Source organism: Nansenia antarctica (genome assembly GCF_963989245.1).
Source record: "Nansenia antarctica genome assembly, chromosome: 8".
Classification (NCBI taxonomy): domain Eukaryota; kingdom Metazoa; phylum Chordata; class Actinopteri; order Argentiniformes; family Microstomatidae; genus Nansenia; species Nansenia antarctica.
In genome coordinates, this window is record NC_137678.1 from 28375619 (window position 1) to 28447707 (window position 72089).

The 72089-nt window shown below is 44.2% G+C and overlaps 2 protein-coding genes across 2 annotated transcripts; one reads left to right on the forward strand and one right to left on the reverse strand.

The window, feature by feature from the left end:
• Positions 1 to 18495: 18495 nt before the first annotated feature.
• LOC308164093 (serine/threonine-protein phosphatase with EF-hands 2-like) lies at positions 18496 to 21707 on the reverse strand (the record flags this gene model as incomplete). Its single annotated transcript, XM_080538246.1, has 7 exons — positions 18496 to 18562; positions 18651 to 18817; positions 19021 to 19067; positions 19209 to 19323; positions 20178 to 20353; positions 21142 to 21196; positions 21582 to 21707. 7 exons carry the CDS (start codon positions 21705 to 21707, stop codon positions 18496 to 18498), a joined length of 753 nt encoding a protein of 250 aa, XP_080394372.1.
• Positions 21708 to 29512: 7805 nt separating this feature from the next.
• On the forward strand, positions 29513 to 32536 carry LOC308164094 (bone morphogenetic protein 6-like; the record flags this gene model as incomplete). The annotated part of the gene is made up of 5 exons (XM_080538247.1): positions 29513 to 29637; positions 30715 to 30872; positions 31032 to 31118; positions 31241 to 31377; positions 32393 to 32536. The coding sequence occupies 5 exons, from the start codon at positions 29513 to 29515 to the stop codon at positions 32534 to 32536; spliced, it is 651 nt and encodes a 216-aa protein (XP_080394373.1).
• Between the last annotated feature and the right edge of the window lie 39553 nt (positions 32537 to 72089).

The following is a 72089-nucleotide window of genomic DNA, read 5'->3' on the forward strand; positions in this document are numbered from 1 at the left end:
AAGCAGTTGAAATGGTCGACAGTTTTAAATACCTCGGAATTACACTGGACAATAAACTTAGTTTCAACCAACACACCACCGATATTTTTAAAAGGAGCCAACAAAGATTATCCGTCATCCGCGAACTTAAAGGACTATGTTTCCCCCCCTCTTCTCCTACTACTGTACCAGAGCATTATCCAGCCCATCCTCATGTACTGTTCCTCCTGCTTCTTCAACATGCTCACAGTCATCAACTCACACGCATCACCAACACTGCTGCCAGGATAATTGGACTCCCCACACCAAACCTCACAGCACTAAACAACAGGGCCATCTCACGCATCGCAACCACATTAGAACAGGACATCACCCAGCCACTCAATCTGTACCTCGCCCCACTGCCATCCGGGCTTAGGTACAGAACGCTAAGGTGCAAAAGGGCTTGCTTTGGCAAAAGCCTGATCCCTGCAGCCATTGTTGCCATAAATAATAGACCGCTGAGTGTGTGTACTTGTGTATCTGTCGTGTAGTACTGTCTATTGTTGTCTGTGTTATACGGTATTGTATGTATATATGTATACTGTACAGTGGTGTGAAAATGAATTTCCTCTTGGGGACAATAAATCTAATCTATCAGGGAGGCCAAGCTCAGCTACAAACGGAAGATGGAGGAGCACTTCCAGAACAACTCCGACCCCCGACGCATGTGGCAAGGCATGCAGGCCATCAGAGACTACAAACCTAAAAACACTGCCTTCCCTACCAGCACTGCCTCTCTACCCGACGAGCTCATCCACCTCTACGCTCGCTTCGACCGGGAGAACAATGTCCCAGCCATCAAAGCTGTGCCCACCCCAGACGACCAGCCCCTCTCACACTCCATCAACGATGTGTACTGTGCGCTAAGGAAGGTGAATGCACGCAAGGCTGCTGGCCCCAAACGGCATCCCTGGCCATGTCCTCAGGGAGTGCGCGGGGCAGCTGACTGAGGTCGTCACTGGCATTTCTTGACCGGTCACTGGCCCAGGCAGTTGTGCCCACATGCCTCAAGTCAGCTAAACGACTACCGCCCGTTTCACTAACCCACACCATCATGAAGTGCTTCGAGAGGCTGGTCCTGCGTGACCTAAAAAACCACATACCCCCCCCACACTGGATCCCCACCAATTCGCCTACCGTAAGAACAGGTCGACGGAGGATGCCATCTCTTCGGCACTGCACTCCGTCCTAACATACCTGGATAAAAGCAACATGTATGTAAGGATGCTGTTCGTCGACTTCAGCTCAGCATTCAACACTATCATCCCGTCCAAGCCGGTCACCAAGCTCAAAGACCTTGGCATCAGCACCTCCCTCTGTAACTGGATCCTGGACTTCCTGACCAACAGACCCCAGTTTGTCAAGCTCAACAACCACACCTCCTCCGCCCTGTCCCTGAACACCGGCGTCCCCCAGGGTTGTGTGAGTCCTCTACTCCTTCTTCACCCACGACTGCTTACCTGTGCATGGCTCCAACATCATCAAGTTCGCAGACGACACCATTGTGGTAGGCCTGATAAACAACAATGACAAGTCGGCCTACAGGGATGACGTTCAGTACCTGGCGGGGTGGTGTGCCGCCAACAACCTAGCCCTCAACACTAAGGAGACTACAGAACTCATTGTGGATTCCAGGAAAACCAAACACTGTGAGCATACCCCCAACACAGCACTGAAACCGCACTACTAAAAATCACCAATGACATACTCCTCTCTGCTGACTCTGGCCACCTCACCATCCTCATCCACCTCGACCTCAGCGCTGCCTTTGACACCATCAACCATTCCATCCTCCTCACCCGTCTCCAACACATTGGCATAATCGGCACTGCCCTCTCCTGGTTCAAGTCCTATCTCTCAGACAGACATCAATACATCTCAATAAATAACTGTAAATCTTCCACTGCTCCAGTCACCCACGGTGTCCCCCAGGGTTCAGTGCTAGGCCCCCTCCTCTTCATCCTGTACATCCTTCCCCTTGGACAGGTCCTCCACCGCCACGGCCTCCACTTCCATTGCTATGCCAATGACACCCAACTCTACCTCTCCTCCAAAACCATCTCCCCTAACACCCACTCCACTCTCACTACCTGCCTCAGCGACATAAAATTGTGGATGCAACTGAATTTTCTGAAACTCAACTGCAATAAATCGGAAATCCTCATCATCGGCCCAAAGTCCCTCATCTGTTCCACCCAGACATTCTCACTCAACCTCGATGGCTTCACCGTGATCCCCTCCAACCACTTCCGCAACCTTTGACCCCACCCTCTCGTTCCTTCCCCATGCCAAACAGGTCACTAAATCTGCATTTTTCCACCCCAGGAACATTGCCCGCATCCAACCCTCCCCGTCCTTTTCCGCTGCTGAAACACTCATCCCCACCCTCATAACTTCCCGACTTGACTACTGCAACAGTATCCTCTACGGTTTGCCTAATAACATCCTTAACAAATTCCAATATGTCCAGAACTCTGCTGCCCATCTGCTCACCTCCACTCGCCGCCGTGACCACATCACCCCTGTCCTCCAAAACCTGCACTGGCTCCCGGTCAAATACAGGATCCAATTAAAAATCCTACTCACCACTTACAAAGCCATCAACAATCTGGCCCCCTCCTCCTTGCCAACCTCGTCCCCCTCCACACCCCCTCCCGTTGCCTCAGGTTTGACAACCAAACCACCAGGACCAAGCTCCGGACCTGGGGTGATAGGGCCTTTTCAGCCGCAGCCCCGTCCCTCTGGAACGCCCTCCCCAACCACATCAGACAGGCCAACACCCAGCCCTCAAAACCCACCTCTTCAAGCTGGCCTTCACCAGTTAACCCTCTCCCCCTCCCCTTCCCATGTGTCCCCAGCACTACCTTAATTAGGCCCCTATACTTTCTTTTATTTATTTTATGTTTCTTTTTATTATTACTACTCAATCTTTTCAGTTTTTAAAGCGTCTTTGAGTGTCTAGAAAAACGCTATATAAGTGAAATGTATTATTATTATTATTATTATCTACATTATTATTATTATTACCTCTCCTGGACCCTCAACACTTCCATTCTGGTCAAAAAGACGCAACAGTTTGTGAGGAGACGGAAAAAAGCCTAGCTGTCTCCCAGGATTTTGGTCAACTTCTACCGGTGCACCGGTGTATCATTGAAGACACCTCTCACCCCAGTCACAGACTGTTTGCCCTCCTCTCACAAGGGAGACGGTACAGGAGTCTAGGCTCCAGCACCAGCAGCTTCCCCACAGCTGTCAAGCTACTGAAATCTGGACCCCGGCGGTAGCTTGCGCCTCTAGCCCCCCTACTTCCACCCCCAAACAGGATGAACTTTGCATACCCTTCCCAGTTCCCCCCAACCCCAGCCGCCTTCACTCCCCTCAACAGGATAAACATTGCTGTTTCGTTGTCACTGTACACGTACTATGCCAATGACAATTAAATTGAATCTGAATCTGATGATGCCTTTCCACTACCTCATGACGATGATGATACCCTACCACTACCCCATGATGCCCTACCACTACTCCTTGATGATGACGATGCACTTCCACTACACCATGATGATGATGCTGCCCTTTCACTACCCTATGATGATGATACCCTACCACTACCCCATGATGATGATTCTCCCATGTCATCCTTATCCTTCTTAACCTTCACTGGCTCCTGGTACCAGCTCGCATCAAATTCAAGACCCTCGTGCTCGCCTACCGGGTGGCAAAGGGAACAACCCCTGCCTATCTGCAAGCAATGGTCACCCCTCAAACATCAGCCTATTCACGCTGTTCTTCCACCTCTACTGGCCGACTGGCTCCACCGTCTCGAAGCGGATGCGGCAGTTGCACTACCCGGTCACGTCTCTTCACTATACTGTCTCCCCGCTTGTGGAACGAGCTTCCCCCTGCTGTCAGGACTGCAGAGTCACTCCCTATCTTCCGCCGTGGACTGAAGATCCATCTCTTCAGGCAACACCTTAACTGTCCCTCCTCAAACCTCTCTAGCCTCCTGTACAGTTTCTCCACTGTAAAAAAACAAACAAAACTGAATTCTTCCTTCTTCTTGCATTATGACTGCCAATGGCCTCTGGCCTGAGCAGAGATTACATTTCTTGCGATGACTGGATAGATTATTCACTTAAAACAACTGTTAAACAACAAATTCACTTAATACATTTGTCTAAGTAAGTCACTTAAAGGCGTCTGCTAAGTTCCAATAGATGTACATTTCTCTTCCACTAACCCACAATGTCTTCACTGTCTTCTACTACATCCACAATGTCTCTTCCACAACCTCCACCATGGCTCTTCTCACAATGTCCCTCTTACATTTACGGCATTTAGAAGATGCCTTTATCCAAAACGACTTACAACAAATACATTTGTCTAAGTGGATCATCTATCCACCAGTCATATCAGGAAAAAGTAATCTATGCTAAGGCTTGGAGTCATTGGCAGTTGTTCTAGAAGAAGGAATAGTTTTTTTGTTTTGTTTTTTACACTGGAGAAACAGTACAGGGGGGTTATAGATGTCTCAGGAGGGACAGTTCAGGTGTAGCCTGAAGCGATGGATCTTCAGTCCAAGGTGGAAGATAGGGAGTGACTCTGCAGTCCTGACAGCAGTGGGAAGCTCGTTCCACCAGCGGGGAGCCAATATAGTGAAGAGACATGACCGGATAGTGCAACTGCTGCATCTTCTTAGAGACGGTGGAGCCAGTCGGCCAGCAGAGGTGGAAGAATGGAGTGAACGGGCTGATGTTTGAAGGGTGACCATTGCTTGCAGGCAGGCAGGGGCTGTTCCCTTTGCTGCCTGGTAGGCGAGCACCAGGGTCTTGAATCTGATGTGAGCTGCTATCGGGAGCCAGTAAAGGGTGTGAAGGACAAGCGGTAACATGAGAGAATTTGGGGAGGGTGAACACTAGACGGGCAACAGCATTCTGAATGAGCTGCAGAGGTCTGATGGTGGTGGCGGGGAGCCCGGCCAGGAGTGCGTTGTCGTAGCCAAGGCGGAAGATGAGCAGTGACTGGACCAAGAGTTGAGCTGCTTCTCTTCCACTGCCTCCACGATGTGTCTCTTCCACTACCTCCATCATGATGATGCCCTACCACTACCCAATGATGATGCACATTCACTACCCCACGATGATGATGCCCTACAACTACCCCATGATGATGATGATGCACTTCCACAATGCCATGATGATCATGCCCTACCACTACCATGATGATGATGATGATTTGGTGTATATCATATTTTTGTATTGTTTATATTGTTTCGTATTATTTTTGTTGATGAGGATGATTTCCAGTCATATATCTTTGTTCTGTTATTTTGTCCGTTCCTTTTTTTTTGTTAGTTTGTACTTAATTTATTTTGTTTACCCATTTCTTTCTTCTGTTTGTTTTTCTGTCCGCCTGTTTTTTCTGTTCGTTCGTACTTTACGTTATTTATTTCGTCCATTTCTTCTGTTTGGTCGGACTTCAGTTATTTAGTTTGTTCGTTCCTAATTCAGCTATTTAGTTCTTCTGTTAGTTCATAATTCAGTTCTTCGATTCGTCTGTCCACCCGTTTCTTTCGTTCAGTTATTTAGTTCTTTCATTGATCTGTTCATTTGCAATTAAGTTAGTCTGTTTGCCTGATTCTTCTGTTCGCTCATACTTGAGTTATTTAGTTCTTCCGTTCGTCAGTCTATTCGTTCGTACTTTAGTTATTTCTTTCTTACATTTCTTTTACATTTCTTGTGATGACTGATTATACAGATTATTCACTTACAACAAATATATTTGTCTAAGTAAGTTGCTTAAAGGCGTCTGCTAAGTGCCAAAAAATCTAAATGTAAATTTCTCTCTTCCACTAATCCACTAACCACCTAACCACCTATCACTGTCTGTCTTCCACTACCTCCACCATGTCTCTTCCACGACCTCCACTGTGTGTCTCTTCTCACAATGTCTCTCTTACATTAAAATGTTTGGCATTTCGCAGACGCCGTTATCCAAAGCGATTTAGAACAAATACATTTGTATCTGCCTTTAACTTGGAAATGCGAAATGCTAGAAAAAAATCACTTCTCAAAGATAATATCTACAAACAAGAATAACCCCAGGGTCTTGTTCTCGACAATTGATTGCCTTGTAAACCCTGCTCCTAGAACTCTAGACGGCGCAGCCTCTGTCACCAAATGCGAGGAATTTGCAGCCCACTTCAGGGATAAGATAACAAATATTAGAATGTGTATTACTCAGGAAAGACTAGGTTTGTGTAGCACTACAGATCCGCCACCACAGAACATGACTATGAGCATGTTCACCATGATTAGTACGGAAACATTAGGTAAAATTGTGTCACAGCTTGAACCGTCTACGTGTCCTCTTGACCCTATTCCTACCACCTTTTTTAAGGACATTTTTGAATCTGTGTCTGATGACATACTAGGCATTGTAAATCACTCCCTACTTAAAGGGATATTTCCAGCGGCGCTTGAAACTGCCCTGGTTAGACCCACCCTGAAGAAAAGTAACCTAGATCCTTCTGATCCAAAAAACTGTAGACCAATATCCAATCTCACTTTTCTAAGCAACATTTTAGAAAAGGCAGCGTATAGACAGCTTCATTAATTTTTAGTCTTAAATAATAGGTATGACCCACTTCAGTCAGGTTTCCGATCATACCACAGCACAGAAACCGCTTTGCTTAAGGTAACTAATGACCTTAGGATAAATGCAGACTCGAAAAAACTCTCGATTCTTGTACTCTTAGACTTAAGTGCAGCCTTTGATACGGTAGACCATTCCATACTTATTGAGAGACTTGAAAACTGGGTTGGCCTCTCAGGTCCGGTCTTAAACTGGTTCAGGACTTACCTGGCTGACCGAGACTACTTTGTAGCCCTTGGTGACCATAAGTCAAAAAATTATAGCACAACCTGTGGAGTTCCCCAGGGTTCCATTTTAGGACCGTTGCTTTTTAGCCTCATGCTACCCCTCAGTTCTGTTATCAAGAAGCATAGCGTTAACTACCACAGCTATGCTGACGACATTCAGCTTTATATCTCAGTAACTCATTTACATTTGACATTTTTGGCATTTAGCAGACGCCTTATTCCAAAGCGACTTACAATCAATACATTTGAATACTAAGCATGTGAATCAGCAGTCCACTATTCGTTGCAGGAAGAGTACTCTAGCTCGGGCCCGGGGCCGCCTTCTACTAAACCTTTTTTTTATTTTTTATATTACTGGAGAAACTGAGAAACAGTACAAGGGGGGCAATAGAAGTTCTTAGGGACACAGTAGAGGGGAAAGCGGGTGTCTTTAGGAGACGTAGTGGTGAGGGTCAGAAGATGTCTCAGGAGGAGCAGTTAAGATGTAACCTGAAGAGATGGGTCTTCAGTCTACGACGGAAGATGGGTAGTGACTCTACCGTTCTGACAGCCGTGGGGAGCTCATTCCACCAGCGGGGAGCCAGTGTTGTGAAGAGACGTGATCGGGCAGCCCGACTGCTGTGTAGAGGAGGTGGGGCCAGTCGGCCAGCCGAGGTGGAGGAACGGAGTGAGCGGGCAGGGGTTTCCTTCAGGTAGGCAGGGGCTGTCCCTTTAGCTGCCTGGTATGCAAGCACCAGGGTCTTGAATCTGATGCGAGCTGCTATCGGGAGCCAGTGCAGGGTGCGAAGGAGAGGGGTGACATGCGAGTATTTGGGGAGGTTGAATACCAGCCGGGCAGCAGCATTCTGGATGAGCTGCAGAGGTCTAATGGCTGAAGCGGGGAGCCCAGCCAGGAGTACATTGCAGTAATCCAGGCGGGAGATGACCAGAGCCTGGGTCAAGAGTTGCGCTGCCTCTCTGGTAAGGAATGGTCGTATCCTTCTGATGTTGTAGAGGAGGAATCTGCAGGAGCGAGCCGTTGCTGCAATGTTCTCCGCACAGGATAGTCGGTTATCCAGGATCACTCCAAGGTTCTTGGCTGTCAGGGAGGGGGTTACAGTAGAGTTCTCCACTGTGATGGAGAAGTCTTGGAGAGGGCAGGCTTTCCCGGGGATGAAGAGGAGCTCGGTCTTGTTAAGATTGAGCTTGAGATGGTGGTCAGCCATCCAAGTTGAAATGTCAGCGAGACATGCTGAGATACGGGTTGCCACGTGTACATCAGACGGGGGGAAGGACAGGAAGAGTTGAGTGTCGTCTGCGTAGCTGTGGTAGGAGAGCCCATGTGAAGAGATTACCGAACCAAAAGAGACTTGGTGTAGAGGGAGAAGAGTAGGGGCCCTAGGACGGAACCCTGGGGAACTCCAGTGGAGAGGGTTCGTGGAGAAGATAGCGATTCTCTCCAGGTCACCTGGTAGGAGCGGCCCGCCAGGTAGGAAGAAAACCAGGAGTGTGCGGTGCCAGAGATGCCCAGGTCTGAGAGGATGGAGAGAAGGATCTGGTGATTGACTGTGTCGAAGGCAGCAGACAGGTCAAGGAGAATGAGAACAGAGGAGAGGGAGGAAGCTTGGGCAGAGTGGAGGGCTTCCGTGACAGCAAGGAGCGCAGTCTCAGTGGAATGCCCAGCCTTGAAGCCGGATTGGTGGGGGTCTAAGTGATCCATCTTCCGGAGATAGTCAGTCAGTTGTTTAGATGCCGCGCGTTCAAGGGTTTTGGAAGGGAAGGAGAGAAGGGATACCGGTCTGTAATTGTGGACAGATGATGGGTCAAGGGTAGGTTTCTTGAGGAGAGGCTTGACTCTGGCTATTTTGAAGGCCGCTGGGACAGATCCAGTGGACCAGTTTCTCGAAGCACTTCATGATGATTGGTGTGAGTGCCACCGGGCGGTAGTCGTTTAGGCAGCTCACCGTGCTTTTCTTCGGGACTGGGATGATTGTTGAGGTTTTCAGGCAGGGTGGGATGGTGGCCTGGGACAGGGACTGGTTGAAGATGTTGGTGAAAACCCCGGCCAGCTGGTCGGCGCAGTCCCTCAGCACCCGTCCCAGGACGCCATCCGGCCCTGAGGCTTTTCTGGGGTCCACCGCCTTCAGCACGCGTCTCACTTCATGCTCTGTGAGGGTGAGGCTGCTGAGAGCTGGAGAGAGTGGTGTTTGTGTTGTGGTTTCCTCTGTTCGCCCCTCGTCGAACCGGGCGTAGAAGGAGTTCAGCTTTTCCGCCAGCAGGGGGTCGTCCTCCGTGGCTGTGAGCCTGTTGGCTCTGAAGTTTGTCATGTGCTGAACCCCCTGCCACACCCGCCTGGAGTCGTTGCTCAGGAAGCATTCCTCAATCTTCTCTCTGTGGTCTGCCTTGGCCTCCCGGATGCCACGGTTTAGGTTAGCCCTGGTGGTGCTGTACAGCAGTGTGTCCTTCGCTGAGTAGGCGTTGTCCCTCTCCTTGAGCAGTTTTCGGACCTTCTCAGTCAATCATGGCTTCGTGTTGGGGTAGACCCGGACACGTTTGTCCACGGTGGCTGAGTTGGTGCAGTTCACTATGTGGTTCAGAACCGACGACGTGAACTGTTCCAGGTCCTCATGCTCATATTCCATGAGGTGTCATTCAGGCAGATCTGCAGTGGAGCGGACCCTGCTGGCCAGGTTCTGACAGTCTTAGTGGTGATGGGAGCACTTTTCCTCATGGGAGTGTAGGCTGGGATCAGGAGGATGGACACGTGGTCAGACATGCCTAGATGAGCTAGCGGTCTAGCCTTGTGAGCAAGCTTGATGTTGGTGTATACCTTGTCCAGTGTTTTTTCTCCTCTTGTTGCACTTTATTTTTTATTTTGTTATTTTTTTAAATCAGATTTTATCCCCTTTTTTCACCCAATTTGGTAGCCCTAGGACGGAACCCTGGGGAACTCCAGTGGAGAGGGTTCGTGGAGAAGATAGCGATTCTCTCCAGGTCACCTGGTAGGAGCGGCCCGCCAGGTAGGAAGAAAACCAGGAGTGTGCGGTGCCAGAGATGCCCAGGTCTGAGAGGATGGAGAGAAGGATCTGGTGATTGACTGTGTCGAAGGCAGCAGACAGGTCAAGGAGAATGAGAACAGAGGAGAGGGAGGAAGCTTGGGCAGAGTGGAGGGCTTCCGTGACAGCAAGGAGCGCAGTCTCAGTGGAATGCCCAGCCTTGAAGCCGGATTGGTGGGGGTCTAAGTGATCCATCTTCCGGAGATAGTCAGTCAGTTGTTTTTTTTGATTGATTGATTGATTGAAAACTTTATTAGAAGATTTGCAGAAGTAGGTACATGAAAGTACATATTACATACAAGGTCAACTAACAGGATAAAAACCCAAGAAAGCCACTGGCTTATTTCAATTGGGGTCCTTGAATTGAACCCAACCTAGCATCCAATTATCCCCTGCCTATTGCGTAGGATCCGCCGCACGACCCCGTGGCCGGCAGTCCCAGAGGAGGGCGCCAGGCAGACTAGCTGACTGGCTCCTCGAGCCCAGTACCGTTACTCCAGCACCAGACGGGGGCGGTGTTGCGCGACGGATCCTTGTCCGGAACTACTCCTATACCGCCCTCGGGAGCGGCCGCCCAATATGTCGCTCCCCGTGTGTGCCCCAGCCATATCCGGATCTGGCGAGCTGGGATACGATCCCAGTCCCCGGTGGGCAACTTGCACTAGTGGCCAGTGCTTAGACCGCTACACCACCGCGGGGCTCTTGTTGCACATTTAACATGCTGATAGAACTTGGGTAGTACTACCTTCAGGTCAGCATGATTGAAATCCCCCGCGATGATGTGTACTGCTTGAGGATCCGCGCTCTGTCCACCACTGATGACGTCATATAGCCGCGCCAATGCTAAGCTAGCATCTGCGCTTGGTGCAATGTATACAGCTGTTATGTACACCGCGTTGAATTCCCTCGGGAGGTATGTGGGTCGGCATTTATCAGTTAAGTATTCCAGGTCTGGGGAGCAGTGGCTACTTACAGTTTTTGTGTTTAAGCACCAGCTGTCCTTCGTAGATATAACGAGGCCGCCTCCGCGCGTCTTCTCACTAAGCAATGTCCGGTCGGCTCGGTGTAAAGAGCAGCCTTCTAGCGCGACCGCAGAGTCGATAATGGAACCGTTGAGCCAGGTTTCTGTGAGAATAATCACACAGCTATCCCCCACGGTGTTGTTGGAAGCTACCTGCAGTCTCAGTTCGTCCATCTTGTTAGCTAGGGATCTTACGTTAGAGAGGAATATACTCGGCAAAGCTGGTTTATCCGGGCTTCTCCTTAGCCTAGCTAGCAGGCCTCCCCTGCGGCCTCGGCGTTGCTTACGATCTCGACGCCGACGTTTGCGTCTCAGGGACGGGACTGTGTACCATTGTTCTCTCGGTAAGCGAGCGATGTCGTGTGGAATGCTTTGTTGTTTCAAGAAGTCCGCTGTTACTGTCCTCTCGTTTTGCGCACCAACTTCTAGTAAGTCTAGTCTGCTGTAGGTACTATTTACACAACAGTTCCCTATAAGTACTAAAATAAAAATGTACATACAAATGTACTTAAAAACGCTAAAAAGCACCAGCGTCGGGAGCACTCCGAGCCTCGCGTGCGAACGCGCCGCCATCTTGGAACCACAGCTAACCACAACTTTAGCTGTACACATATGGTCCATGGATGTGGTTCAAAGCAAGACACACAAAGCAAAAAAGTGCGATCAACAAAAACATTGAGATGTCAATGACGGAATAAAAGTAAAGATTTTGAAAAGAAAGAAAAAGGGTGGGGGGGGTTGTGTATGTGTGTGTGAATGCAACACAGGCATATGAGTCGAGATGTGTGGAAGGGTTCACTGTATTAATATGTACATAACCGGGCTCCATCTTTTAATAAATAGATGTTTCTGGAGTCTCAGAGTGTACTGTATGTTATTTGTTCCATCTGGTAGATTTCCCATACTTTCTCTGTCCACATTATTGTATGTAGGGGGGTCTGGTTTTAACCACTTAATTGTAATGCATTTAATTGCTGCCGTTAGTAATATTTGTAAGAGATATATTCTTGCCCTTCCATCAATGCTGTTACGGTCTCCTCCCTCCACTGCTGTCTTGTTCTGATTGTGTTGCAGGATGGCAGTGGGGAGAGGAGGCCTGATTGGCTGATGTAGCACACCCAGGGGCGCCGCTAGAGATTCTGGGCCCCATGACAGAATATCATTTTGGGCCCCCCCACCTAAACCACCCATCAACCTAAACCCAGTTGAAGTTGATGAACTATTGATGCACTGCAAGAAATCCAATGATGGACGTCTTTTGTAAATGTCATTTAAAATTACAGTTAATACAGGAATCAACAATTCAGCAAAGAAATCTCAACATTCTTTAACTTATTAAATTAAGACTTGAACAACACAAGGACAAAAGTATAATTAAATGAAGATTGGAACCCAATTATAAAAGTATAAATCACACAAAAAGTAAAAAATATAATTGTAATGGGGTGGTATTGTGTCTAAATAAATGTAGATCTTGTAAAGATCAGTTGGCCATAATACTGTCAGGATTAGATCAATGAAGAATTACAGCAGAGAGATATTTACTGACTCAGCATTGCTTGTTTCACACAAAGACAAACGTGTCTTATACAAGAGGGAGCAACACAGACATGGTGCCAGCGAAATTGAATGTGAAATGGGAAGATTTTTATTTTTACACTGCGGCAGTACTGTGGAATAGTATACCTGGAGAGCTAAAAACTATATCTAGCCTAATGCACAACGATTCAAGATAGGAGTAAAGAGATCAAATCAAATCAAAGCTAAACGCTGGGCCTTCTTAGTAGCAACATCTTTAATAAGATCCTTGAAATCTAGTGATGAAGCCAACTTGCTGTGCTGCTGTCATTGTCCTTTGTTACTTCTTGCTCTTCTTCTTCTTCTGCCTCTTTACCTCTGCTCTCCTCTCTGGCTGCCTTGCTCGAAGAGGGCCCTGGCATGGAGTATCCATAGGTACATAATTCACAATATGTCCTATAATAGTATTAACATAATAATACATACATTACACCAGATTAGCTAACTTAGATGTTATCTAGCTAGCTAACAATATTATTAAGATGCCATTGGTCAATGTTATTGCAATTACTGGAAGAACTATTAACTAAATATGAATATTAGCTAAAGTTGTATTCAATGCATGCATGGTAATGCAGCATACATTAAAATATTCAAAATATGTTTGTTAACCCCAAACTCCTATTACTCACCTCCTTCTCCTTCAACTGGGAGGTGGGTTGAGGGAAGGAGTCCTGATCCTGAAACTGCATCTGTGCATGACGTGATTAGCATGTAACATTATACTAGTTAGCTAGCTAGCTATAGCAAGAGTGCATAGCTGCTGGATACAAATTCACTGAGCTCTAATAACCTATATTTGGACCAAAATTGCACTCATCTCATACATTTAACTGAAATTATACTGACAGTGCACTGTAAGTTAACTTTACTTGAAGTTAATGTTAATTAGCTATAGCGAGCTAACTAGATCATCCACGCAGTGATTAGATCACTAAACCACTGTTGTCTAGATAGATAGCCTACATACTAGCTGTCGCCCTTTTTTGTCACTCTCCTCGTTCTTTACTTTTACTTTTCTCTTTTGAGACCCTGACTTTGGCTTTGCCTTTCACGACATCGTCTTTCTCCTTGTCAGAATATTTGCGGTAACGTTCCTCTAGTCTAGTCTAGCAGCTCGCGCGCGGTGGACTGAACCATGCAATGAATAAATAGAGGGGTAAATAATAAGGCTTAATTTTGTTAAACATAGAGAAACAAAACTCCAGTTTTGTTTTAATACATAGAATTATAATTTGAATTCGGCTACATTAACGTCCTTATGATAATAATAATAATATTATTTATAAATATAATATATATATTTTTAAATATTCTCATGGGCCCCTGTCAGTGCTGGGCCCTTAGAATCGTCCTAACTTACCACCCCCTAGCGGCGCCCCTGAGCACACCTGTGCCTATTTAGGTTGTGCGTTGGGGATCAGTCTCTCTCTCTCTCTCTCTCCATACAGGATATCCTTTTTTGACTCTTCTGTTAGTGGCAACCTTTTGTTCCTTTGTTTCACCCTTACAACATTCCACATACAGATCACTCACCCACACCCTACACAACTGATACAACTGACTATCACATCCCATTTCTAAATTACTTATTTTGCTTTAGTTATTAATAAAATAATCATTTACCTTTACCCTCGACTTGTCGACCTATTTTGTCACTTTCTCTGAGCCGGGTTAGTGACGATGCCTTCTGGTATAACTCCCAGTAGTGCCATCTTTGGATCTTTGGTACATTTTTGGTGGAATACTGCTTCAAGGGCCTCAAACACCTCTTCCCAAAATGTTCTTAATTTGGGGCATGACCAGAATATGTGGGTGTGGTTGCCAATTTGCGTACTGCAATTTCTCCAACATTTATTTGAGTGTGTTGGGCCCATTTTAGCCACTATGTCTGGGGTTCTAAAGAATCTCATAACCACTTTCCATTTGAATTCCCTCCATGTATTTGAATTGGTCACTAAATGTGCTTCAGTGCATATTTCCTCCCATATGTCCTGTGATATGTCAGTGTTCATTTCAGTTTCCCATATCTCTTTCCTCTGTAGTGTATTATTCAAATCCATGGATAGAAACCTTTGGTAAAGGTCACCTATAATTTTCTTATTCTCGTTTCCTTTTTGCAGCTTTATCAAGATCTCTTCGATTTCAGTGGGCTCCAAGACTTTATTCCATTCTCTATGTTTTGTTAGGAAGCGTCTTAATTGTAGATATCTGAAAAAGTCTGTGTTAGGGAGCCTAAATTCCTCTCTTAACTGTTCAAATTTAAGGCTACCGTCTTTATGGAGTTGGTGTAAGTTAGTAAGTCCATGATCCGACCAATTTCTAAACCCTATATCTGTATTGGAGGGTTCGAAATTTTTCATAAGACCAATATTGGATAATGCTGAGATTGCTTTAGGTAAGCCAAATGAGAGTTTTATTTTCCTCCAAATCTTTAGTGTGACTCTGGTCCATTCACCTAGTTGAGTTTCCTTTAGAGGGACATCTATGAAAGGCAAGGTCTGTAAGGGCATCGAACATAAACTTTTTTCAATGTTGAGCCATCGTGTATATGAAGAGTCTTGGATCCATGCTGTTAGAGGCTTTAGCTGGGCCGCCCAGAAGTAGTATCTTAGGTTTGGGAGTTTCAACCCACCATATGGTTTAGATAGTTGTAGTGTTTTAAGTCTGATTCTTGGGCGCCTTCTTTGCCATATGAATTTTGAGATGAGTCTATCCCACTTATCAAATGTGGATTTGGGGATATCGATGGGTAGCATCTGGAACAGGTATAGAAGCCTAGGCAGCACATTCATGCGTACACTCTCAATACGACCCAATAGAGACAGGGGAAGTGTTGACCAGCAGTCTAGATCTTTACTGATATTTTGGATTATGCTTTTGTAATTTGCATCACTTAGGTTTTCTAACGATGAGGGGATTTGAATGCCAAGATATTTAATACCATCCTTGGGCCATTTAAACTCACTCTGGATTTTGATTGTTTGTGGAATTCTACCTCCTATGTCCATAGCCATTGTTTTATCAACATTTACTTTATAACCCGAGAAGTACCCATAGTTGGAAATAAGATCTTTTAGGCGTGGGATTGTTGTTGCAGGTTCAGTTAGATAAAGAAGCATGTCATCTGCATACAATGATAATTTATGTTGTTCCTCATTTATTGTCAGTCCCTTTATGTTGTCGTCGTCTCTAATGAGCTGTGCCAGTGGTTCAATACTGATATCAATGAATGAATGAATGAATGGTCTTTATTGTCATTGCTACAGTACAGGTACCAAACAACGAAATTTAGGAGGGGTGGCTCCCCTGGTGTTAGGAAAGAAAAAAAAACTTTAAAAAAACACAAGAAGGGAAGGAGCTGGTTTACATAAATAAAGGCTATGTACACTATCCACTATACTATACTGTACAGATAGACGACTAGGGTTGTCATATTGCACATAGTGTTATTGCACATTTATTTAAAGTGTCGCAGTTTGCAGGCTTGAAATGTACATATTTGTGCCTCAGCACTGCACCTGATTTTTTCAGTCCAGCAGCTGCCATCAATCCGTCCAGACTGTCCAGGGCCCAGAACCTAGGTCTTTGCTGTGTTCAGGGCCTGGATGGCCCTGGGGTAGAAGCTGTGCTTCAGTCTGTTTGTCCTTGCGAACATGGTCCTGTACCGCCTTTTCGAGGGCAGCCGGGTAAAGTGTTCGTACCCAGGGTGGGTTGGGTCCCTGGAGATCTTGGAGGCCTTCCTGAGACAGCGTGTGTTGTACAGCTCTTCCAGAGAGGGGAGGGGGGCGCCGGTGATCTTCTGGGCTGTTCTCACGACTCTCTGTAGCGCATTTCTCTCCGCGGTTGTGCAGACAGCAGGGGCGACAAAGAGCACCCCTGCCTGCAACCCCGTTCTAGAGTAAATCGGTCCGACAGAAATCCATTCACTTTTACAGCAGCTTGTGGATTTGAATATAGTGTTTGAATCCATTTTATAAAATTGGGGCCAAATTTGAGTCGTTTTAGAGTTTGAAATAGGTATTGCCAAGATACTCGATCGAATGCCTTTTGGGCATCGAGGGATATTATCATTGCTTCTAATAATTAATTAATAATAATTTTGCCATTTAGCAGACGCTTTTATCCAAAGCGACTTACAATTACGAATTACAGGGACATTCCCCCTGGAGTAACTGAGGGCTAAGTGCCTTACCCAAGGGCACACTAGTAGTGGTGTGGCTTCAGGCGGGATTTGAACTCACAACCTTCCGATCCCAAGTCCAACTCACTATCCACTAGACCACCACTACCCCTTCCGCTTCTTCCTCCTTAACTTTTGGGTGAGTCATAATATTTAGTAATCTTCTTATGTTGTCCCCGTAGTATCTTCCCTTTATAAACCCGGTCTGATCGGGGTGGATAACTTGTGTGATAATTGTATTGACGCGTCTTGCTAGGATGGCTGTTAATATACGTAGGTCGGTGCATAAAAGTGAGATGGGTCTGTATGATTGGCATTGGGTGGGGTCCTTGCCCTCTTTATGTATTACAACTATTGTTGCGTCCCTCCATGAGGGGGCCGTGGTTCCAGATTGCAATGTATGGTGGTATGCTTTTAGCAATAAGGGACATACTGTCTCTTTAAATGTTTTATAGAATTCATTACTAAACCCATCCGGTCCAGGACTTTTATTGTTTTTTAGTGTAGAGATCACTTGTATTTCCCATTCTTCAATTGGTTCATCTAGTTCTTTTGCCATAGGCTCAGATAGCTCTTTTAGTTTGATGTCTTTCAGAAATGCTGTCAATTCATCATCATCTGTGCAGGTGTCCCTATTTTTGTAAAGAGATTTATAAAATTCTGCAAAAGACCTTGAGATTTCATCAGGTTTTGTGAGTGTCGAGTTATGAGTTTTTAATTTCTGTACTATATTCGATGATTGTTGTTTTTTTAGTCTTAGTGCTAATAATCTACTAGCTCGGTTTCCATTTTCATAATATTTTTGGTTGGTAAACCTTAAATTGTCCTCAATCTTTTCATCATTGCCAAATTGCCACATCATTGCCAAATTCCACTCCACCCAAGAGGACATCTCCAACTCCACTCAGTCAATTGTTGTGCTAATTATTTAGGGATTTTAACATCGAGTCCTATTAAGAATCCCAGTGATTAGGCTATTTAGATCCCTGCGTGCTTGTTTGAGAGCATTAAGTAGATTGGAGGTTGGTGTTCTTTTATGCTGTTGTTCAAGCAGCCTTATTTTATCCTCTAATTCTCCTTGTTTTGCTTCTCTATTCTTTTTTTCCCGCGCTCGCGTATGAGATAATGCGACCTCTAATGTATGCCTTAGCACAGTCCCATAGGATGAGAGGTGATATTTCAGGTGAGTCTTTAGTTTCTAGGTAATACTTTAGTTCAGTTGTTACAAATGTGATAAATTCCTCATCATTTAGAAGTGATGTATTTAATCTCCATTGTTTGGTTTTTGGCCTGTGGCCTATGTTCCATGATAATGCAAGAGGTGCATGATCAGATAGAGTAATTGGTAAGATCTTTATGTCTTCTATCCTGTGTAGTTCTGCTTTGGGTGTAAAGAAATAATAAATTCTCGAATAAGATGAATGTCTGTGCGAGTAGAAAGTAAAATCTCTACCTTTAGGGAATCTGCTTCTCCAAACGTCCACTAGGCCTGATTCTATCGACAAAAGCATTCTACTCATTCTAGAAGTGGGAGTTTTGGAGGTAGGTTGTCTATCCATTAGCTGGGACATAACGCAGTTGAAGTCTCCTCCCAACAGTAGGATACCGGAGCTGTGTTGTATTGCTGTGTTAATGACTGTGCTAATGAAGCCGGGCTCATCCTTATTTGGAGCATATTATGTACTGAGAGAGCCTTATAGTGCCTCATAGTGTGTTTTAATGTTGGATTTTGGAATGAGGGATAGACAATGCATGCACGTAAACATTCAGTATAGGCTATATAGAGTTGCTCAAGATTAGACCTACCCTGTATTTACCCAGCACCTCTTTGGTGAAGCCATACCTGGAAAAAGAAAGCAGCGTTGGCAGATGTTTCTCATAAGTAGAACCTGTGTGTGTGTGTGTGTGTGTGTGTGTGTGTGTGACACTACCTCAGGTTAACAATGTGATCCTCATGGTTCCCTCTGTTGAGATGCACGTCATTAGGATACACCAGTAGGAAAGCAAATAGGATGAGGAGAATCTCAAGGGAGTCTTTGCCTCGATCCACAAAGTCTCCATTGAAGACGTATGGCCTCTCACATGATGGCAAGCCATTCTGGTGGGAATAATGAAGATATGTGTGAGGCCTTATCAAATACCATGAACTTGGTAATTACGTAACAATTAAGTTATTGCTTGGTAATTACGTAGTAATAGAGCATTTTTGTTATTACAGAATTATTATTGGAAAAAGGAACCCCAAATCCACTGGTGTGATTGCATGATGGACTCAACTCAAGTCATAACCACTTTACCCACCTTATAAAAAACCAACAACAGATCCTCAAGGTGCCCATGTAAGTCTCCTAAGGGTGCAAATAATTGATAATCGCGTCATTGATCTCATAATGGAAATAACCACAATTGAAGACAACAAGTGAAACAGAGAACAGAAGCTCTGAAACCAGTTTTGAAATACAGAGTCCCTTGAGGCCTGTAGTTCCTACCACAGATGGTGATCTCCTGGCTGTGGCAGGTGGAGATCTGACTGATGTTGGGGAGGATTCTGAGAATCCTCCAGGTCTCCCCAAGAAGCTGCAGGACGTATCGAGTATGGAGCTGCTACTAGGAAAAACAGCCCAGAGATTAAAGGAGGCTTGAGGCTAACATGAAGAAAGGAGTCTATTCTCATCTGACACTGCTCCACAATCAGGACATAGATTAATGTGTGTGTGGGTGTGTGTGGGTGTGTGTGGGTGTGTGTGTGTGTGTGTGTGTGTGTGTGTGTGTGTATGTGTGTGTGTGTGGCTGACTGATTTTGAAACCTTCTGGCCTAAGGCCTAGGTATTAGGTGGGGGAGATGACACAAAGGTCTTAGCCATGGTCACTAATCACACACATCTGTCACATGTACACTGTTCTCTTATAACTATAACTATATCATTGCCTTGCCTTGCCTAGGGAGCAGGGGAGGCTGGTGGAGGCAGAAATAGGAGGTTGGGCTCATTGTAATACATGAAATGGATTGAGAATTGATGAGGATTGGAATGTTCCTGACACCATTCCTCATTCCATTCCATGCATTACTAATTGTGACAGCAGCTGGTGAAACTGGGAACAAGTCGGCAGCCGATGAAATGTTTTCAGAAAAATAAATGTCAATGTTGTTGAAAATCAATGACACACTCGCTAGTCAACTAACACAGCTTGTTTTGTGAGCCTGCTAACAATGTAAAGTAGTGTCATAGTTAAGCTAGCTATAGCTAGGTAGTAGTGGGGATTACTCACCGAATCCATTGCATTGTATTGTTTTGGCTTGACTAGCGTGTGTGTCATTGATCTTTGACAATGTCGAAATGTATTTACATTTTTCAGAATAAAAGTCAGAACAATTTGATTGGTTGCCGACTTGTTCCTTGTTTCACCAGCTGCCGTCACAATTACCATCACCAGCCTCCACTGGTAGGGATACCTACTTGCTTGTGCTTGAAGGCCTCCATCAGCTCTGCGGCATTTGCGAAGGTCATGGGGAAGGAGAGGTGAGGGCCTTTGTAGGCTTGAGGCACCTCGATGCTCTTGTAGCAGAAGTACCTCTCCCATTCGACGTCGCGACAGATCCCATTCTCACGGAAGATATGGGAGATCAGGTTCCCTGGATTTGGCACAGGGGGGTCTAGTTAAGTGTATAGACTAGAGTATGTAGGCTAACTGCGGTTAAAGGGTCAGAAGGGTCCGCTCCACTGCAGGCCTAAGTTCTGGGCCCTGGACAGTCTGGACGGATTGTATGGCAGCTGCTGGACTGAAAAAATCAGGTGTAGTGCTGAGGCACAAACATGTACATTTCAAGCCTGCAAACTGTGACACTTTAAATAACGTGAAAAAATACTATTGTGCAATATGACAACCCTAGTCGACTATCTGTACAGTATAGTACAGTGGATTGTGTACATAGCCTTTATTTATGTAAACCAGCTCCTTACCTTCTTGTGATTTTTCTTTTTCTAAAAGTTTTTTTTTTGTCCCTTTCCTAACACCAGGGGAGCCACCCCTCCTAAATTTCGTTGTTTGGTACCTGTACTGTAGCAATGACAATAAAGTCCATTCATTCAAAGGGACACACCACCCATTTTTTATATCACATTCATTATCTCCAACACCATACCAGTGTCTATATATACAGTATGTGAAAAGGACTATGTTTCTGTAGTCCAAAAGATAAATGAAAAGGTCCTAAGGAAATTAGGATGTGTGGCTGTAGTTTTTGAAAATCATACAATCATTGAATTCATCATTAGGACCTTTTCTCTTCTGTTATTGACTACAGAGAAAACTGTGGACTCTGGTATGGTGCTGGAGATAATGAATGTGATATTAAAAAATGGGTGAAGTGTCCCTTTAAGTCGCCTACTACTGATGCAAGCTAGTGGGAGGAAAGCTTACTCTCGGTGCTGGTAGGAGTGAAGTGGTCCATAAGGTAGCTGAAGAAGTTGTAGAGCTACGAGGGAGAAAGGGGACAGTTGGTCATGACAAATCTGAGCTATATCTGAAGGCTCCAACAGTCAATGGACAGGTCAAGCAGATGGGGTTAACATGGTCATAGTTATAAAAACATTAAAAGGGAATTTCACTAAAGAATAATTGTTCTGTTCAGTCATCCATTTGTATGGTTTTAAAATATTATTATTTTGTGCACACAAGTCTTGATGGAGATTCTAGATATACTAATAGACAGCCAGTTTGGGGCACAAAACCAGTATCCTGGACGTAGATTATACCTACTCCTGGACTAAAAAAAAGCATCTTCAATAGAGATGTGTCAATGTGATTTAACCTAGGACTAAATCACAACACTGTGAGTGGTTGTTGACACGTGATCCCACCTTGATCTGGTCCTGCTCCCCGGCATACTCAATCGACTGGAAGATGTTCCAGGTACACCTGCGTCTCACCTCCAGCCGGGCCACGTACCGACGGTACCAGCGCTGGATCAGCAGAGCTGCCTTCATAGCTGGGTGAGGAGGGAGAGGGGGGCAGCAGGACAAGGGATGCGAGAACACAAGGCAACAGTGACATGTTTGTTTGTCTTCAGCCTGTCTTCAAAATAGGCTTTGTTCATGTGAAAGTAACCGTTGTTAATTCTCCATTTCGTTCAGTTTGGTAGCTTTTAACTGCAAGCACGAATTGAATCAAGTCAAGCCAAAACACACTGGCCTGTCTATCTATTTGTCTGCACATTGTATTGACACAGTCATTATTTAGTTTACGGTAGTTTAGTTTAGGGTTCAGCTCATGCAGCAGCTACTGTTCCTTTGGTCCACACCAGGGGAGGCTTGTGGAGGTAGAAATCGGAGGATGGATTCATTGTAAAGCATGGAACGGAATGAGGAATGGTATCAAACACGCATCAGCTTGCCCTCTGATATCTACCTCTTCCAGCCTCCACTGGATAACATAAATGATAATGCTCTCCTGTGGTGAAATTCCATTTCTTATCCAACTGACATGAACTGAATTGGACCACAGCCCTGCTCAGGGCATGCAGGGCCACTACAATAATAACATTATGAGATCTTCTCATGGCTCACCTGTCAGACTACTGTCTGAGTAGTAGTGTTTACAGCTATTTATATCTTGTCTGACGGCCAAAACAATTATAAGTGCTGGAGAATTCAATTAATAGATTATAGATTAAAATTCTTCAATCTCCGATCATCTCTAGAGTGATCCACTCACCAGTGGCAGCATGGACGGAGAGGTTCGCTGGAGAGAAGAGACGAACAACAGGCCCCACCCCAGGAAGGAAGGATGAGCAATAGGTAATTACACACTAGCATCACCAGAGGGATTACAAAGACAGTCTTATCGAAAACATTTTTCATCTAATTGATATCATGACATCATCTTTGAAATATGATAGACTTTTAGTCTTATTAAAAGATTGATCATGGAAGATCTACCTTTTCCACATTTCTTCAGCTGCAATTGATCAGATTTTGCAATGCCACATCCCATGACCCTTTGCTCCTTTCACTGCCAGATACAACCATCACATAGAGACGATTGGGGTGAGAATGAAAGTTGATCCTGAATAAACTACATGTTTTACAAACATTGGAGATACAGTACACAAAAACCCTCTGACAAATTCAATCAGTTTTCTTTCTATTGCATATGCACAGACTAGGTTTCATTTGTAGTGAGATAACAGTGGCAACTAATAATTATGCATCCTCTTTAGTAAAGATTCCACAATGGATTTGGGAAAGATATGCATGTGATGAAACTCGAGACATTGGCAGGCCAGATTGAGATTAATTTCTCGGATGTCAACAATGTGAATGCCTCTCATATCAATAAGAGCCAGATGGCCAGTAATCTGAGATTAATTGGGTCCTGCCTACCCCCTGCACTCTGATTGGCCACTATCTTCTGTTTGAGGAGTGACCAGAGCGGTTTCACGTCTTTTCAGGTAAAAGAACCCCCCCAAAACATTGTAAGTGAATAGTGTTTAATGACTGGTGCACTTTACAATTGGTTGTTTTCTTATTACACGTTAATTAATTAGTAATAATGTTGGTATTAGGACATATTGTATTGTAATACAGTAATTGAATAGTAATGAGTAACTATGAGTAATAATGAGCAACCTTCTTAATTATACATATTCTTGAAGTGGCGTATGCTTCAGTAAATACGTTAACAGTGCTAACAATAATCTAATCATGTAGAAATTAGTGTTGTTCCGATACCATTTTTTGATCCCGATACCGATACCGATACCTGACCGTGCAGTACTTGCCGATACCGAGTACCGATCCGATACCGGTTTTTGAAAAGGAAAAAAAAAAAAAAAAAAAAAAAAAAAAAAAATTTGGAGCCGCATACTCACCTCGATGTAAAATTATTGCTAACACTTAGTCTGGCACTGCTCAAAACCTTTGTAAAACAGGAAAAAATACCAACAGAGAGTGAATACTATAGAACTTTTTTTTATTGTCTACCTGGTATGGTGACAAGAAAATCAACCCCTTATAAAACCTGAAATGTGGCTCTCACAGATGCCAATCAGTGCAATATCCATTTAAGATATAAAACAGTCGTAGTAGTAGTGCAACAGCAAGTGAACATTTACAAACAAAATAACTTTAGTACTTAAAAAAAAAAAAAAAAAAAAAAAAAAAAATCGGATTTTTTTTTTGTTAGTACTCGCCGATACCGATACCAGCATTTTTGTGCGTATCGGTGGCCATGCCGATACTAGTATCGGTATCGGAACAACACTAGTAGAAATCTTCTCTTCCCTAATAAACAACATCCCCTCCTCACTTTGACACACTGCACCAGAATGGCCAAGAGTAACCTTACCTGGCCGCGTTGCCTCTAGCCACTTCCTCAGTATTTCAGCATCTCATTAGAGAGCCTGCTGCGTTCTTTTCCACAGTCCTGGCATCTTGACCAGTGTGTCCAGAGAGGAGACAGTGAACGTCAAAGGATTCCACAATCATGCTTGTTTAAAACAGGGGACGTCTTGTTGATTTGCTGTGGAACATGCAGGGCTTATGTCACGCTGCCTGTGTGTAGTTTAGCTCTCTCCACTGCTGCTGGCTTGTGAGCACTGAGCAGCATTGCCAAGTGTCTTGACTGAGCCTTGTGACCACTTAATCAAAACAAACAAGACACAAGTGGATTAGGATTAAGCCTCACTATGGCTGGCCTCTGCCCTGAATAGATGGATCAAGGCTCTCGTAAAGGGCAACAACTGGATGGAGAACGAGGGTTTGTGCTGGAGACAGGTCTGCCCCAATTGTAGGAGGATATTCAGTTCATTCTCCATTTCAATCTTTTCAATAAAATTCACATTTAGGGTTAATTCAGTTCAGGTCTATTCTACTGAAGCCAGTCGCTTTGTAATTAATTTATGAATCAATACAGGGTTAGGGTGCTAGCTCTACCAAAGAAACAATTAACTCTAATGGGATTAGTTGTTCTCTGATTGTTTTGTGTCAAGCCTTTTTTGAGACCAAGAAGACTTAAAAATACTTTTGAGCCAGACAGCTGACCAGAGTCTCTCTACGGTCCTCAAGTGTTTCTCTTTTCAGAGGCTTGTTGTCTCAGGGGAATAGTGTTGACTTTTTCCATCATCTCTTTATAGAGAAAGGGTAAATATAGGTGGTTTAATTAGTACTTGGCTAGAACCACAGTTTGGAGATATCAAATTCCTGTCATTTCTGGAGATGCTCTTTTCATATTCCCAGGCATTCCACTACTGGGAAAGTTATAATTATATTCTGCCAAAACCAAATCCAAGGTTATGTCAGGCTAGACCTGCTAAAAGTTGTAAAAGGCTGGTTTTGCTGCCTGTGAGAACAGATAGTCTCTGTATTGATGTATTTCTGCCACACAAACCCATTACATTTCTACTTGCCTTTAGAAATCGGTTTGCTGTGGATCATGTGCAAAAGCAGACTAAGATTCTGTTCTATCCTTGCCAATACAGCCCACTATGTGAACATCTTTCTTTCACAGAATCTGAAGTCTGTTGAATCTCTATCCCTGTGTTTCATCTCATTTAAGAATGTAATCGGTGTAGTCAGCTTTGAGAGCACCTGCAACACCCTCGACAAAACCTGATCTGCAAATGAAAAGGCCTTTGTGAGACACTGACATCCTGCCCACCAGCCGTCTGTGATGTGACTCCCTATGCCACTGAGAGAAGGGAGACAGTGGGAGACTACTAGACACACTCAAGGACTTTTCTTCTTTGTTAGTTTGTCAAGAAAACATTCCCCCACACCATTACACCACCTGAATGAACGCGACGGTGTACAGGTGGTGTTCCTAATAATATGTTCAGTGAGTATATACTATAAAGAGAAATATAAGACACAGTGGAAAAGGAAAAACTTCCTGGGAGGAAGAATCCTTGAGAGGAACCAGATTCCAGGGAGACACATCCTCCTCTGGCTGTTCAAGTGCTGAACAGTAAACTCATGTGGAATGCGGTGTGGTGCAATAGGTCAGGTGGTCCATAGTGAAGGGCAGATTTATATAATATTGTTGTAGATTTGGATTCGTCATCCGAGGGTCAAAGATTCTCAGAGTGTTAAATATCTCATATTATACAGTATTTCATGACTACATAAGCTACATTTTGTAATTGAAACCACATAGAATGTATTTATAGTTCAGTTCATCCTGAATCTGCCAGAGGAGGCTGGTGGAGGTAGAAATCAGAGGACGGCCTCATTGTAATGCATGGGATGGAATGAGGAATGGTATCAAACAGGAGTCCGTCCTCCAATTTCTACCTCCACCAGCCTCCCCTGAGTGCATCTGACCTCGGGGTGTGGTGCAGCAGTATCATCTGGGCATGAGATGTTGAGACCTGAGGTCATTTTCACCTCGAACGTTCCATAAACATTGAGCAATGTTTGTTTTGGTTTGTTAAGACTTGTTAAAACTTTGTTAAGACAAACTCACTGATTGAAGACCACACCCTTTAGGTGTTATGCAAGTTTATCTATTGCTTATGTCATTACTGACGTAACTCAGGTCTCATACATACATGTTGCTATGGCTGTCAGGTAAATGTTATGACAAAGTTGCTGTGCCAGTTACTACAGTAGCCTGTATATCCTTTCTTATTTTCTAGTACCTTTTCTAGTTCTGTACCTGAGTTAAGATGGTAAACTCACTGCTAGCTTTTCGATAGTGTAGCTAGTTAACATTGGGCATTGTGTCAAATGTATTGGCAAGTCAAAGGCTGCAACTTTGAGACTGAGCAACTTGAATTACAGGGCTACTATTTGCATCAACTTGACATATGAAACATCATCTGTGGTGCATCTGGCGTCATCAAGTGGTGCATCTGACACCTCCTGTTATTTCCAAGTTGGGAGTGTACCAGGCTCATGATTTGATTTAATAGTGTTCATTTGATTGTGTGCAGTTCACCTGGTGCCTAAGTTTATGTCATGCAGATCAATGTCATGCAGGTAAATGTCATGCAGGTCAATGTCATGCAGTTGTATCATGCAGGTCTATGTCATGCTGTAGTATCATGCAGGTCTATGTCATGCAGGTCTATGTCATGCAGGTCTATGTCATGCAGGTCAATGTCATGCAGTTGTATCATGCAGGTCTATGTCATGGAGTTGTATCATGCAGGTCTATGTCATGCAGGTCTATGTCATGCAGGTCTATGTCATGCAGGTCTATGTCATGCAGGTCTATGTCATGGAGTTGTATCATGCAGGTCTATGTCATGCAGGTCTATGTCATGCAGGTCTATGTCATGCAGGTCTATGTCATGCAGGTCTATGTCATGCAGGTCTATGTCATGCAGGTCTATGTCATGCAGGTCTATGTCATGCAGGTCTATGTCATGCAGGTCTATGTCATGCAGGTCTATGTCATGCAGGTCTATGTCATGCAGGTCTATGTCATGCAGGTCTATGTCATGCAGGTCTATGTCATGCAGGTCAATGTCATGCAGTTGTATCATGCAGGTCTATGTCATGCTGTAGTATCATGCAGGTCTATGTCATGGAGTTGTATCATGCAGGTCTATGTCATGCAGGTCTATGTCATGGAGTTGTATCATGCAGGTCTATGTCATGCTGTAGTATCATGCAGGTCTATGTCATGCAGGTCTATGTCATGCTGTAGTATCATGCAGGTCTATGTCATGCAGGTCTATGTCATGCAGGTCTATGTCATGGAGTTGTATCATGCAGGTCTATGTCATGCTGTAGTATCATGCAGGTCTATGTCATGGAGTTGTATCATGCAGGTCTATGTCATGCAGGTCTATGTCATGCAGGTCTATGTCATGCAGGTCTATGTCATGGAGTTGTATCATGCAGGTCTATGTCATGCAGGTCTATGTCATGCAGGTCTATGTCATGCAGGTCTATGTCATGCAGGTCAATGTCATGCAGTTGTATCATGCAGGTCCATCTTGCAGGACAACCTGCAGGTAACCTCTGCCCTTTGTTTACATGCAGCATCGACCAGATGGGCTGGGTAAGGACAACATTATCTCCAACAGGTGGTGCCTCAGCTTGTATCAAACATTCCTGCTTCTGTGTTGACGTTATGGTTCATGGTTTGCAGCTTACTGTATTTATTCAACGGGCCGGTTTCACAGACAAGATTTGAGCCTAATCCTAGATTAAAAAGCATCTTCAATGGAGATTTGACATGGAAAGTGTGATTTAGTCCAGGACTAGGCTTAAGCCTTGTCTGTGAAACTGGTCTAACATGTATTTGAAGTGCTGCTTGGAGGGAGTTCGTCTCAGGTCAGTTGAGTGAATGTTTACTCTGTGTGACCTCATTTAAACCTTAAATCTACTCTTTGCAAAGAGGGGTTTAAGGATTTAGAGTTGCCATTCCTTTCATGTCTGGAAGTCTTGTTGGCTACTGTACTATAATACGTGGATGCTTTCTGAATACACACAAATACCGTCATTGTGCCATCTGGAATCTCTGTCCTTGAATGGCAGGTGCAAAGCACAAATATTGTACGTTTGGATATCAGTGGAGATTGGAGCCTTTCATGTTCAGCCAAAGGTATGGGGAGGTTAAGGAAGCAGACAACTTCCCCTCACCAAGGGCCGTCTGGTCATCGTCTCCCAGTATTCCTGGCTCATGGCTAACACCCGCTGGCTCATGGCTAACACCTGGCTCATGGCTAACACCCGCTCCCCCCAACCCTCCCAAACAAGCACCCCCTGAAAAAGCCCCAAAAGCTCAAAGCTCCATGGCTTCTTTGTGTCTCTCTGTCTTACAGGGTCTGTTTTCTGGTGTGTTGAGACAATCTGATCTGGTGTTGACTTGAGGATCATTGACTTTCACTGGATAGTAGCTAGATAATGGTTGATTTATATTTTAAATACATTTTGAGATTATATATACATATAGAATACTATTGTTAACATTGAAACTCATGTGGCACATGATGCTTGGCTAACCCTTTACTTGAACCCTTCCAGATAAGATCAGTGGATGTAGTGGATGGTAAATACATGTAACACAGTTTATGCACATTTAGAGGACTCCCACCGAATATTACACATTTTAATTTCAATATGTTTTTTTGTTAATTATATTTACATTTTTTACACATTTTCAGTAATTTTATTTACGCAATACATTTTGTTCAGTACTCACAATAGACCCCCCCCCCCCCCACCCACCCCCCCACTCTTCCACCAATCAACACACACACACACACACACACACACACACACACACACACACACACACAGACAAACGGACAGACACACACGCAGACACATATCATAAAAAATGTGTCTACTTATTTTGGTTCATATCAAACACCTGCAAATGGATACTCTCATTATTGTATCATTTCTCTCTGAAACTAACACATAGCTCTAGCACTCATGACCAGCACCCAAAAAATATTTTTTTCTCTCTCTCTCTCTCTCTCTCTCTCTCTCTCTCTCTCTCTCTCTCTCTCTCTCTCGCACGCTCTCTTGTCCTTTCTCTCTTTCACACCCCCTCTCACGTGTGGAACATGAAAACAATGTCAAGTATTCCAAGGACAAGTCTGTTGTATGAAGAGATAAAACCTAGGTTCCCAGGACACCAGAAACAATAGCCACACTCTTCCTGGCCAGTGTTCCTCAATTGGATACCCTGGCCTCTACTAGAGCATCCATATCAGTCGTACCACTCCAGTCTCCTCCTCCGCCAACCGACCCAACAGAACCAAATTCTGTCTCCATCACAGAACACTGATTAGATCTGACAGCTAGTGTCTAGTCCGCCTGCCTGCGATTTCAACATGTCTTTTGCGTTGTATGTGATGGTTGTGCTCCTTGGCTGTTCTCTCGGGAGGACTTTTGTCATCCATCCTTCAGAGAAGGAACCTGCTCCAGCATCTGGATCTCACGCCAGCAGAACCAACAGGTTAGTATCCCAACCATTTAAGATCGCACTCACACTTGACCAACAAGTCTCTGGATCTACAGTATATAGTATATAATAAGCCAAAGACGGTTGTGGTTGAAGCAAATATCTGTTAGTCTCTAAACTGATTGAACAGAACAGAACAGAACAGAACAATGCAATTCATTCATTTACAATGCTATCGTTTGCCTTTGTAAAGCTTATCTCTGAGGTTCAGGGGGTTGTAAAGGGTTTAAAAGTAGCCATATTGTTTGACAAGGTCAATGTGGGTGGATGCTTGCTGAGCAGGGATTTTTGACTCGCTTTCTTGGCTGCCTCTTGATCTATGTTAAAAGTTCTTGACCTGTAGTTATGAGTCAGCTGTGAATCACCATGCCAAGGGTAGTAAACATGCTGTTCTTCCCAGGCATGAATAACACAATCAATCTCTCCTGATGACATCGTTATCTTGATTTGACTTTGGTTGAAGAGGTTAGAGATGATGGGATAAGGGCATGCATGGCCAGCTGATGGGATAAGGGCATGCATGGCCAGCTTGTTTAGCCTTTCTTTGTGGTTTTGTAATCAGTCACAAGTGATCATTGATCATATCTGCACAATATTACTCTCTGTACTTTGGGACATACCAGTCTTTTCCAGGAAAAGAGAATGATAGCAAATGCTTTAGTCCCACTACAGTCCTTTCTTTCTTCAGATATGCTGCCCATACTACATGTCCCACATTGTTATTGAACGTACTTACTAGATGTATTGATTTGATTTACAGTATTAGTTATATTGTCACTATTTGAACTCAAGTCTATTCTCCCAAGCACTGTTTAACTCCCTTTTAAGCCTTGCTTTGGAGAGGTAATCTGCAATAATTTTCCACCACCAAAATGGTGTTGTTGATTTGCTGTGAAAATGCCAGACCAAACAAAATTGAGGTTTGAGAACAGACTGTCTATGTCTATGATTTTCCCAATCTGTCTATGACCCACCCCCCCCCGCCCCCCGGCATGTGCAGCTTATTGGGAAAAAGCACTTTCATAAGCTGTGTTCGTCCCTGTTCAGCTGTTTGTGTCATGTCTGCAGCAGGTGCCAAAGGGAGTCATTACAGAGCATCCGGAAGGCTCTTCTGGCAGCTCTCAACGTCCAGAAGGAGCCCCAGCTGACTGCTGATGGGCTGACCGGCATCAGAGAGCAGTGGAAGACTACCTTCACAGCCATTTCCCACGCCGCCCAGACCCAAGCAGGTAGGCCAGCATATTATAGAGAAAGAAGGCTTTTCTAGAATTCGTTCTAGAGCTCAAAGTATGTTGTAACTTTTCAATGTATTTCTAGTGTTCTGATGCGATGCATGTATCCTATTGATATTTTTTTTACTTATAATTGTGGTTCATTTACCCCCTTAGTGCCTGTAACCCACCTTGAGGGCCCTGGAGCTGACAACAGTACAGGCCAGAAGTGCTGTCAGCTGGCCTCTCAAATCTTCCTGAAAGGTGTGTGTGTGTGTGTGTGTGTGTGTGTGTGTGTGTGTGTGTGTGTGTGTGTGTGTGTGTGTGTGTGTGTGATTGTGTGTCATTGCTACTCATGGTATTTAACACTGGGCTGTCTCCAACAGATCTCGGTTGGGAGAACTGGGTCATTTACCCTGAGAGTTTCACCTATGTCCAGTGTGCACCCTGCAACCCACACCTAGACCTGAGCACCTTGCGCTGCCAATCACACACTCCCAATGTGCAGCATACTGCTTCAGAGGTAAAATATTTGTAAACAAAGTTGAAATCTGTGGAAATGATACAGTTACATGAGCTAAGCAGTACTTGGTTATGTGAACCACTAAATTGTTGGTATTTGGCTTGTCCAATCAAATACATCATTTATGACTTGGTCAGCTTTCCCTGGCCTGTCATACATTTTAGTCTTATCAGTGTTAGACATAACTGTTATGAACACTTTCCCAGTTCTTCATATTTGCTTTCTAAGAAAACACTAGAGAAACAGAGTGCTCCAATACAAGAGAGAGAGAGAGAGAGAGAGATCCCAGGTTATTGCAGGTGGAGATATCAATGCTTTGTCTATGCAGGTGCGGAAATAGGTTGTTCTATGTGAGTTTGGAACACAGGCAGTGCAAGGTCGATCACGATGAGGAACACCTGTTTAACTCCCTTTTAAGCCTTGCTTTGGAGAGGTAGTGCAAGGTCGATCACGATGAGGAACACCAGTAGCAACTTGTACTTTAGACTAATCATACTTATCTAAATATTTGCTACATTTGCTATAAGGGCTACTTCACCCAAATCACAAATGTATTATTTGCTTCCTTACCCTGAAAACAGTCTATGGACAAGAACAGACAACAAGCCATGCAACCACTGACACCAACCACTAATTTAAGGTTAGGGTTAGGGTTATAACTAACTTCTTTTTGCATTTTTGAACCAAAAAGCAATAAGTCAGTTTCCCCAATTTAACTTTTGTTTAGTATTACATTTCATGCCCACTTCAAACTAGTTATTCAGCTACAGTATACAATCCTTCTGAGTAGATTTGGAATTTAAAAAAACCTGGGGAGACTGACTTCTATTGGTTTTTGCTTTGAATATGCTAACGCTTGTGACGGTAGCTAGATAAACAGAACCAAACTTTCATGGTTATGTTCAGGCAATGACACACTCAGGCAATGACACTGAGTCTCTCTCTCTCTCTCTCTCTCTCTCTCTCTCTCTCTCTCTCTCTCTCTCTCTCTCTCTCTCTCTCTCTCTTGGTCCAGATGCAGTGCTGCCAGCCCACCTCCCAGGAGTCAGTGCCCTTCTTGTACATGGATGAATTCAGCACCCTGGTCATCTCCTCCGTGCAGCTGACCCGTACGTGTGGCTGTGGACCAGGCAACCACCCCCTGCCCACAGAGGACTGAGCATTAACCCCCCCGCCCATGCTCCCCCCCATGCTCCCTCCCCCTCCACCCTTGATCCATCCCAGAGAGCCCCCTACCTCAACGATCCAAATCTTCCGCCCATGAAAGACCTCATGTAAGCATGTAGATAGCCTGGCTTGCAGAATTGTGATGATTCATAGCATATTCCAAAATAGATTGTGGCTCTCTATTGCAGTTACTTATGACAATTCGAGAAGAACTATACACTATCCTCTGGGAGTAGAAATTGTTTTTATAACTGAATTTGCCAAATTCATAGCATCCCTCACCCATATGTGAGATCTGTTGGAAAATAGGGAGAGCTGACTGTCATGGTTGAATAAATGTTGTCTGTCTCGCTTTAATGAAATCTCATATGTGCCTTGAGATATTCTGAGGTCAAGATTTCACAACCCCTTGACATGAGACTGGCAAGGGATTAAACACAAGCTACGGAGTGTTCTCCACAAAAATGTGAACTCTGTGTGAGCTTCCAATGCCAAAAACTCTCTGAGGGTTGGGCCTTACACTGTGGGCTATGTAGTAAAGGTAGAGCACTCGTTTATTGAAGGGCAGCTTCACACAATTTTATTGTTTATAACTAATCCTAACCCCTTGCCTACAGCATAAACTACCAAATTCCAACAACATTGACTGACAAGTTGATTCCATGGCAATAAAACAATTATTAATTCTCCAGATTTACTAGGTTTCTACTCAGTGTCATATTATTTTGTGAGTTATGATGAACAGATCGTGTAGTCATGTACCCAGACAGGCAGTTACAGGAGCGAAGCTAGCAGTGAGTCAGCAGTACTTGGTTATGTGAACCACTAAATTGTTGGTATTTGGCTTGTCAAATTGAATACATAATTTATGACTTGGCCAGCTTTCCCTGGCCTGTGAGACATTTTAGTCTGCACCAGATTGGGTTTGATCAGTTTTATACATAACTGATATGAACACTTTCCCAGTTGTCATTCAGTCCAGTTTTCATATTTGCTTTCTAAGAAAACACTAGAGAAACAGAGTGCTCCAATACAAGAGAGAGAGAGAGAGAGAGAGAGAGAGATCCCAGGTTATTGCAGGTGGAGATATCAGTGCTTTGTCTATGCAGGTGTGGAAATAGGTTGTTGGAGCACAGCCGGTGCAAGGTCGATCACGATGAGGAACACCAGTAGCAACTTGTGCTTTAGACTAATCATACTTATCTAAGTATTCGCTATGGAATTAAAGGGCTGCTTCACCCAAATCACAAATGTATTATTTGTTTCCTTACCCTAAAAACAGTCTATGGACAAGAACAGACAGCAATCCATGCAACCACTGACACCAACCACTAATTTAAGGTTATGGTTAGGGTTAGAAGCAACATTTCTTGCATTTTGGAACCAAAAAGCAATAATTCAATGTCCCTGATTTAACTTTTGTTTAGTATTACATTTCATGGCCACATTATCTCAAACTTTAATCCCGTTATTCAGCTACAGTATACAATCCTGAATAGATTTGAAATCACAATTTCTATTGGTTTATGGCTCTCAGTTACTTATGATATGATAAATATTTTTTAGAACTGAATTTGGCCTGTTGGAAAATAGGGAGAGCTGACTGTCATGGTTGAATAAATGTTGTTTGTCTCGCTTTAATGAAATCTCATATGTGCTTTGTGCTATTACTGAGGGCAATATTTCACGACCCCTTGACATGAGACTGGCAAGGGATTAAACACAAGCTACGGAGTGTTCTCCACAAAAATGTGAACTCTGTGTGAGCTTCCAATGCCAAAAACTCTCTGAGGGTTGGGCCTTACACTGTGGGCTATGTAGTAAAGGTAGAGCACTCGTTTATTGAAGGGCAGCTTCACACAATTATATTGTTCATAGAACCAGTGGGGAGATAGTTCCTAACTCTCTAGATTTCATAGGTTTCTACACAGTCCACCATGGCTATCAATATCGTATTATTTTGTGTGTTTTTTATGTTTTGTCTCTGTACGTGCACTTTTCCACAATGGACGATTGGCACTGCCCTCATTGGCTTAGTTCCATATTTCATGTTTCGACTGAAAGGGGAGGCAGCTTTAGGCACAGGGGCAAACAATAGTGCCCCAGTCTTCAAGCTTTGCTTAAGACATTGTGTTCTATCGAGTGTAATTGTACTCAGACAAAAAAAAAACATTTGAATCTGGTTTATTTGCTACATCATAGATAAAACACTGTATGATTATATTTCTGAACCCTTGCAACAGGATAGTTCTATTGTCATCCCATAACCACTCCCCATTTGTTCTTTTTGATTTATATTGTGTCTATCAGTTCTCAAACACCCAAAACAAGATCATTGTGGTGAGAACAACTTCTTTTCTGGTTTGGCATTCATGTTATGTATTTTTGGAAACATATCTACCCTTTTTATATTTTATATTTTGCCTGACATATAAGGTATTTTATTCTTGTACATTTTTACCTCACAGTTCACATTTTCCATTTTATTTTCAACATAATATTTATCACAGTGATATTTAAAGCCTTATTTTAATTCACCGCTTCATTAACAGTTCAGATATTGTCATTGATCACATACTGTAGTTTGATGATTTGTATTGATTTGTATTCGTTAATTGACGTATATTCACTGAATACAGGCTACTAAAATGAGTTGTTGTCAACATTACACATGTATATCTTCAATTACAATATTGTGTCTTGTAATTTGTATTGCAGCCTTTGTATACTGTATAATAAAAGGTAGTAACACTAGATAATGCTCAATGGTCTTTTTTATGGAAGTGACTTTCCATAGCTTTGTCAGCTGTCAAGTTAATCTATTCACGCCTACATCATCCTCAATCTATCTGACCTTTCTGGCAGCCCCAGTAGCAGCCAAGAGAAGAGAAAAAAAAATCAGGGAATAGTTGGCTCACCATCACAGCTTGTTGCGCACTTCTGAAAAGAGGTTCAAGGTTTCCGTAGCACAGAATGCTAATGTTCTAAACATTTTAACCTGTCTTTGTCTGAGAGCTGGAGACTTCAATTGTACATTGGATTTTGGAGTCATGTTTATGAGGTAGAAAGACCTGAATAGAAACGACGACTCAATACAGCAGCAGCAAGAGCAGCAGCTACACTTAATCTGGTCCCTTGTCTTGACTCTCGGCTGGGACGGGTCAGAATGGGGACTTCCACTGTTTGGCTCTCCTGTAGCATTTGGTCTGTCCTGCTTATTGCCTTTGTGACCCTCGGTGGGGCCATTGTGTGTAGGGAGAGGGACAATCCACTGTTGGAAGAGATCTCCAGAGATACGGACCCTCCGTCAGAGTGTGTGCTGGGCTGCACTGCACTGACTTACAGGAGAATGCAGGAGACCAGGGATACACAGACACTTCGCTTCAGGGACTCCAAAGCAGGTGAGAACACCATAAAACATCATTCTGAGGAGTCTTGGACATCAATTATTTTAGCAAACTGCCCTCTCACACTAAAACATATATACTGTATAGATGGAAAATACAGTAGACTACCCCTTGTGCTAATTGTATGCTAAATCAACAACCTGCTCTGCTAATTGAAGTGGTCATCAATAAAAGAATAACCCTAGAAATATTGTTTTTACACAGAAGTATTCACAATTTACAGTTTTTTTGGGGGGGGCATTTAGAGTCCCATAGAACTAACCTGTATAGAGAATGAGAATGAGAATGTTTGTGTATTACTCCACAGACGACCGTAGAGGATACTGCTGGTCTATGCAGATGAAGTGTAACTCTGGAGAACGTTTGCAGAATGCATACATTATGCTGCCATTGGATGTGTCAGAAGAGGTGGGGATGTCCCTTGGACTGAAATCAACATTCCCCATCCACGATGACCTATTGCCTCACCTCGGTCCGACACCACTTGCCAACAACTGTGGCCTCCGGTTTGATGTCACAGACCACTTTACCTCTGAGAACAGATGGCAGAGATTCTGTGTTCAGATTGTCCCCCAGCAGAGCAACCTGAGAGATGGCCACGTAAGATGTCCGCCCTTCCTGGTGACCATCTGGCAACGTCAGAACCACCCACAGACGAGGCAGGGCGGAGGGTGATTGGATGTTAAAATGCTGGTTGGCAAAATGCTTATTTTGTCATAGTGTACTTGAGACTATATGAAGGGTTGGTTAAACAATAAGAAAGGTTTGTGGAATAAAATTCTGCATTAAGTAATCCTTTACCTACCTAAGTACATTTGGACTTGATAGCCCTGCTTATTTCATAACCACCTATCTAGTCAGCACAACAGTGTACAATAACACTCACAGAAAGGTTCTAACATATATTTAGGGATGATTCAATTTGTGAAAAGAAAATGAGAACAAAACAATGTATAATGTAGCCTACTGTATGTTGAAAAAAGGACTGTTGACTAAATGGGAGTATTGTAAACATGAACTGAGAAATGCACTGTCTGATGGAAAGCATAGCTTTGACTCAGAGATAAAGAGATGAAGATAAGAATGAATACGGGATTATTGCCCCCAGCACCTGAGACTATGGTATGTAAGCTAATAAGGACTTGCTTTATATTATTGATTGATAGATGACATTTTTGTTGTTAATACGTTGTGCGGGTATAGGTTTTGGATAGTTATTTGATTTGAAGATGTTTGAAATATCTACAAAATAGAGTTCAGTTATCTTTGTATATTGCTGCTTTATCTACCCATATGTACTTATTATATTTACTTATTTGTATATACAGTATTTAGCTTATTTGATTTAAGATAATCAAGTGCAAAAATAAGTATGTGAACACTAAAAAACAGTTGATTTTGGTTTTATATCAACTTTTATTCTGTTTTTGGTTATTTTCATTTGAAAACATGATAGTTTTATGACATTAACTAGCAATTAAATGTTGTTTATTGAGAACTATAAACTTCTGTATATTAGCATTTGTTCAAATTAAATGTAATCTGAAACTAACAGCATAATCATTTATAATATTCTGATAATAATTCTATACTAATACCTTATCAAGTATACCATTTCAACATTTGCCATTATGTTCAAATACATTTGCTATATGTTCAACATCATATAGTGGTTTGCTTTATCCATTGTAAAGTGTGAGCTTTCTTACAATGTCTGATTATTTTAAGCCTGTTGACAACATTAAAACAACATCACATGATTGTGTGTCTGTATGTCTCTTCAACCAGAACAAGATGACAAGATGATGAGATGATTCATTTCATTACACCACAGCTATCATTACAAGTGAAGAAAAAGAGAACTAATTTAGTGCTGGGAAAAAAATAAACAAAGATCTTGAGGAAAAAATGCACAGAATTGGAAATGGTGGACAGTTTCTAGCAGCAGTGGGTGTTACTGACAACCCTACTGATGTGTGTGTGGAGACAAACTGTAATGACTCTATCTCCCTCTGCTGTCAGTTTCACACACCAGTCTTAGAAGGGACAGGGAAGTGGTTGCATTCTTCAAACTGTAGAGGACGCACTCAACTCATAATGGTCGCCAGCAACGACCAAACCAACTTTGCAGCCACTCACTCATTCTCTGTTATCTCCTTGAACTCCTGCTCTTCTATATTATACCAGTTGAATGGGAAAATGTGGCCACATGTTTTTCTATCAAGGGTAAACACATGGTGGCCTGGGGTGGTCCAGTTGTCTAGCATCGAATCTGGCCTATGGCCTGCTGACATGCCCGCTGTCTTCACTATGTCTGTCCAATAAAAAGAAAGACAAATGTTCATGAGGGATACATGTATCCCATCTATAGATCCATTCACTAAAATGAATCTTCCCTCAATGTCCTTGTGGACCGTTGTTGGTGTAAAGTTAACCTGCCTATGTATCAATATAGCCGCTCCTCTCTTTCTACCTGACTGATGTGATGAGTAGAACACGCTGTCTGCCCAGGATTTCTTTAGTTTCTCATGTTCCATATCCGACAGGTGGGTCTCCTGTAGGAATGCTATCTGACAGTTGGCTCTTTTTAGCTGATTAAGGATTTTCTTTCATTTCATAGGATTGTGAAGGCCTTTCACGTTGTAGCGTATAACCTTAAGTGATCCCATGGTTCAGAGTAAGAATTAGGGAGGATCTTAATTTTACCTGTAGGTATGGTGATGGCAAGGATAGGCACATGTATAGGAGAAGATTGTGAACTGCATGTAGTATAGTGTCTATGTGTGTGACTGTGTGAGTGTGGGTGTATATGAGATATTTATTAGGATTCTTAATAGGACTGGTTGTTAAAATCCCTAAATATTCAGCACAACAATTGAGTGGAGTTGGAGATGTCCTCTTGGGTGGAGTGGAATTTGGCAATGATCACCTGGTGCCACCAGTACGACACATCTTCAGTTGTGGTCCCCGACCTCATTGGGTGTTTCGGCCAGTTATCACAAGACACCCTCTGCCGAGGTTGGCCCACCACAGGCTGATCAGGCCTGGGTGTGTGTCGCACGGTGGCACCACGTGGTCATTTGGGAGCCCATGTTGGGTCCCTACGTTTCAGCCACAGCCAGTGACTGCTCCGTTCTGCTGCAGTGGACAGTTCTCTGATTGCCTTCCGTTGGGCCTGTCCTCTGATCCCTACTGCCCTCAGGAGCCTTGTGGTGGAGCTGGCTACAAAGCCTCTGCAGCCCACCTCCACTGGCCACACCTTCACGTTCCAGCCCCGCCCCTCTGCTTCGACTGCTAAGTTGGCATACCGCAGCCTCTTCCGTTCGAATGCCTCATCGATGGCCTCCTCCCATGGGACCGTCAGTTCTACGATGAAGACACGCCGGCAGGACTTGGACCAGAGGACTAGGTCTGGGCGCAGGTTGGTCGCTGCAATTTCGGGTGGGAAGGTGAGCCTCTGACTGAGGTCTACCCGCATTTCCCAATCCCGGGCTGCGTTCAGTGGGCCTGAGTCTGGAGGTGATAATAATAATAATAATAATACATTTTATTTATATGGCGCCTTTCATGGCACTCAAGGTCGCCGTACAACAACAAATCTAAAAACAGCCACAAAATTCAAAACACAAAATACATAGAAACATACAGTATAAAACATAGCCAGCAGCAGAGCAGCACGGGAAAAGCAAATCAACAGGGATACGCCTGCGTAAACAGGTGGGTTTTGAGGTGGGTTTTAAATGAGATGATAGAGTCAATGTTCCTGATGTCGGGGGGGAGGGAGTTCCAGAGGCGAGGGGCGGAGCGGCTGAAGGCTCTAAGCCCCATGGTGGCTTGGTCCGCTGTTTCTCCCCTTCCCGGATGAAGGTTGTTTTCCGTGGAAAGGTAGTCTGGGCATTTAGAGGCATGGCGTTGGTGGTTACCCTCTTGTGCTCAAGTTCGGCAGCCAAGCACTTTAGCACTTGGTTGTGGCGCCAGGTGTATCTTCCTTGAGTTAGACTGGTCTTGCAACCCACCAAGATGTGTTTGAGGGTTGCTGGGGCTGCACACTGGAGACAGGCTGGGTCCTCTCCATACCAGAGATGTAGGTTGGTAGGAGAGGGCAGGACATCATATGTGGCTCTGATGATGAAACTTAGCCTATTAGACTCCATGCTCCACAGCTCGTTCCACGTGATTTTCCTCCTCTCCACGCTCTCCCACTTCATCCAGCGGCCTTGCTGGGCTTGGGAGACTGCCTTGGCGCACCTGGCTGCTTCCTCCTGGTGGCGCACCTCCTCACCCACCATCTTCCGCCGTTCGGTTGGAGTAGCCTTTTGCCATGTGGGTGTTGTTGTTTCCAAGCCAAGGCCCCCTCTGCCATGTTGGACATGCCCCACTATATCCCGGTGTCTGAGGGCGGTCTTTGCCACCGCAACTGCTGCAGATGGCTTCCATTTCCTCCCCGTTGCTAGGATTGGAGCAGCACCTCTGACGAATGGATCCCGGGATTCTGTGAGAGTCATTTCCAGCCTTGATTTGGCACATTTGTACTCCTCCACCAGGCTTGAGATTGGTAGGGAGAGGGCTCCGTTGCCATACAGGCCTATGCTGCTAAGGCCTCTCGGCAGTCCAAGCCACTTCCTCACTTGTGCATTCACCAGTCTCTCCAGCCGGTTGGCATGGGATAGTGTGACCTCGTAGATGGAAATTGGCCACATGAGACGGGGCAGCAGTCCAAACTGAAAGCACCACAGTTTCAGCTTCCCAGGGAGAGCAGTGTTGTTGATCTGCTTGAGGCCACTGATTGTATCCTGCTTGAGTTGTTCCACCTGCTTCGAGTCTTTGAGTTCTGCGCTATACCAGCGACCAAGGCTTTTGATGGGCTTCTCCAGAACTGTTGGTATTGGCTCGTTGTTGACGTGGAACCTCTCATTGGCGAGCTTGCCTTTGACAATGGAGATACTGCGGGACTTACTGGGTTTAATCTCCATTCGTGCCCATTTGATGTTTCCCTGGAGTTTATCCAGCAGGCGTTTGGTGCATGCGTTTGTTGTTGTTATTGTCGTCATGTCATCCATGTACGCCCTGATTGGTGGAAGACGCAGCCCGCTCTTCAACTGTTCCCCTCCAACAACCCATCGGGATGCTCGAATAATGAGCTCCATTGCCATGGTAAACGCCAGTGGAGAGATGGTGCAGCCCGCCATTATGCCTATCTCGAGGTGCTGCCAAGCAGTTGTACTGGCTTGTGCTGTAACACAGAACTGGAGGTCCTGGAAGTAGGCTTTGACCAGCCTTGTGATGCCCTCTGGGACTTGGAAGAAGTTGAACGCTGTCCACAAAATCTCATGAGGCACTGACCCGAAGGCATTGGCAAGATCTAAGAAAACCACATGCAGGTCTTTCTTCTCCTTCTTGGCCGTTTGTATCTGGTGCCAGATGACATTTGTGTGTTCCAGGCATCCTGAGAATCCACTTATCCCTGCCTTCTGCACTGAGGTGTCAACAAAGTTGTTCTTCTGCAAGAATACTGAGAGCCTCTGGGCCACAACACTGAAGAAAATCTTTCCTTCCACATTCAGTAGACTGATCTGGCGGAACTGGTCGATGGTTGAGGAATTCTTCTCTTTGGGAATCAGGATCCCTCCTGCCCTTCGCCATGCCTTTGGTATGATTCCCTTTTCCCATGCCACTTTCATTAGCTTCCAGAGGTACTTCAAGACGCCTGGACTGTTCTTATATAGCCTGTATGGAATGCCGTTGGGCCCAGGGGCTGAGGCTGTTCTTGCCCGTTTTACTGTGCTCTCAACTTCGCTCCATGTAGGGGGCCTTGTTTCCATCTGGTGCTCAGGTGGTTGGATTGATGGCATGTCATCCGGAATGCTGGCTGGCACATGCCTCTGGTTGTCAGAGTAGGTCTTCCTCAGGTGCTCCTCTAGTTCCCTTATGGGTACTTTGAGGGTCCCCGTTTTCTCCTTGACAAAGAGGTCTTTGACGAACTTGTAGGGATCTCTGTAGAAGGCAGTCCTCGTTCGCTCTTTCTTCTTGTGTTGCTTTCTCAAGCATTCTGCTCTTCGCAGTGTTGCAAGACGCTGCTTGATGTCGGCCTGTAGTGCCTCAAGTCCTTTCCTTTCCACTTCTGTGGCCTTCTTCCACTGTTTTCTCAGGCACCTTCTTTCTTTCACAAGTCTTTCAATCTCTTGTTGTCTCCTGGACTTGAGATGGGCTGATGGTTCCTTCTGTGTCCCATGGTTCTTACTTTTCACCCCAAATCTCTCTGCTCCATAGCTGTAAATGATCTCTCCAATCTTGTCCAGTTTTCTTTCCACGCCCCCTTTCAGACCTTCTAGAAGATGGACAAGGTCTGTGTCGGTGTTTTCCCACTCCTTTTTCTGGCAGGCTTTAGGCCACAAGATTTGAGGCTTTCGTCCATTCATCTTCCTCTCTACTGCTGTCTGTGGCTGGATAGGCTCTGGACTCATGTCCGTTGATGGATCTGTGCTTGGTTGAGCTTCGTCTGGGGTTCTGATACCCTGTGGACTGTGGTGAATATCCTGCCACTGGGCTTCACTCGACTGATTTGCCCTACCTCTGAGGAAGTAGTGGTCAATGCGTGGTCAATTAAAAACATATTAAATCTTATAAGTCCATCACAGCATTTAAAAAACGATTACATCACAACGTAAAAACTAGGATTCGAAATGCTGCAAGCTGCCGACTTTGAGATCATTAGACGCCGGCTCTACCCGCTGAGCCACAGCCGCCCCAAATGAAATGTAACAACTATACCATGTCATCTGTCAAATATCTCATTTTTATTCAAATGAGAAACAAACCTGGAAAACACACACACAACGGTGCAAAAAACATGCAAATCTGTTCACTTCAAGCACTGCAAAACTACTCACTACAAAATCGACATATAAAAGTGCAACACAACACAACAACACCATGTGGGGGAGTTGGGGAGTATACATAAGGGAAAAAAACAAAATAATGTAAAAGAAAACAAAATACATAAACATACACGTTGCTCTTATTCTTCCGGTATGATCCCTGTGGAACAGTGGGATCTGAACAAAGAAATAAAAATGAAAAATCCGGACACTCAACCGACATGAGTGTCTGGACAGACTTTTGGGACATGGTCCCAGGCTGCGAGTCTGAACAGGCAGCTGTGCGAACAACCTTTAAGAGTGTTCGCCTTTGCTTGGTTATAGTACCAAACAGAATAGCAAGGAGTAGTTTGTTAACATTTCAGGCTCCCGTCGAACCTTGAGGTAAAACAAAAGGAGGGTGAAAACCCCCTAACCTTAATTTTGACATTGTCGAATACATTTTACATTGTATATATAAATATATATAAAGAAATAAGAGTAATAATAATTATGTCTAGAAACAGAAATAAATAAAAGGATCGGAGAGAAGCATTAACGCAGTAGAAATTAAGAAACAAATAAAAACAGTCTCCTGGTCAGGTAATTTTCACTTCCCTGCCCCTTATGAATAAACAGATAGATTATTTCCCCCTTGGGGTAAGTTTTAAATTGAACTAACATATATGTCCAGTCTCTTTCAACACTTGCATATAAACTGCTGTGAAGAACTACAATAACAACAAAGGGGTGGCATTGAATATATTTAAACAGATATCGTCCCGTCAGAGTTGGTCTTGTAATGACACTGAGCCCCACTGGCCCGTGGCTGGGGGCGACCTACCCTTAGCCTGTTGCAGGGATGACGTTCTTCTTAACGTAGTCCATCGCTTTGTCTGCATCTGTGAATTCCTTTTCTTCTCCGTTGTGTGTGATGCGGAGTCGGGCTGGGAACAGTATGCCATACCGGATGCCCTGACGGTTGCGCAGCAGCTTCCTTCTTCTTCGGCGTATGGGTAGTTGTTTTTCCTCTCCACTCCACCAGGCAGCTTCCTGACCTCCGTGAACGCAGCCCTGACCCTGGCGACGCTGACAGCATAATCCGGAAAGATGGCAATGGTCTGCCCGTTGACCCGGAGAGGAGCTCGAGTGCGCGCGCAGCTCAGCACCTCAACGCAGTCCTGGTAGTAATGGAGTTTAGCAATGATGGCGCGTGGTTTCCCCTCCGGTCTCCTCGGAGCCAGGGTTCTGTGTGAACGGTCCACAAGCACATCTCTATCCAGTTGTAGCGCTTCCCTCAGTAGTTTCGAGACCGATGCAGTAGAGCATGATCCATTCGTCTCGGCCACCCCTAGTATTCTGATGTTGCATCTCCTCATTCTTCCCTCCATGTCGTCGCATTTCTCTCTGGCCCGGTTACCTCTGCTTTCAAGCCCGTCACCGTAGTCCGCAGGGCCACCACTTCGTCCGACCACGTTGATAGGCCGCCCTCCACCCCAGTGATTGTAGCCTTTATTTGGTCAATCTGAGACTGAACTGCCGCAGTATTGTTAATTATTTCCGATTTTACTGCTTGAAGTTCACTTTTAATATAGTTGAAATCTTCGGCTAGTGCATTTTTAATCTTTGTCTTTATCACCTCGACAATGTCGGATTTCAGCGAGAGGAGAATCTCTGTTTTCAATGCTACAGCGTCCATCACTGGGCTGTCTGTCCGGGGCGGGGCTGTCTGAGCCGGGGTAGCTGTGGGACTCGATGTCGCGGTGGCGTTTGGCCTAGTAGTGGACGGATTGTACTTATATTTGCGCAGATTTGCAGCCATTGACCCCTAAATACACAGACTTTTGATTTTAGGAATATGTTAGGGACAGGTTTCCCAGTATTTTGTAATGTAAAACGCTTATTAACTTAAATAAAACAGAAGTCCGACGGGAGCTCAAGCGAAACACGTCCTACTCCATTGCCAGCCCACGTGATCCCAGATTTTATTAATTTTGACTGCCAAAATGCACTACACCAACAATTATTTAAATAATCATATTATTTACCGTTCCAAGAATCATGTTTCATGCGTTTTGAGTACAAGTTCCTTTCGGAGTATTAACAACATTGGTAGTCTCTGTAAAATGAATCTCACACTCTGTTTGAAGGTGAACCACTTTCCACTCCCCCCACACTGCCACTTAGGTGACTGGCCTGCTGCTGAGGACACGCCCATTCTCTGGACACCTGACGTTGCTCGAACAATTCTGTCCAATCAGAGAGGGGCATCGTCAAATCAAGATGTTTTGGGAATCAATAATCATAAATCAACAGTCATTAAAGATGACTATGCACGCAAATCAAAACACCGCCGGTAGATGTTTGCTATTAGGGACAGAAGTCTTACGGATTGTGCCTTTACCTAACTGTAACTCACCCTGGTCCACTTTGGGGAGACTGGTACTTCGGACGACGAACAACTTTTCTCTTCCGCTTGGCACTCACCTGACGCCTTTCGGACAAATAAACACACGGAAATAACGAAATAACAGCCAATAAGCACACAGACTGCATCGCATTTGTTCAGCACAGATACAAACACACCACTCCAACCACATTCACAAACTTGAAATATCTAAATGCACCCTAACTTGTGTGAAAAGGTGCATTCTGGGATGGTTGTGTATGGGTTCTGTAGCCTAACTGACAGACCTCTGAAGCGGATCTCATAGACGTCGGTGCCGATGTTGAATGTGAAGGAACTCTTTGGGTTACTCTGGTACTTTTTCTCGATGTCAGAACTCTTGGCCGGGCCTGGGTTTCCCTTTGAATCCTGTGTCAGAAAACACATCCAATCAGTCGCTAAACGTTCTTTACGAACCACAGGAATTCAACCAAACCTCCCTTAAGAAGCGGCCATTAAGAATCACGACTTGAAGAATTCATGTACAGCAGAAACACCGCAGCAGACCGTTCAAGTGAAGAATTGCTCGTTGTCTAGATACAGGTGAAGCCTATCGATATATGGCTACACTCTGGGTTGGTGCCTGGTAGTCTAACCTTTCCTCCAAACTTCTCCCAGCCACGACTGCTGCTGTAGTACCACATCCACTTTGTCTGCTGGCCGTCCAAACGCCTCACGCTCAGATTCTTTTTACCTCTGATCCTCATGGCCTTGAAATCAATACACACTTCCCTAGAGAGAGAGAGAGAGAGAGAGAGAGAGAGAGAGAGAGAGAGAGAGAGAGAGAGAGAGAGAGAGAGAGAGAGAGAGAGAGAGAGAGAGAGAGAGAGAGAAAAAAAAGACAGATGAGAGAGAGAGACAGAGAGAATAAATTAAGAGAAGATGTGAGAGACTGTGCTGATCAATTAACCACTGTTTCAATCAGTCTGTTGCCGTCGTCCTTCGGGTGTACGTCCTTGCCTTACCCATAGGGGGTGTTGTAAATGTTGATCCCTTTGGTGTTGGGCTGGGAGTACTGGGCCTCCAGAATGTGATTGTTTGCTACGTTACACCAGCCTTTCCCATCATCCAGCTGCCATTGGTAGAGCCTGCCATCATCAAGCTGCATATCTGACAGAGGGATATAAAAATACATATTGGGACATTGTTCAGGCAACACACACAGACAAGCCAGTGTATACACAAGTCAGCATACCGTGATGTTAGAATTATAAGGTTCCATCTCCATTTTTGTAAAAAAAAATGTTTTTTACATAATCTGATCCATTAGGTGTTTATTAATGCCTGTGTGGTGTTATTTTTTTTAAATTTTGACATTTTTGAGTTAGTAATTAATAAAATACTATGATTCCATCTCACAAAACATAATGGAATGTAAAAACTTTGACGCTCAATATCTCTGAACTACCCTAAACGGAGATGGAACCTTATAATTCTAAGCTCACGACTTGTAGGTACATTAGGGAAGTCATTGTTTTCACTACCAGTAAGTCAATGTTTCCAAAAGTGAACATTACGTCAATCAATAGACTCAATCACTTCATTCCTTCGTTAATTTCACACACACTCCTTAGTGATTTCACTTACTTCACCCACAACTAAATGCATGTCATTGACACTGTAACCCCACATAGACAGCCCTTAGAACAGCTACGCGAGACTGCTCTTTGTGGACTTCAGCTCTGCCTTCAACACCATCCTTCCAGACAGGCTAGTGACCAAACTACTAGACCTGGGACTATCACACTCTATATGTGCATGGATCAAGGACTTCCTGTCTGACCGCCCCCAGAGGGTGGGCTCCCACACCTCCACAGCCCTCAGACTCAGCACTGGGTCCCCCCAGGGCTGCGTGCTAAGCCCCATCCTCTACAACCTCTACACCTACGACTTCACCCCCGTCCACCCCAGCAACTCCATCGTAAAGTTTGCAGACGACACCACCGTGGTGGGCTGCATCTCGGGGGGGGACGAGGCGGCGTACAGGGATGAGGTAGAGCAGCTGAGCAAGCTGTGCAAGGTTAACAACCTGCTGCTGAACCAGTCAAAGACCCAGGAAATCATCGTGGACTTCAGGAGGAAAAAATCTGAGGTCCAGCCCCTGCTCGTCGATGGAGGGAGCGCGGAGAGAGTCTCAACCCTCCGATTCCTGGGGGTGCACATACAGGATGACCTGTCCTGGAAGATCAACACAGCAGCCATCATCAAGAAGGCACAACAGCGGCTCTACTTCCTGAGAGTCCTCAGGAAAGACCACATCGGACAGGAGATGCTGGTGACCTTCTACCGCTGCGCAGTGGAGAGCATCCTCACCTACTGCATCTGCATCTGGTTCTCCAGCTGCACAGCCGCAGAGAGGAATGCGCTACAGAGAGTCGTGAGATCGGCCCAGAAGATCACCGGCGCCCCCCTCCCCTCTCTGGAAGAGCTGTACAACACACGCTGCCTCAGGAAGGCCTCCAAGATCTCCAGAGACCCATCCCACCCTGGGTACGAACACTTTGCTCGGCTGCCCTCGAACAGGCGGTTCAGGACCATGTTCGCAAGGACAAACAGACTGAAGCTCAGCTTCTACCCCAGGGCCATTCAGGCCCTGAACACAGCAAAGACCTAGGTTCTAGGCCCTGGACAATCTAGACAAATTGATGGCAGCTACTAGATTGAAATCAAGTGTAATACTGAAACACAACTGCGTACATTTCAAACCTGCAAACTGCGACACTTTAAATGAATGTGCAATATGACAACCCTAGGTACATAAGGTTCAGAGAATAGGAAATGTTAGAATAGGTATAGCATAGCATAGAGTACAGCACAGTGTTTTATTTGTATAGTATAGTGGATAGTGTACATAGCCTTTATTTATGTAAACCAGCTCTTTTCCCTTCTTGTTTTTAGTTTTTTAGTTTTTCTAGCACCAGGGGAGCCCCCCCTCCCAAATTTCGTTGTTTGGTACCTGTACTATATCAATGACAAATAAAGACCATTCATTCATTCAGAATGTCTACCTCTATTTTATTTACTATTGTTCAGCACTTGGATGCATTCAATGTATGACTTGTGCTATATAAATAAAGTGTGATTGATTGATTGATTGATTGATTGATTGATACCCTTTATCACACACTAATCGTGAGCTTAGAATGATAAGGTTCTATCTCCGTTTAGGGCAGTTCAGAGATATTGAGCGTCAAAGTTTTTACATTCCATTATGTTTTGTGAGATGGAATCTTTGTATTTTATTAATTACTAACTAAAAAATGTCAACATTTTAAAAAAATAACACCACACAGGCATTAATAAACACCTAATGGATCAGATTATGTAAAAAAAACTCAATTTTGACCAAAATGGAGATAGAACCTTATAATTCTAACGTCACGCTTTATCACACACTAATGTCATTCGTACCTGTAGATGACGATCTCCTGCCCCTGGCTTCCCCCCGTCTCTCATTAGAGGCGGATCTAGGGCTTTTGGGGTGAGTGAGGTGACAGTTGGCTCCATCGCGACATGTCCCCCTCAGGGCGTACTTGCAGACATGCAGATAGTGGCACTTCTTCCCACTCCGGCAGCCACCTTGGTTGTAGAACCTGCAGGGCTCTCCCTGAGCCTGAAACCCCATCAATAACTGAAGAGATAACATTGTGAACGTAGACACAATATGACTCAATTATAAGTATAAAATCACCTACGTTAACATATTATCATACCATCATATTATTGTATTATCATACCATTATAGTATATACCATTATATAGTTCATACTCCCTATATGTGTTGTTCTTCCCACATCAATTCCTATGATTGGCCCTCCCTCCCTAAGTAATATATATATGTTACGGTACATGTGGGAATACGGTACATGTGGGAAAACTAGGGTTAGGGTTAGGTGCTAGGGTGCTAGGCTTAAGGTTAGGGTTAGGGTTAGACATGCCAGCATGTACCAAGTCACCCTAGCACCTAACCCTAACCCTAGTTTTCCCACATGTACCGTATTCCCACATGTACTGTAACATATATACATCAATACATGCCATTTAGCTGACGCTTTTATGCAACCCTGTCAGGACACTACCACGAACACCAGGAGGCCCATGGGAGACCTCTCTGTCCCAATAAACTGACCTGGGGTGGGGGTGTGGTAGGTGGTGCTGAGTCTGGCTGTGGTCCTGCTGAGTCGTCGTTTGAGTTCTCATCTGTGTCGCTGCTCTCTGAGTCGCTCTCAGAGAGGCTGAATTCCTCTCGGTAGGACTGGTCGTCTGCAAAGTAAAACATCCGATTATTTATTATTTTATATCAGAAATAACAACTGGGCCCAGAGGACAGGTTCATTGTCATGCAAGGAATGGAATGAGGAAGGTTACCTTTCCTCTTTCCATTCCATGGATGACAATGAGCAGTGTTTCCCCTACCATTGCCGTTGGTAATGGGACCAACGGGACCACCCGCCCCCCTTAGAAAGAGGAATTATTACGGATGTAAACACCAAACATCTGACAAGCAGGCTAAAATATCTGCGTTTTTTAAACGCACCCAACCCGAATCTGGCGAGTGGCAAGCCCATAGGCTCGTTGGTAACATAAGTCCGCCAGTAGTCTCGCATAGTCAAACCTATCTCCACACTTCGTTTCGCACTGTGCCGCGCTGGAGAATAATACAAGATTGTGCGCAAGAAGAGTGTGTGCGCGAGACGCAAGAAAGTAAGCAAGTTGAAACGTTAGCAAATATACTTGCTGAGTGTTCTGACAGAGAACGTTGGTTAAAATTGGTCGTTATTATTGTGACTAGAAAGTGTGTGACTAATTCCATGGTGTAAATAGTCAAAGAACTAGCAAGCTAGCTAGCTAGCTCAGAGGTGATGAGATGAGCTAGTGCACACTTGTCAGCTAAAGAGCTAACTGGATGCACTTGACTTTATTATTTTAGTTAAAGTAGATATACAATCTTTCTTATTCTGCTAGAATTGGGCTTCATGGTAATACCATAATGGCATATTTACAGTACATGGACAGTGGATTGAAGCATTGGAAATTTCTGTTTTTTTATAGTTGGACATGATCTTTTTTCAGGTGAGAGTAATGTCAAAATGACATTATCTGACTGCATTGCCCACAGCAATCCAAAAGCTATTATAATTATGTTATGAATTGATATGGATCAATTTATACCTCTTATTAGATTATAAATACTCTGGTTGTTATGTTTGCCTTTTGGTTGACAGCAAAAGAGGGAGAGAGGAGGATAGAGAGGGAGAGAAGGTTAGAGAGCAGGATGGTGTCGGCACACCAGAGAGAGACAGCAAGAAAGTGGACAGGTAGTCAAGACCACATAAGTAAGTAGCCTTGAGAACCGATGGTTCTGGAGCCTAACGGCCCATAGGGCAGGAGCCTATCTCCTGTTTCAGTAGTGTGAGGCGGCTTGATGTACAAGTACACCCCCTGGACATGACGCTGGTATGTCGCAGGGTCCATGACACCCCAATTCCAATTCAATGCCAATTCCAATTCCACGGTCCATGCCACCCCCCCAAGGCAGCAAACCTAGGGGAAACACTGATGAGCCTGTCCTCCAATGTCTGTCTCCACTGGTGTTTTCCACAATGTGCATGGATAGTTATAAATAACTAAACAGGTAAAAGTATGTTGTGTCCTGTTTATACCGCCAGTGGGCGCTAGTATGCTAGTGATGTATGCAGTGACGGATGTGAGGAAGAAGTTGAATAAACGTGCGAGGTGAACAGCAGCTGCGCTTCTCCCGGTCTCCTTTTTCCTAACTACCTTCTTCACTACAGAATACCACATTTTTGGCGACGAGGATGGCTATTTCCGTACCCTTACCTACACCGTTCATGCCTGTGCCAGGCGAACCTGCTATTTCTTTTCCTACTTGGTTGAGAATGTTTGAAAATTACATGCTCGTTATTGATGCTACCGGAGAAAAATGGCCTGAGGAAAGAAAGCGCGCGGTTCTTCTCCATGCACTTGGGACCGAAGGACAAAGATTGTTCTACACTCTAAAGGATACGGGTGTTACCTACACTTCTGCCGTGGATGGACTGAAAAAGTACTTTGTTCCTAAGGTGAATGTGATTGCTGAACGTCACAAATTTCGACAGAGAGCTCAGGGTCCTGACGAGACGGTTAATCAGTTCCTTGCTTCATTACGCGAGCTAGCTGCAGCTTGTGAATTTGGCGTCATGGAGGAACAAATGATTCGTGATCAACTGATTGAGCGTGTTGCTAATACACGCATACGAGACAGACTTTTGCTTGAATCGGACTTGTCTCTGGACAAAGCTACTTCAATGGCCTTACAAATCGAGGCTGGACTACGGAACTCCAACGTTCTCTCTGGAGCTACAGCTTCGGTGAGAGCCATCGAGAAACAGCCGACGAGGAGGAGGTTCGACAAGGGCAAGAAGAAAGCTCCGACGACGACTGCACCTGCCACGGTCCACAGCCAGCCAGCTACAACTGGGAATCAGCGCGCCTGCTTCCGATGCGGATCCACAGGACACTTAGCTAACAAGCCTACATGCCCGGCGGTTAAGGTGACTTGCAATACATGCGGAAAAGTTGGACATTTTTCCAAGGTGTGTAGATCGGCTCAAAAAGAGGTGCGTGAGGTAGTGGTGAATGACGTTACTGTGCTTTACATGCAGGGGGCCGTCGTGAATGATAAAATTCTGTGTACTGTACGAGTTGATGCAAATTATCATTCCCATGATGTTGAGCTGATAGTGGATACAGGCTCATCTGTTTCTATTATTCCAGAGAGTACTTACCAGACACTTTTCCATACATGTGTCCTGGCTGAGCCTACAGTGAATCTGCTTACTTACTCCAGAGAGAAAATTCCTGTTAAAGGTTGCATGCATGCTACAGTTGTTCATAATGGACATTCAGTTACAGGTTCATTGATAGTGGTTGAATCAGGAAATGCATTGCTGGGACTAGATTTATTTGTAGCATTGCAGATGTGCATTGAGGGTAACAAAATTATTACTGTTAGCCCTGCTAGCTCTCCTACTGTGCTCCGAGCACCTACTGTACAGAGTACCACTCCACAGACCGAACCAGAGGTTCTAGTACAGGAGTTAGGGTGTGCAAAAGGTTTTATGCACAAAATACAGGTTAAACCAGATGCTGTGCCAGTACAGCAGAAACTGAGGAGGCTTCCGTTCTCAGTGAGGCAGGCTGTGACCGATGAGCTCGCAGATCTACAGGAAAAAGGCGTTATAGAACGTATAGACGCATCTCCATGGGTTTCCCCTATAGTTGTGACCCAGAGAAAGGGGGGAGGAAAGCCTCGCCTGTGTGTTGACCTCAGAGAACCTAATAAGGCAATCATCAGTGACTGTCATCCCTTACCGCACATGGATGAACTGTTCGCTGAGCTCCGTGGAGCCACAGTCTTTTCTACTATAGACTTAGCCTCTGCTTATCACCAGTTGCCATTGCATCCAGATAGCCGTGATTTAACTGCGTTTATCACGCATGAGGGTCTCTTTCGTTTCTGCCGAGTGCCATTTGGCCTCGCTTCTGCTCCTTCAGCTTTTCAGAAAATGATGTCGACTGTACTGACAGGCCTGCCAGGCGTACAGGCCTACCTGGATGATGTGATTTGCTACGGTGTCACACAGCAGGATCACGATGTCAGCCTACGGAGAGTGCTACATGCTCTAAATGAAGTGGGACTTAAACTGAACATGCACAAGTGTAAGTTCAACCAGAAAGCTCCGCGCTTCCTGGGCCACACTGTGTCCAAAGATGGTCTTCATCCTGACCAAGACGGCGTCAGTGCTGTGGCGAACGCGCCTGCCCCGCATGACACATCCTCCCTGCGGTCCTTCCTAGGACTTGCATCGTGGTACAGTAAATTCATACCTGACTTCTCTACTGTGGTGGAACCGCTACGTGCTACACTCAGGGAATCTACTGACACTAAGTTTGAATGGACAGCGGATGCAGAGTCCAGTTTTACTGAGGTTAAGAGACTGATTACTGAGAGTCCTACCTTAGCATTATATGATCCTGAGTTACCTACTTATGTCACTACCGATGCTTCTAACTATGGATTGGGGGCTGTAATGAGCCAGATTCACCCAGACAATACAGAGAGAACCATAGCTTTTGCGTCCAGGACACTTTCTCCTGCAGAGAGAAAGTACTCTACCGTCGAGCGTGAGGCGCTGGCATGCGTTTGGGCGGTGGAAAGGTGGAGAACCTACCTGTGGGGACATCGTTTTGTCCTACGCACAGACCACCAAGCGTTGACAACCCTACTCACTTCCAGGGGTACGGGTCGCGCAGGTCTGAGAATAGCGAGATGGTCTGCACGTCTACTATGCTTTACTTATGATGTCACTTACCATCCAGGGAAACGTAATGTGACTGCTGACTGCTTGTCCAGACTCCCTCTGCCTTCGACAGGAGAGGTGGAGGAGGAGCCAGACATGGTGGCTACTGTGTTCACAGGTTCCTCACATGCCATATCTGTGACCGAGTTCACTGCTGCCTGTGAGGCCTGTCCTGAACTGACTCAACTGAGACAGCAGATACAGAAAGGTTGGCCAAAATGCAGTAAGAATGTGACAAAGGAACTTGCTCCATATTTTAGAGTGAGAGATGAACTGGCTGTGGATGAACTACTTGTCATGAGAGGCCCCGACCGTGTGGTTGTTCCTACTACACTACGGTCTAAAGTTGTAAACTTAGCTCATGAAGCGCATCAGGGAATAGTGCGTACTAAACAGAGACTACGAGAGCTATATTGGTGGCCGCAAATGGACAGATGTGTCCAGACATTAGTAGGCTCATGTGTACCCTGTCAATACAATGACAAAACAGCCAAAACTGCGCCTGCACCACTTACCCCAGTGGAACTGCCAGGTGGACCATGGGAGAAGGTGGCCATTGACATTGTGGGTCCCTTTGACTGTGCGACATGGGACTGCCGTTATGCTATTACACTCACAGACTATTACAGTAAGTGGCCAGAGGTGGCGTTTGTCTCTACTGTAACTACAGAGGCGGTTATTAGCTTCTTGACTACAGTGTTTAGTCGTGAAGGTAACCCTTCCTTCCTGGTCTCTGACAACGGATGTCAGTTTACCTCCCATGCTTTTGCAAGCTTTCTGGGAGAGAGAGAGATAAAGCACCTGCGTTCCAGTGTTTATTATCCAAGAGCCAACGGGGCTATTGAGAGATTTAATCGAGTTCTCAAAGAGTGTATTCAGACGGCTGAGAGAATGCACAAGCCATGGAAACATGCAGTAACAGAGTTCTTACTGAACTATCGCGCTACGCCGCATGCTACTACAGGAGCTACTCCCTTTGAGTTGCTGAGGAACAGAAAGATGCGTACAAAACTAAATGTCCTCCCTGTCTCACACCAAACTAAGTCACATGAGAAAGTGCAGGAGACAGTGAGACGCAAGCAACAGGAGAGTAAGGAGTACACAGACAGAATGAGGGGAGCGAAAGTGCCCATGTTCCAAGTGAATGACACCGTACGTCTCCGCAGACCGGAGCATGTAAAAAAGGGATCATCAAGATTCACAGAACCGCTGACAGTAGTTAGTAAAGCAGGACAGAATACATACCTGCTCAGTGATGGTCGAAAATGGAATGCATCCAAGCTTACACGCTTCCCCAAGGATGCTCTGTCTGGCACCAGTGGTGAAAAGGAGATTGAGCTAGAGGAGTTCATGGTGCCCGAGACAGAGAATGTGTTTAATGAACCAGGTCCAAGAAGGAACCTTAGAGTCAGAAACCCACCTAGGTGGCTGGTGGACTTTGTGCCGTAGAGAAGGTACTAAAAGGGTAGGATAAGAACACGGTTCTAACTTAGTACAAAAAGGTCCTACAATGCAATGACAAAAGTGAATGTTCATTTCATGTTTCACTGTCATAAACTGTTTATTGTTGTTATTCATTCTGCTGATTCATTAATTTTCATTTCCTTCGTTTTTATTTTATTTCAATTGTACTGACACCAGTCTACAGAATATTGCATTCTTTGAGTACGGTAATTCCTTTAAGAAAGGGGGAAATGTTGTGTCCTGTTTATACCGCCAGTGGGCGCTAGTATGCTAGTGATGTATGCAGTGACGGATGTGAGGAAGAAGTTGAATAAACGTGCGAGGTGAACAGCAGCTGCGCTTCTCCCGGTCTCCTTTTTCCTAACTACCTTCTTCACTACAGAATACCACAAAGTAATCTCACAAGCATTGCTTGCATTGCCCTTTTAAATTTAAATCAATTGCGCCGCGGACACTAACAGTAGGATAAATCAAAGTGAAACCACGGTGGAGTGCTGTTGCGTTGTATTTAGACATCTAAATACATCATTTACTATCAACAAGTACCATAGCCCGTGTGACAATAATGAATAGAATAAAAGAATAGAACAGGCGAATTAGATGTGAAAACCGAGTAAACAGATTCCAAGCGAGAGCTCACCGTTTGTGCTGCTAGACGCCATGGGGAGAAGTTCTGTTTCGTTTTCGTTGTAACTTTAGGTATTTCCAGTGACGATTCCAAAATCATCTGTTAATAAATAACAACTTGCAACTTGCATGCTGGGAACTTCAGTAAATAAACATTTAGGTTCAATCAATTCGGGTTACTTTGACTGTACCCACAACATATGTATTAAATAGTGCAGATTATGGATATATACATTGTATTTTGGTCTCTGATCTGCATAGACGTGATATGGCATAACCTAGTTTAAACTAAGGTGATATGGCATTATTTATATACATATTTTATTTGTATCACTGTAGATTGAAATGAGTGCAAATACAATGTAAGTTTCTCAATGCCATTTGTCTCCAAAGCCTCCAATCAACGAACATTATAAAAATTAATTAGTAAAAATTATGAAACAGAGAATAAAGTGTTATTCTATAAACATAGACATGTTTTCTATCTCATATTGACTGTATGGTTAAGGGGAGCGCTGTAGGTGGCGGTGATCTAACTACCCGTGATCATACGCAGAAGAAGAAGAAGGAAAAGGGACCCTTGGAAAGGCGGAAGTGAAGCCTCTCTCTCTGCGAAGTGCACTCTGTCGTGTTCGCCGAGGACCCTTCGTAGTGGAACATGAGTAGCACCGATGATCATATATGTATACTAACACCATATACAATACTAACACTTATGACCCAGCGGAATTCACCTATAAATGTGAGTACTCAAAGGCAACGTCCTTTGTGCGGACTGTAAGTGAATGAAGTGGTTATACAGGAGCTTTCTCACCCTAGCTAGTAGTGAACCTCCACTCCCCACCAAGTGGACCAAACATCATGGCCTTTCCCTCCGACACTACTGTACTTGTCGGCTAGAACGTGTCCACACCAGTGGTGTAGTCTACGTGATACGCAGGACTACGCCGTATACCCACTAGGAAAGCCAAGGATTTCCGTATACCCACTTAGAAATGCGCGAGGATACGTAACGGCGTTTTGTGACAGAACTTTCACACTTTCATTCATAAAGTTCACCCCGTCTGTGTTACGAAGCACTTACTTCAGACTTTCTGACATGTTTGTTAACACATAACCAGTCGTTCAGAATGCTCTCAGTATTTCCCCTACAGAGCCTTGGGGTGGGCGGGCCAGACCTCCACACACAGCTTCGTGCTGCGCTGGAGAATGTTTTTTTTGTTTGTTTTTGCGCGAGTGTGCGTGTGCGACGCAGAGAGTTTTTGCAGCAAGTTGAAACGTTAGCAAATATAATTACTGAGTGTTCTGACAGAGAAAGTTGTTTCAAATTAGTCGTTATTATTGTGACTAGAAAGTGTCTGATTATAGTTTCATGGTGTGAATAATAGTGTCAAAGAACTAGCAAGCTAGCTAGCTAGCTCAGGTGGTTAGATGAGCTAGTCTGCTGCACACATGCCAGCTAAAGAGCTAACTGGAGGCACTTCATTATTTTACTTAAAGTAGATATACAATCTTTCTTATTCTGCTAGAATTGGGCTTCATGGTAATACCATAATGGCATATTTGCAGTACATGGACAGTGGATTGAAGCATTGGAACAAACCCTCACTCATTGGAAATGTCTGTTTTTTGTAGTTGGACATACGATTTTCTTACAGGTGAGAGAGTAAGTAAAGACAGTATCTGACTGCATTGCCCACAGCAACCCAATATTCAATTAGAATGATGTTATGATTTGATATGAATCAATGTATACCTCTTATTAAATTATAAATACTCTGGTTGTTATATTTGCCTTTTGGTTGACAGCAAAATAGGGAGAGAGGAGGATAGAGAGGGAGAGAAGGAGAGAGAGCAGGATGGTGTCAGCACACCAGAGAGAGAGAGCAAGAACCAGGTGAGAAAGTGGACAGGTAGTCAAGACCACATAAGTAGCCTTGAGAACCGATGGTTCTCGAGCCTAACGGCCCTTAGGGGACAGGAGCCTATCTCCTGTTTCTGTAGCGTGAGGCAGCTTGATGTACAAGTACAGTCCATGCCACCCCCCCAGCAAACACTGGTGTAGATGCATACTGTATGCATTGTAAACTTAGTGGTGGTGCTTATGGGGTGTCTCTACGGGACAGGTGTCGCTCCGGCTGGGAGGGCAAAATCACAGTATACCCACTAGAAAAAACTAGACTACACCACTGGTCCACACTGTGTGTGCACACTGCACACTCTATCCATCCAGTTTGTCCATGTAGTATTTTTTTATTATTAGTGCAGAATCATCATTCTTGTTAATTAAAAGGATATTCAAATGTTTTTTTTCCCAGTGACTCCAAATGAAACTCATGATTTGGTGAAGCTGCGCGTCTCTAACCAGGGTCTCTTCACGGGGAGGAGGAACGCCTCCAGGTGTGCATGGAGGTACGTGTATTTCATTTATTTATTAAAATCAGGTTTACATATTAGTAGTTTCCACATGTCTGTGTGTTGTTGTGATAGTGTCTTTTTTTCCAACCCAATATGGATAATCAAGGAATACACATTTTCCCTGGTCCAGCATTAACATGTGAATGACGGGATTGATGCATCAATTGTGTTAGGGCTGTGTATCACAACACGTGCAACTTTGTGGCACACTGGCACCAAATCGTGAGTTTAGAATGATAAGGTTCTATCTCCGTTTAGGGCAGTTCAGAGATATTGAGCGTCAAAGTGTTTACATTCCATTATGTTCTGTGAGATGGAACCTTTGTATTTTATGAATTACTAACTAAAAAATGTCAACATTTTAAAAATAACACCACACAGGCATTAATGGATCAGATTATGTAAAAATGTCAATTTTGACAAAAATTGAGATATAACCTTATAATTCTAACGTCACGAAATTAGTTCTCCTCACATTTCACTCTGCAATCACAGTAATTGCCGTTCTCTCCATTTAGATTAGATTACATTTTTACCATGATTATACATCATCTGTATAATACAGATGATACATTTACCATGTATAGAGAGGGCACTCAGATGTACCAAGCCTGCACCAGGTGCACATGTTTTGATTTATTTATACTTTTTAATGAATAAATAAATAAATAAATAAAAGGTTTACCGTAGTGTAAATGCTTTGTAGATCTGGGTCCCCTGGTAGTGATATGTTTTTTCATTTATTGCCATAGATTGCCATTAACTCTACAACCTGTACTGTACCATAACTGTATTATATTGCATATTGTATGATATTGCATTTCATCATATTGTAACCTGTACAGCATTGTGCACTACTGGTTCACAAAATCACTTTATTACCATATTATTACATTACTTATTTTACTATATTTTATTATTGTTGATTTTGTATCTTGCCTCAGTGCCAATGTTGAAGAACCTAAGCCTAAGAATGATACTCTTGTATACCTGTAAAATTGAGGTAATAAAAGCAATTCTGATTCTGATTTACCTTTTCTTCCAGGGCCATTCTGAAACATATGGGCTTGCAGTGGAAAATGACGCCCAGCCAGGCAATGAAAAAATGGGAAAATCTGAAGAAAAAATACAAGGTATCAAAATGTACCTCTTTGGAAAAGTGACCCGAATAACACTACTGTCATAGCAAGTTATGCATTTTAAAGTCTTAATTGTGTGTGTCCATAAATTTGATTTTAGTTCCGACCAAGTAATTTGATTGGACAAGAGGCGTTCCATGAGTGCTGATATGCAGTATAACAGCACTGGGACTTTGTATCCTATAACAGCACTGTACTTTCTATATGTATCACTCCGCCGCACAGATGTTCTACTAAATTACTGTTAATTGGACTACATGTTTGTGTTCAGGTTACTAGGCAACAGTCCATTTGAAGTTCAGTTGCGGAACTATTTTTTGTTTATTTTTATGATTAAATAAACAAACAAATCAGAATCTGTTGTCGCTTATTACTGTTAACTAATAAATCGCGCTGTAGAACTGTTGTATAAAAGCAATATCACACTCGAGGTCGTGCTGTTATACTGAATATCAGCACGGCTGTGGTCGTCTTCAGTACTCGGCCTGCGGCCTTGTACCTACGACCGAATCACAGCCGTGTTGATATTCAGTATAACACACTCCCTCTCGTGTGATATTGCTTAATTAGAATAGGGGAGGGGCTATGGGGGGTGGTCATATTCAAACTGGTCAATTACCAATACTGATGTCTTTGTTTTCTTGGGGACAGGAGCTGAAGTACCCGCCTGAGGGGGTGAGGGTGCATCCCGAACAGTGGCGTTACTACCAGCTAGTCAACGATGCCATCGAGGGCCGCCTGGTTGGCAGTGCCCCCCTCCTGGTCGCCATCCTCCCGGGGGACGACGGAGACTTCCTACCCGACACCAGGCCCAGGAAGAGGCCAGAGAAGAGACCCCCTCTACTAGAGACGGTACGGCAGGCGGGGAAGATCAAGTCAGAGATCGAAGTCCGGATCAGTGGCGAGGAGGAGGAGGAGGAGGAGGAGGAGGAGGAGGAGGGGGAGGAAGGAGAAGAAGAAGAGGAAGAAGAGGGGAGCAGCAGGGTGATGGATTGCGCCCTGGGGGAGGCGGAGGACGAGAGGATCATGATGGAGGGAGAGAGAGAGGTGCTGGAGGGCGACAGGGCGGTGCTGGAGAGTGAACGAGAGGGGCTGGAGAGGGAGAAGATGGCCCTGGAGAGAGAGAGGGGGGGACTGGACAGGGAAATGGCCTCCATGGACAGAGACAGGGCCTTGCTGGAGAGGGAGAAGGCGGCGATGGAGAGGGAGAAGGCGGTGATGGAGAGAGAGAGGGCGCTGCTCGAGACGGACAAGGCGGCAGTGAGCAGGGAGAGGAGTGCACTAGAGAGGGAGAGAGTGCTCCTGGAAAGAGACAAAGTGGCCTTGCAGCAGCAAAAAAAGACAGGGATGGGGAACGGAACAGAGGGAACAGAGGGAACAGAGGGAACAGAGGGAACAGAGGGAACAGAGGGAACAGGGGGGGAGAACAGCAAAAGGACAGAGGGAACAGGGGGGGAGAACAGCAACAGGACAGACTCCCAATCCTTGGACAGGAGGGAGAGATTCCTCAGCCTTTTTGAGAAGCTCATTGACACTTTGTGAAAAGAACATGGCTAGACATGTTGTGTGTTTATACATGGCTACGTATACTCAATTGGAAAATAATTGAATATCATTTATATGAGAATGTATAAACATTTGAGCAAATGCTTTAGTCTGTATTTTTTTAAGCCTCTGGAGAATATTACATTGGGATTTATACTTTTTGTACATCTACTAAGTGATATGCCTATTTCTATGCACAGTGGTAACTTATCTTCAAGTGTTGTATGCTAGCCTGCTTTGTTCTAGGCAGATATGTTCGCCAGCTATGATTATCAAGACTAGACTAGTCTATTCAAACCTCCTGAAAACGTCTCACCCATCAGTTCTCAATAAAACATGTTAAGACACTCCTGTGTTGGAGAGGTCATCAAAACTTTTTTATTAAATTGGTATTGGTATTAAACTGGTATTTCCATGCAAAGCACATAATAGCAAGCTAGTATTATTATTATTATTAATAATAATAATAATAATAATAATAATAATAATAATAATAATAATAATAATAATAATAATAATAACAATAATGATAATAATATCCCACAGTGGATTATTAATCCACACCCAACAACCTCTGTCCTGAAAGTCATACAATTGTATTTTATGTATAGGCTATTGTGCATGATTAAAACAACATTTGAAATACCAAATATTGCAGTTCACGTACAAAAAGTTGTTTCAGGATATATATGGGTACGCGGGGTAGACAGACTGTCCTCCAGCGCGTTCCTGATGTCGGCCTAGTTGAAATCTTTCAGGTTGCAGAACGTGTCCCTGTGCATCATCTGAATGTTGTCTGGTGCCAATTTGATATGGTAGCAGAGTTTGGCTCAATTCCGTTTCAGATCGTCCCTGTTGACGAAAGAGTGCAATCCAATGTCATCTATCCAATGCTCTCATATCTGCATAGCTACGTCTCAAGATGGTAAAGGGCCAGTGGTTGATTTGGCATTTAGTTTTCCTCTAGTCACCACCAGAGGTCAGAATAGAAAGAGGAAAGCAGATCCTGTGCTGACGACTAGAGGGCAGAGAAGAGGCAGGAGTGCAGGTACCTGTAGGTGCAGAGAGCGCAGGCTGTCTGGGAGGGGCACAGGGATGTGGTCAATGTGCTTGTCTGTTAGGTAGAGGTACAGTAGACCAGCCATGTCCTGAAAGAAATGAAACAAACATTTCACACTTGAGTCATTTAGCTGACACTCATATTCAAAGCGACAAACATAAGGTGCATGTAATAAGTTAAAGAATTACATAGAATATAGGTTTCGAGGGACAGAGGCAACATATTCAATATAATAGGAATAATCTGCTTTAATATCTGCGTCTGTTGACATACAGTAGTAGCATGGAATATCCATCAGACAGAACTTTCTAGAACTTCTTTCCAAGAACTCTTCTGGATCACCGGGTTGAAGCACGGCATGACCTCATCTCCCTTCTTGAGGCTGCATCCCAAGGCCTTGTTGCATGACACCGACGGCCCCAGCATTCAGCCCCCTCTTGACGGCTTCTTCAACCAGGATGGGTCCAGAAATGTGGGTCACCTCCACGTCTCCTCACCCACTGCAGGGCCCTCAGCCCAAGCCCAAGGTCCCCTACCTGAGGGAGCCAGAGTGGCTGACTGGGAGCACATGAAGCGGGTTGGAATGACAGGTATGAATGAGTGGGCATGTCAGGGTGTAGTGGTGTGAATGAGCGTTTGTGTGTACGTCTATCTGCTTCTCCACAGGTGTTCCCAATCACAATCACTCCCATGATTGTGGGAGTATAAATGCCGGTGCTTCCGTTCTACATGAGATCCGACCTTCCTTCCACGCACCGGCGAAATCGAGGGCTCGAACGACGGGAACGGACCTACGATTCCACACCACACGAGAGACTTTATACAACGCCCTCAATTCATCACAGTAAAGGGAAGTCATACTACCCTTGTCTGTGTGTGAGTTGAGCAACACAGGTTTTCCCTTTTATGTGTGTCTGGCGACTGATTTTATCCTTCCCCCTCCTGAACTACAGCGCGCACCGGACTGGACCAGCCGACCAGGCAGTGTGGAGATCGCGAGAGACTAAACATACAACGCCCTCAAATCATCACAGCAAAGGGAAGTCTGACAACCAGAGGCGGATTTAGGATTGTAGGAGATCCGGGGCTTAGCCCAGAGGAAGAATATAATGTGCGCGCCGGAAAAAAATTGCTTTTTTTTTTTGCCGAAAACTCCATGTTTACTAGCTGTAACATTAACGTTACATCATTCTTTTTCACTTGTTACTCAGTCAACCAGAGTGCAGATATCAAAGACTATCAGCCTGTTATTCACTTTATTTGTACAAGTATTATCCTTTGTTTGATTTCTTACCATGTACCGTAACAGTACCTTGCTATGTTTCATTTTCATTATAACATAACGTTATGTTATGATAGCCAGCTAGCATTAGCAAACCGGAAAAGTAGTGTCAGTGAGTCAGTCACCTTTCTAATAAGATTCACAAACCTGAAACATCATCTATGTCATCACTGCTGGTGATGTCATTGTTGTCAGCTGCTGATACTGCTGCTGCAACAAGGCGCTTGTTTTGTTGAAAACAACTTTCGGATATCTATCCTTACAATTTTGCAAGTCAGGCACTGATTGAGATCACTTCTTCTTCAGGGCAGGGTAGGCTACGCAGTACGCAGGCTAATGTCGCGCAGCTGCTGCCTCTCTGTTGGACTCCGGTACTGCACGTTACTCACGAGATTTTTTATTTTATTTTTTAAGTAAATCATTCGGGGCTTTCTAGAAAACATCCGGGGCTTAAGCCCCAGTAGCCACCCCCTAGCGCCGCCCCTGCTGACAACCATTGCTTGTGGGTGGTTTGAGCAACGCCAGTGTTTGTCTGTTTAGTACATGTGTCTGGCGGCTGATTCTGCCTCCCCCTCCCCTTACCCGCAGCACACCGGACCAGCCAACCATCGCCGAACGCCGAGCGACGATTGAGGAATTCGGAACGACCAACATCTATCGACCGACGGCTATCACGAACACAAACTCCCTGGACTTCCCCCGAGAGTCACAGGACTGAGCGACTAAGACTGACGTGCTGCATATAACCCTAACCCATATCCTGTCATATAAAAGTACCTTATTGAATCTCCAGGTAATGTATTTCTGACATCCATCACTTTTGCTGTCGTTAAGATACTTTATTTTTCTGTTTTGGTAGTCTGTCCAATGTGACAATTGCCCTCCTCCACCGGCCCTATGAATGAATGAATGAATGAATGAATGAATGAATGAATGAATGAATGAATGGTCTTTATTGTCATTGATATAGTACAGGTACCAAACAACGGAATTTGGGAGGGGGGGCTCCCCTGGTGCTAGGAAAAACGGGGTGACATTTGCATGCGGAACCTTTTTCGTCTGTGTTTTGTTTCCCTTCGGTCGGGCGCACCGTTGGTGTTGTGGTCGCTGCCCCTCCTGTGCACACCTGGTGCTGGTTGATGGTGATTGGGGACTGGGAGTGGCACTCTTCCCCTTTTCTCTATTTAAGGTGCCAGCAAGCAGAGGAGGAGAGCGCAGTTCGGGAACGAGTGGCCTGACGGGAGTACAGAGACACCGAGTGCCGATAGGACGACCACTAGACGAACCCCTGCTGGATACCAGAGGGACCCGCGTGGAATCGAGAGAACGCCTGACTGGGGATAAGGGAGGGTGTGGCACAAAGCACCCTTCCCAGAGTTAAGTGGACTTTACGCCTTACCTCATCATCTGTCGCGGCCTGTGGGCCACTGTAGTCCCGCTGTTGTTGACGGGAACGTCCGGACCATTAGCTCGCCTCCTATACAGACATAGTGTTCTAGGGTTAGCCTCTCCAGTGTTTCTTCTTTATTTTGCTTTTGCTTGGTGTGTCTATTCTTTTGAGTAGTGTTGTTTATGACGAGCTAGTGGCAAGCTCCTTATTTGTGTGGTTTATTATTTCTGTCTTCTCGACAGTTGTGTGGTTTTCTTTGATCATTTAGTTTTAAGTATTTTTTTGAAGTTTTGAGTTGTATTATTTTGGAGATCGAGGGCTAACCCTATGGTCTAGCGTAGCTGGGAGTTAGTGGAGGGGCGCACCGTGAGAGTGACTGTCGTCTACATACCACCTGTTGAGTCCCTCTCCCTCCTGTCCTCAGCGAGACCATTGGCGCCACGCCGGGATAGAGACGTGGGATAGAGACGTGGGATAGAGACCTTAGGATCCTTGACCGACGGGATACGGCCGGGAGTTAACCCTGGGGGGAGCCCGAGTCGAGACTCCATCGGATTACCCCATCCCATTGGACTCTGTTGTTTTTAAAGACTCTATTTTTAATTAGCTTTTGTAATTCCTTTTAATAAAGATTCATTGTGGACTGTTCCTGGTCTCTGGGTGTTGTCTGGGTAACCTTGGTTGGCTCCTCAACAGTATCCTCTTAGAAGGCAGGGGTGTTGGAAAGCTTTAGGGCTGCCCCTGCCCCGTTACATGTACACTATCCACTATCCACTATACTATACTATACAAATAAAACACTGTGCTGTACTCTATGCTATGCTATACCTATTCTAACATTTCCTATTCTCTGAACCTTATGTACCCTAGGGTTGTCATATTGCACATAGTGTTATTGCACATTCATTTAAAGTGTAGTACTAGTTTTGGATCTAGCTTGCTGTTCATTATTTTCATGATAAAACGTCATAACATCTTCATATACACCATACAGGATAAATACTGATTAACAGTAGGCTACTTTGGCAAATGCCCATTGAACAGATTTATTTATTATCCTATCTTAAGAAAACTAATGTAACACTCATCTGGGGATTTACACGGCAAATGGGCTCGCATAACATTGTCCTCCGACGCTGTTACGCGCATTTTCTCCGTGTCCTCAAAACTCCTGAGCTTAGTTTTAAACTCAGAAAAAGGCATGGTCTCGAGTCGTCACTCTGTGTGACATGTATCGCAAAGGGTTTAAATGACTCGGGCAGTCCTTTCAATACCATAGCCACAAGTAGGCTATCACTCAAAGTCTCATCTGCATTCCTCAGTGCAGTTATTGCCCTTTCTGCACGAATGATATAGTCGGTCACTGTTTCACTGTTAGACTTTTGCAGTGTGGTCAACTCTGTATAGAGACTTATAACCCTTGGCTTCCCTGAACCCGCATAATAATTGCGCAATATCTCTAGGGCTTTTCGTCCGTCATCTGGTGCGTCTCGCATTATGAGCGACAAACTTTTGTCATCTAGAAACTGAATGAGCTCTGCGTAAATCTCTGCATTTTTCTCCTCATCTTCTCTCAACTCCTGAGCCGAAGCTGTTAAGGGAAGGTCTGTTTTGAGAGTGTTTCAGTTTCTGTAGCCGGAGATGGCCCATGAACTTTGTTTCCCACAGTTCGTACCTTTCCTCATCTCCGTCAAACGCTAGTCGAGACCAACGCGAACTTCTTTCCGATTGTCTCGCCATGGTAGCACTCTGGGCCCATAACCTGTTAAATTAACAGTGGCGGGCGGTGCATTTCACACCTAGGCCTTCAGTGATGTCCGACACAGTCCTACCTGAATTATTCTACCTCTTAATACCATCATTATGACGCCATGGCTCTAGAAACTAGACAGAAACACAGTATAACCGGGCGTTGCATCACCTTAACATAATCAGACAAGTACAACAGAGTTATATTAATATTTCCGAAGCATTTTTAATCAATAAATCCGCATTTACAATGAAGAGTGTTAAACTAACATCTTTAAGATCGCTTCGCTTGGATACTGTCAAAACTTTTAAATAAAAGGCACTTTTATCGTCAAGAAACGTGACAAAACAATTCAACAAGTCTCCTTGAGTACTTTTACTGCACAGCTGATTCACGTGCGCCACCCACGTAATCTCCACATCTCTTGCAACCTGCAACAGACGCATCAAACATTTATTTTATAAGCCTATATTTGTCATTTTAGCACCGTTGCTTGTAAGTGCCCAGCCGTGCTTTGGTGTCTCGTTGCTCCCTTGGATAGACAACTCAAGTTTGCAAAACCAGTGTGGCTCCAAACACCCGATCGATCTGTTGCAAATAGCAGGCATTGCCAGCAGTACAATTTGCAGTGCCTTTCGGAGCCTGTGAGCCAGGGGTACCGCTCGTAGTTAGCGATCTGAAAGTGCCGGACAAACCCTTTTCCCCGCTGAGATAGGCTCGCTAGCGTCGGGGTTGGCCGTTCTCTGATAATGTCTATCTTTTCCTGGAAAGTTCTTCTAGAAAATGGCGTTGTTTTAAGATCTGCCACCACATCTGCCTCTTCTCCCCCTTCAGCCATTGTAGCTGATTGTAGACGGTATAAAGATACGCAAATTACCTTGCTACGCATCTCAATAGTGCGTATCCAATCAAAAGACGTGCTGGGTGCTGACATCAGATTGAGCCTTACAGCAGGCGCCGTTGTTGATTTTGCTCGCCTACTCTAAATCTACGTAGGTTTCCATTAGGTACGCCACAGGTGTTCTCGTCCAACGTTAAGTTACAGGTCGCATTCGCGGCACCGTCTGTTGTGCAGGCGGGCAGATTTGGGAGCCCCCTAGCAACACATTTTGATTGGATAAAAGCTCTAATATAAAGGCCAGCCCTCCAAATCTCAATTGGAGACTGGAAGCAGCGCAACCAAGAGGAAAGCTATGAAATGAAGAGAATAGACTATGGGGAATCATTAATACATATTTGTGGAAAAAATATATTAAAATAAAATGTATATTCTGATGATGTTTAGGCCAGCAGAGAAGGCCTTGCTGGCCCTGACGGCACACCACTGCTGTTAATTGGTTATTGCGTATTGGCTAAAACCATAACGATCGGACTAAACACTGAACGGAGGAATCATACGCTGTCAGACAGGGTTCATGTTATCAAGGAAGCAACTTTTATTGTGGGAATGGTCACATATATAGGATCAGCTGGCTCAATCATTCATGTCACACAGCTGCACTGAAAAAAAAAGTATTTTGAATTTACTTGATTTTAATGTGCACATCAGTCCCACATGATCAGAATATGCAATGCAATATCCCATGGGCAACTGATGTAATTATTTCTTGTCAAACCAAAGTATCTCATTCACATTAGACTGCTTAAAATAATTATGTTGATGCAATATAATATTTGTCAGTTATTGTAAAGTTAATTCTATACAAATGTATTGTAGACATCGGTTCTGTTTAAGTGTGTGCAAATACAAAATAATAAATGTAAAATAATTGATTTGCATTGATGAAAAAAGGCAGTCAATCATGAGAAAAAAGTTAGCCAAAAAAGTGCACGAGAGAGAGAGAGAGAGACAGCGCGAGAGAGAGGGGGTACAGGCTCTATAATGGAGTTCACCAATGAACTGAGAGCTCTCAGTTCATTCTCCATTATAGAGCCTGTACCCCCTCTCTCTCACGCTGTCTCTCTCTCTCTCTCGTGCACTTTTGTCCAACAACTGTACCCCCTCTCTCTCGCGCTGTCTCTGTCTCTCTCTCGTGCACTTTTGTCCAACAATGTCCAACAAGAGTGTAACAGGAATTGCTCTATAATGGACTACATGTATGGACTGTGTCTGTGCAGTCTCTGACTTTCACTGAGAGCCTGTTTTTTAACACGTCACAATCATGAAAAAAAAGTGCAAATAGACAAATACAAAATATTGTGAACTGGTACCACAAACAGTGCATTAACAAGAGCAAATACAATACTGCAGCTGTTTTTAAAGTGATGTTCAGAGAAAGACAGAGGATTTGCTCTTTAATGGACAATGCACGAGCGAGAGAGAGAGACAGAGAGAGAGCGAGAGAGAGGGGGTACAGGCTCTATAATAGAGAATGAACTGACAGCACCAAATGTCCAACAAGAGTGTAACAGGAATTGCTCTATAATGGACTACATGTATGGACTGTGTCTGTGCAGTCTCTGACTTTCACTGAGAGAGCCTGTTTTTTAACACGTCACAATCATGAAAAAAAAGTGAAAATAGCCAAATACAGGGGGTACAGGCTCTATAATAGAGAATAAACTGAGAGCACCAAATGTCCAACAAGAGTGTAACAGGAATTGCTCTATAATGGACTACATGTAACAATCACGGCACTAAAACACGTCACAATCATGTAAGAAAGTGCAAATAGCCAAATACAAAATATTGTGAACTGGTACCACAAACAGTGCATTAACAAGAGCAAATACAATACTGCATCTGTTTTTAAAGTCTCTCTGACTTTCACTGAAGGAGCCTGTTTTTTAGAGTGAGTGCTTTGTTTGAAAGTTTACGTCCTTCCAGTTCCATGAAGATATTTTGGACTACCTCAAAGGTGTAGCGGAGGTCAGCAGGGTAGCTGAGGTTCAGGGCACACATCAGTCCGAACAGCATAGCAGCAGCTAATGCTACATTATCCAGATCTTGCAACACCTTGACGCCTTCAAGGACAATTCCAATGTCCTGTGGTTCATCACTTGAAGCATGTTCTTTAAGAACATAAATCCCCACAGTGGTGTCTTCTAAGGCCTCGTTGATGGCGTTTTCATCCATGCCCTGTACAAAACAGACAACGGTAAGTAAATAAAGGTAGGTAAATAAGACCTATTAACCAAGCCCTATCAAGAAAATAATAAATAAATATTAAATTGGGCAGACAGTGACAGTTTTGATGTAGATAAGGTAAGGTGAAAGTTAAAATCAATTAATCGTTTCAGCCCAAGTGCCCCACGTGATCAAGTAGGAAAACAAGAGAAGAGTGAAAGATAAAGGGAAAAGATAAGCACTGATTCATGTACATACCACATATTCCTGCACAAGGGTTTCTGGATCTTCACCCATGTAGATAGAGACTCCCTTCAGGATGCACTCTCGTCCAGCATCTACATCATCACTCTGAAAGGACATTTTCTTGATTAGTGTCTCAATTCAGCCCCTGTGCTTTATTTTAAAGTCAACTACTGATGTAAACAGTCATATGGGTACATATTTCTCTGAGAATATAACACCAGTGATTCTTACGATGGTACAAGCCTTGCTGTGAGCTCCAAATCATGTAGGAAGGAGATTGACAGGAAAGAGAAAGAAAGAGGAGGTCGACAAATTATATAAAGATAAGAGGAAAAGTAAAACCTGAGACATAGATGCACAAATAGTGGAAGGGAAAAAAAAAAGACTCATGGCCTCCCTGGCTTTCCATACAATGTGTATGCCTTTCTTGCCAATACATTTTGTAGCAAATAAAACATTCTACAATTAAGCAGTAACAGACTTGAGGTCATGCTTTACCGTGGTTATTGGCACGGCTGAGGTGCGGTTATAGGCACAATGCAAAGTGGAGTGCCGCACTGCACTGTCGTTAAATATCTTTTTGAAAAAGATGGGTTTGTACTGTTCAATTTTGCTAAATCGCATTGCTTTCAGCCATCCAAAATCTGAAATAGTTCTCCATTGTTTACGTTGCTATAGCAACTTAACACAGCTGACAGCGTGTGCGGAATGATACCTTAACTGGTGATTTGCCCGTTGGTATACAGTGGTTATTGGCACGGCTTGGAATCTGTCTTGGCCAATCACAATGCGGGGTCGGAACTAGGTGTTGTATCATGTTCCATAACCTTTCCAGACATCTAAAAAAATCGTAATATTTTCCAAAAACAATTGAAGATTTTTCATGACTGTGGGACCCCTGTATCACTTACGTCAGCCATTGGTGCCATGTTTCTTTTTAGTTTTTCCCCAAGCTGTCCTCCCCTCTGGTGGAACAGCTTCTATGGCATTGGTTTGAACGGCAAACATCAGGGAGAAAGCCACCATCACCATACAGTACAGCAAACCAGGGCAGCCTAGGAGGAAGAGAAAGCACAGACTGGTAATATACAATTAGGTATATTAGCAATTTACCAGTGTCCTCTATACTTTTATTTTATCAACAGCAAATCCAAGACGAAAAACCCAGCATGAGATACGCCTTACCTCACTAACTTCAAACAGAGCAGGCCACCTTGCCATGAAATTCTCCACCATTGGGGCATCACGCACAACTTCATGCCTTCTGTGTGCGAAGGTCTTTTCCATCTTTACTTTCACAACCTCCCTGTTGTTCCTCTTCTTTACATCTAGGAGTAGAGCTTTCTGCATTGCCTCCAGATTCTCCTCGGTTTCTGCTATTGGGTATGTCGGGCAAAAATTAACTTCTGCTCTCTTTGCCTTTTTTATTCCGAAGGCTGCACTGCGTTTTCCTGCCGGTTTGTTTTTTAGGGAGTTTACGGTCACCTCTGGGCAGCCCAGTTTTCTCAGTTCCGTGCGGTAGTTGGATAGTTTATACCTTAAACTTGACTTCCATCCGCCGTATCCAGTGCAGGACCCCTTCTCAGTTAAACATGGACGCGTCTTGATAAGACGCTGTGCTACCTGTTCCATCTCTTTATCACTGACATAGACTTTGTACTGCACTATTTCCTGCAATAAACCATCAAGGATGGCAGACTTCAACTTGGGATCTGGAATATGTACAGTGCCATTCTGAATATAAGCTAAACTTGCCTGCTGAAGTTTTAATTCGGCATCATAAGAGAACTTAGGCACATGAAAAAAAACAGGCCAAGAGGACCGTGAACTTGTTGAGTCACTCGATGACAGTATATCTGTATCCACAGATCCATCTGACAGGGACGAAGAGTCGTGTACAGAGGAAGTACTGAAAGCTTGAGGTTGAAGGACAGGATTCAGAACAATAGACCTCTCATCATCATGCTGCATAGTGGTGGGCCTTGACATATCAATGACTTTAAGAGTACCTTTGTCTTCTATTTCTGAAAGTGATGTGTCAGGTTAAGGAACTCATTTCCAAACAAGGAATCCTTGAATTGTAGTCGAAAATTGCCCTGAAGTCCACACTGTTTCTTCACTTCAACCATAAGGTCTTCAACGGAGGCGGGGAGTCCATGGGAGAGAGTCATCCTTTGCGAGCTGCCATCAGTCAAGATGATCTTAAGGATTACAGGAGTCCCCATCTTCAAAGCAATTTACTCTGCACAGACAAACACACACAAAAAAAGAAGATTAGATATCAGACATCCATACATTTTAGATTTCAAATTCAGTGGAAAAGCCTGATATCCTAGTTATGACTACTCCAGGTTTAAAATCAACCAATGTGTGATGGCAGTGTTTTCGGTTTTTGTGGGATTTAAATGTACAATAAATGTTTGTTTTAAAGTCACACCCTAAAAACATACAATTGACCGTCTCATTTCTTTTGAGATGTGCATT